At 43.3% G+C, this 60,948-nt stretch overlaps 1 protein-coding gene across 1 annotated transcript; it reads left to right on the forward strand.

The window, feature by feature from the left end:
- Window positions 1–23,906: 23,906 nt before the first annotated feature.
- TNFRSF18 (TNF receptor superfamily member 18) lies at window positions 23,907–59,951 on the forward strand. Its single transcript, XM_044278229.1, has 6 exons — window positions 23,907–24,102; window positions 27,383–27,523; window positions 40,761–40,854; window positions 51,679–51,779; window positions 56,922–57,053; window positions 59,506–59,951. Exons 1-6 carry the CDS (start codon window positions 23,946–23,948, stop codon window positions 59,634–59,636), a joined length of 756 nt encoding a protein of 251 aa, XP_044134164.1. The 5' UTR covers window positions 23,907–23,945; the 3' UTR covers window positions 59,637–59,951.
- The last annotated feature ends 997 nt before the right edge of the window (window positions 59,952–60,948 follow it).

A 60,948-nucleotide genomic window follows, 5' to 3' on the forward strand; every position in this document is an offset into this window, starting at 1 on the left:
CATGTAGTGGTGTTGGACACACTGTAATTACCTGCGTCACGCAAAGGGATGGAAAAGGGAAGGCCCTGCCCAAGGGAGAGGGAAAGGTGGTGACCCCTGACTCACCTTGCGGCTGGCACCTGACTGCCCTGACGTCCCTAGACGGGTTCCTCACCCGTACGCCGATCACGTGCCTAAACCCTGGCTTTCCCTAAGATGAGCCCTAGGTAGTGAATGGGGCGGTGGGATCACTAGTCCGCACCACTGACACTAAGAGGAAAACACCAAGCAGAGGACAGACAATACAGACAAACATATAATCCCAGGTGGGCGACAACAGCAGACCACAAAGGCCCAACAGGGATCCGGAGGGTAACGTTCTAGAACAACAGGGAACGCAGCAACACAGCTCCAGTGGGTCAGTATAAAAGTCCAGGCAGGAAGCTCTATATCTGGCAACCAGAGAAGTGGGAGAGGGGAATATAAGGAGGTTGGGAGGAGAAGGTGCTACGGATCCCCGAGTGAGCCAAAAAGGGTTGCAAAGCAAACCCAGAAAGCTACAATAAAGAAACAGCCCTATCTTTCTACATAGAGCGCGCAGTCAACTGCTGCGACTTCCTGACCCCGGGTATAACTGAGTCAGGTGTGGTTCTTGACACCCTCGTGACAGTACCCCCCTCTCTACGAGGGGCCTCCGGACACTCAGGACCAGGTCTCTCAGGATGAGAGGCATGAAAAGCCCGAACTAGCCTGTCGGCGTTTACCTCAGACGCAGGAACCCGCATTCTTTCCTCGGGACCGTAACCTCTCCAATGCACCAGATATTGAAGAGAGCGGCGGACCCGACGAGAATTAACAATTTTGGATATCTGAAACTCTAGATTACCATCCACAACAACAGGAGGGGGTGGCAGCGGTGACGGTTCTAGAGGTGGAACATATTTCTTGAGTAACGACTTTTGAAAGACGTTATTGTTTTTAAAAATCTGCGGTAGCTCCAGGTGAAAAGCCACGGGGTTAATGATGGCTACAATTTTGTAAGGGCCAATGAACCTAGGACCCAGTTTCCAAGAGGGAACCTTTAATTTAATATTCCTAGTAGACAACCACACATAGTCATTCACTCCTAGGTCCGGACCTGGCGACCGTCTCTTATCAGCCATGCATTTGTATTTACCTCCATATTTTTCAAGTTAGCTTGCACCTTCTGCCATACCAATGAAATAGATGATGAAAACCATTCCTCTTCGGGAACCCCAGAAGATCCCCCCCTCTTTGAAAGTACAGAATTGGGGATGAAAACCATATGCACCAAGAAATGATGACTTGCCAATGGATTCCTGACGACGATTATTTATGGCAAACTCAGCTAACGGTAAATATGATGACCACAACTCTTGGTTTTCAGACACAAAACATCTTAGATATGTCTCAAGGTTTTGGTTGGTACGCTCAGTCTGTCCATTCGACTGAGGATGGAAAGCTGAGGAAAATGACAAGTGTACCCCCAAACTGGAACATAAAGCTTTTCAAAATTTAGAAATAAACTGGGTACCCTGATCCGAAACAACATCGGAAGGGACCCCGTGAAGCTTCACGATTTCACTGATGAATACCTGATCAAGAGTCTTAGCATTAGGTAGTGCGGGTAACGCAATGAAGTGTACCATTTTGCTAAACCTGTCCACTACTACCAAAATAACAGTTTTACCTGCAGACAAAGGTAAGTCAGTGATAAAATCCATTGGCAGATGTGTCCATGGCCTATTGGGAATGACAAGTGGTAATAAAGACCCTGCAGGACGTGTATGAGAGACTTTCGCGCGTGCACAATTAGAACAAGAAGACACAAAATCCATTACATCCTGACGCAACCTTGGCCACCAAAAATGACGAGACAATAGCTGCAAGGTTGCTTTACTACCCGGGTGCCCAGCAAGTGCCGAATTATGATGTTCCTTTAATAATTTGAAACGCAGGTTCAACGGTACAAACAATTTCTCTGAGGGGCAAGAGACCGTGGCGTCCCCCTGGGCCTCTAACACCTTCCCCTCCAGAGCAGAGTGTACCGCAGAGACAACCACTCCTCTTTGTAGAATGGGTACTGGATCACTCACATTACCCCCTCCAGGGAAACAAGGAGATAATGCATCAGCCTTGGTATTTTTTGCCCCAGGACGATAGGTAATAACAAAGTTAAACCTGGTAAAAAATAGCGACCACCTAGCTTGTCTAGGGGTGAGACGCTTAGCTGATTCGAGGTACAGAAGGTTTTTGTGGTCCGTAATCACAGTGACGGGGTGGATTGCCCCCTCTAAAATGTGACGCCATTCTTCAATCGCTAGTTTAATAGCTAATAGTTCCCTATTGCCAATATCATAGTTCTTTTCTGCTGCAGATAGTTTTTTAGAAAATAAAGCACAAGGACGCCATTTGCCAGGAGACGGACCCTGAGACAGTACAGCCCCCACTCCCACCTCTGACGCATCGACTTCAACAATAAAAGGCTGGGAAACATCAGGTTGGACTAGTACAGGTGCTGAGGTAAACCTCTCTTTTAGAGAGGAAAAAGCAATTTTAGCGGCGTCAGACCATTTAGAAAAATCAGTCCCCTTCCTAGTCATGTCAGTAAGGGGTTTTACAATAACTGAATAATTTTTAATGAATTTCCTATAGAAATTTGTGAAGCCCAAGAACCGTTGCAGTGCTTTGAGGTTCTCAGGAAGATCCCAATCTAAAATTGCCTGGACCTTTCTAGGATCCATACGGAAACCTGAAGCAGATAATAAATAACCTAGGAATTGTATCTCCTGAACGGCGAAAACACACTTTTCAATTTTAGCATATAATTTATTCGTCCATAAGACCTGCAGTACTTGTCTGACATGCACCTCATGTGTTTTCAGATCAGACGAATAAATGAAAATATCATCTAGGTATATTACCACAAACCTGCCGATAAGATGACTAAAAATGTCATTAACAAAATGTTGGAGGACAGCAGGAGCATTGGTCAGACCGAAAAGCATGACTAGATTTTCATAATGCCCCTCAGGGGTGTTAAAAGCTGTCTTCCACTCATCCCCCTCTTTGATACGAATCAGATTGTAGGCCCCCCTAAGATCAAGTTTGGAGAACCACCTAGCACCCGCAATCTGATTAAACAGGTCAGGAATGAGAGGAAAAGGGTATGGGTCTCGGATGGTTATCCGGTTTAATTCGCGAAAATCTAGGCAAGGACGCAGGCCCCCATCTTTCTTTTTAACGAAGAAAAACCCTGCAGCCACGGGTGAAGAAGAGGGTCTGATGTGTTCCTTAGCCAAGCTCCCGGAGATATAATCTTTCATGGCTTGTCTCTCCGGACCCGAAAGATGATATAACCTGGTCTTGGGTAATTTTGCGCCAGGAATAAGGTTAACCGGGCAATCATAAGGACGGTGAGGTGTTAACTTCTGACAACCCTTTTCAGAAAAAACGTCCTCAAAGTCCGAAACAAATGTAGGTAGGGTAGCTACGGAGGTGACTAAGCAGTTGCTATTTAAGCAATTTTCTCTGCAATGCTCACTCCACTTGAATATCTCCCTGGCCTGCCAATCCACCACTGGATTGTGCGCTACCAACCAGGGAAGGCCCAGTGGGAATCCCCTCCAGAGCATAACATGAAAGCATCTCGTTATGGTGGTCCCCTACCCGAAGGTGTAAGTTATGGATAATGTGGGTGAGGTTTCTCTGAGACAGAGGAGCAGAATCAATAGCGAAAATGGTAATAGGTCTCTGTAGCGTACAGAGAGACAAACCCATAGTGTGGGCAAAATGGGCATCTATCAAATGTACTCCTGCTCCACTGTCTAGAAAAAAAGAAATAGTCTCCGTCTTAACGCCAAAAACAACAACCGCTGGCAACACAAATTGCGATGTTCATATGGAGGAAACATATACCCCCCGGCTGACATCCTCCACACAGCCTGGGGCTAGTAGTTTTCCGACGGTCTTTTGTTTTTGAGGAAAGAAGGACAGACATTAATGAAATGACCCCTCTCCCCACAGAAAAAACAAACCCCACGCCTACGGCGAACCTCCAGAGAATGGACCTGACGAGTAGTTCCTCCTAGCTGCATAGGCTCGTCTAAGTCCGTACAGACTAACTGCTGCTTGGGAGGGGTTACCAATTGCTCCGGGTCTTTCAATCTGTCCCTAAGACGTCTATCTATTCGGATAGAAAGGGACATAACCGCATCAAGGGAAAAGGGGATCTCAGACAGCGCAAGCGCAGCCTTAACCCTTTCGGATAACCCAGAGCAGAACTGACTCCTGAGAGCCGGGTCGTTCCACTGGGTATCCGTAGCCCACCTACGGAACTCAGAGCAATAGTCCTCTACTGGCCGCTCTCCCTGTAGGAGTCTCCGTAATTTTGATTCAGCCAGTGCGACTCGGTCAGGGTCGTCATATATGAGACCCAAGGCCCCAAAAAATTCATCCACTGACCGGAAAGCCTGGGAATCAGTGGGTAAAGAGAACGCCCAGGATTGCGGGTCCCCCTGCAGCAGGGAAATAACAACCCCCACCCGCTGTTCTTCATTACCAGAGGAGTAAGGGCGATTGTCACAAACTTGTCCCTTCCCCCAGAAAATCTGTCAGGGAGAGCAACCTTGGGTTCCGCAACAACCTGGTTACCTGTAGCAACCGCTGGGCTTGCGGTCAGTTGTAATTGCTGCTGTTGCTGGAGGACCGACGCCTTCAATCCTAATACCTCCAAAGACAGGCCATGAAATTGTTTGGACAGAGCAGCAATTGGATCCATACTGGATTCTAAGTAGGTAAAAAAAAGTTTTTTTTGTTTTTTTTGTACCTACACAAAATAAGGGCCAGATATAATGTAATGACTGGCGTCACGCAAAGGGAGGGAAAAGGGAAGGCCCTGCCCAAGGGAGAGGGAAAGGTGGTGACCCCTGACTGCCCTGACGTCCCTAGACGGGTTCCTCACCCGTACGCCGATCACATGCCTAAACCCTGGCTTTCCCTAAGATGAGCCCTAGGTAGTGAACGGGGCGGTGGGATCACTAGTCCGCACCACTGACACTAAGAGGAAAACACCAAGTAGAGGACAGACAATACAGACAAACATATAATCCCACAACAGCAGACCACAAAGGCCCAACAGGGATCCGGAGGGTAACGTTCTGGAACAACAACCAGGGAACGCAGCAACACAGCTCCAGTGGGTCAGTATAGAAGTCCAGGCAGGAAGCTCTATATCTGGCAACCAGAGAAGTGGGAGAGGGGAATATAAGGAGGTTGGGAGTGCTGGACAAGGAACAGCTGAGGAGAAGGAGCTACGGATCCCTGAGTGAGCCAGAAAGGGTTGCAAAGCAAACCCAGAAAGCTACCATAAAGAAACAGCCCTATCTTTCTACATAGAGCGCGCAGCCAACCGCTGCGACTTCCTGACCCCGGGTATAACGGAGTCAGGCGTGGTTCTTGACACCCTCGTGACACACACTTTAGGTTATGGCCACAGGGTCAGGGAATCCAAAATCAGAAGTGGATAATAAAAGGAGAGAAAGTATTGTTATTGAAAGTGGTGTGGAGTCATGTTCCAACTAACCAGTTAGGCTTTTGATTAAACATTAGGGAAGTGTCCTGGCAGATCCCTGGTATTCACCCTTTTAAGCCATGTACAGGGATCTGGACTTCACTGCAAGGAATCTAGCAAGCCGTTACCTCATGGAGTAGCCCTGGTGCGGTTGGCTGCTGACCCATGGATTATAAGCCAAAACCCGTAGTGAAACCTGCTCAGAGATCAAGTATAATGGAAAGATTTGCACCTGTTCTGTGTTTCTGATCCACACATGGTTTTAACTGACCAAATAACTGAAGTGTGAACTCAGCCATAGGGCTCATGCACACAAACATATTTACTTTTCGGTGTCCTTTTTTTGTTTGTTTTTTTGTGGCCCATATGCGAAGCCATTCATTTCAATGGGTCTGCAAAAAAAAAAAGGGACTTTGTATGCATTCCATTTCCGTATGTCTGTATGTCCGCTCTGCAAAAAAATAGAATATGTCCTATTATTGTCCGCATTACGGAAAAGGATAGTACTGTTCTATTAGGGGCCAGCTGTTCAGTTCTGCAAAATATGGAATGCACACGGATGTCATCCGTATTTTTTGTGGATCCATGTGCATGAGCCCTTACTAGCAAGGAATAACCTCAAAGCTCAATAAGGAGACAACTTAACCAGCAACTGGACAGGGGCAGGGGGAAGGCATGAACTCTCTCAGTACTGAAGAAAGGTTCACAGAGCTCTAATCCCAATTCACACAGGAAGAGCAGAGCATCGACAGCACCTACCCGGGACAGCAAGACCGCGGCGGGCACTGACAACTAGCGTGACAAGTATAAAGGACAGATAGGACTTCTACTCTTTTTTTTTTATTCACTCCTGGTTTTAGCTTCCAAACTGTATCTGGAAATCTGACCATGAGCCCATACCCTTGCAATAACTTGGACAACCACTTTAATATCGGTAAAGTATAAATTACAATGAAACAAGAAAGAAGATATGAGCAGAGGCTTGTCTGCATGCACATTTGAGCAATGACTTGATGCACTTTGCCATATATTCGACTTTTGAACTACACTTTCCCATAACATACTGCAGATTTCAGCAGTGTGACTTGGATGAGATGATACAGTAGATACATGGTGCTGATAGAGGTAATGCAATGTGTTCTGCCCAGCAGAGTTGAGACTCATTACAGATCACGTCTGCCACAGTTTTGGTATTTCTGTAGCGATTAGTGTAGCTATTGCACCATCTATCGGTGTTAAGTTGTAATACACTTTGTTTTTCTTGTTAAAAAGACTGCTGCATTGTGGGTGGTGCAAAGCATTGTGGGAGTGCAAAGCATCCTGGGAAAGAGAGGGCTTCAGTCTTCAGGACACATCAGCAGAGCTGTCCTATTGCATATCTCCTTCTTAAACTCCACCATCCTTGTAAAAGCATATCTGGTGAGTGATCTGCCTTTGTTTCAGGGAAATATGTTATGCAGAGCTGTTCAGCTAGTTATAATTGTTACTCAGGGAGTTGTTACTACTGTTAGCTAGACATGTAATCTTATGTACAGGCAGCCATTTTACCATGTGCTTCAGAGTTAATGCAAATGTTATAGTACATACTATCTATACTTTATACTTATATATGCTATTTTTATTCTTGTAGTTTTACAAAACAATCCTGTTTTTGCCAATCAACAATCCTGTTTTTTCAGTCTTGTACAATCTCTCACTCACACGCATTGCACATAGAGTACAACCTGTTGATCAATAAACAAGTTAGACTACAAAAAACAGTCCTCTAATTTGTGAGACAATAATTTAATTTTATTTTGAATTTAACAAGGTAAAACAGGTACAAAAGTGCATATAAGCAATAATAGTACATATGTATTACAAGTTATATGGATTGCTTACGTATAACATTGGTATATATGGTTTATGCTGAATGTCAGAATGCAACTGTGTGAATGTGTATGCAGACAGAACACAATGTGAAGTGAAAATGAAACCACCTCATTAGTGTTAGCCCCCCCCCCCCCCCCATATCAACATTTTTGAACAAAACATATGTAGTTGGTTAGATCTTTGTTAGGTCATGTTGTTTGCGTTAGATCTCACACAGAAGTAGAGATATTAACAGTTATTTGCAGGGGGGCTAACCCGTCATCAGCCCTCCCTTATAAAAAAATTGACCTAACAATTAGCTATTCTGAAAGATATTTGTTAGATCTGGTATGATCAACTAGTTGTTTTGTTACATCTCACATAATTACAGACTTATTAAGTGATTAATGAGATCTAACGCTGAAACCACTTGATCTTACCGGATCTAACGAAGGCTTATTAGCCTGAATGAAATTTTACCAGAAAATTGCATGTGGGGGAAAATTGCATGGGGAGGGAGGGGGGGGGGCATGTGGGGGGGGGGGGGGCTATTTAATACTACCTAATATCTGTGTTTTCATATTTCATGTAAAATATATCTGTAATTATATGAGATCTAACGTTGAAACCACTTGATCTTACCGGATCTAATGCAGATCTATTAATCTGAATCAAATTTTACCAGAAAATTGCATGGGGGGGGCTAGCACCCCTATTTAATACTACCTAATATCTGTGTTTTCATGTGAAATATCTCTGTAATTATATGAGATCTAACGTTGAAACCACTTGATCTTACCGGATCTAACTAAGACCTATTAGTCTGCATCAAATTTTATCTTAAAATTGCATGTGGGGGGAGCTAGCCCCCCCTCATTAATCACTTGATAAGTCTGTAATTATGTGAGATCTAACTAAACAACTAGTTGATCATACCGGATCTAACAAATATCTTCCAAAATAGCTAATTGTTTGGTCAATTTTTTGATAAGGGGGGGCTGATGACGGGTTAGCCCCCCTGAAAATAACTGTTAATATCTCTACTTCTGTGTGAGATCTAACGCAAACAACAATTGATCTAACCTGATCTAACAAAGATCTAACCAACTGCATATGTTTTGTTCAAAAATTTTGATATGGGGGGGGGGGGGGGGGGGCTAACACGGCTGAGGTAATGAAACCTGCTGATTCATTGTCTGCATGTGTTCTAATCCACAAGTGTGCAATAAAGTAATGTACGAGAGGTTACATGAAATCCTGAGAACTACCAGATTGTGATGAGTCAGTTTCACATGCTCTCAAGTAAAGTACAATTTCACTCTGAAAGTACAAAAATCTCTTGCTTTTCCCTGACTGAGTTGCACAATATTTTTTTCAAAGGTGGTTATCTAACACCCTTCATCTTGGGAGTGTTTGAAACAGGTGAAAAGGTAAGGGGGACACATTTGTATTCCCCTTTGTTCAATATCTGTTTGATGTTTCAAAGGGTTAATAACTGAATCGTAGTGTGTTGGCCAGTAATGATCCCCCTGCGGTGTCCGGCCTCACATTCTTTCTCAGGGTCCATTCACACGTCCGCAACTGTTTTGCGGTTCGCAAATTGTAGATCCGCAAAATATGGACACCGGCCATGTGCGTTTCGCATTTTGCGGACCGCACATGGCTGGCACTATGATAGAAATGCCTATTCTTGTCTGTGGCTGGGGACAAGAATAGGACATGCTCTATTGTTTTGCGGTGCCGCGGAACAGAAGTGCGGATGTGGACAGCACACTGTGTACTGTCTGCATCTTTTGTGACCCCATTGAAATGAATGGGTCTGCACCTGTTCCGCAAAATTGTGGAACGGGTGTGGATCCGTTATGAGGACGTCTGAATGGACCCTTAGACTGGACAAGGCAAGCGGAGGATTTCAGGATTTTTTTAGGCTCCATCTTACCTTTGTTTAAAGAAACTGAAAATCAGCCTAAAACCATCTAAGCTCCGGTGACCAAATGGACTGACTAGAGGGCAGGACTTCTGATAACATTATCTGTAAAAAACACCTGGTCATATGTAGGAGAGTTTGTTTGTGTGGGGCCATGCAATAACATTAGAACACAGCTCCTTGGATAATGAACAAAGAACTGAAGGCCACACTCCATTGGCAGTAATGCCTAAACCACATCTTTAGGGCTCATGCACACAAACTTATTTTCTTTCTGTGTCCGTTCCGTTCCGTTTTTTTTTTTTGCGGACCGTATGCGGAACCATTCATTTCAATGGGTCTGCAAAAAAAATGGAAGGTACTCTGTGTGCATGTCCGTATTTCCGTTCCGCAAAAAAATAGAACATGTCCTATTATCCACTTTATTGACAAGGATAGTACTGTTTTATTAGGGGCCAGCTGTTCCGTTCCACATGGGCGTCATCCGTATTTTTTGCGGATCCGTTTTTTGTGGACCGCAAAATACATGCGGTCATATGCATGAGGCCTTATGGATATGAGTTTAGTTTTTATGTAATTCCTTGCCTAGTTTGAGTTGGTGGGATTTTTTCTGCTTGATGCTAGCAGGTAATCAGCTATGTGGTTACTCTCGTCCAGGCCGACCAGCTCTTACACAGCATGGAAACGCTTCACTTTACACATGTGATAGGAAGAAGGAGGATTGGGATCAACATTCTGCCCACGCTATACTGTAGTTGTTGGGCTTACATTCTGTCATGGATGATTGACGATGGAGTGGAGGAGGAGTCCAAACAGGAGAAGCAGTAACTGATGATGACGATGACAAGGACATTGTACTGTATGCGGATGCAGCCTGGCTGCCGTAAAGGAGACCGGGAGAAGGAGGACAGTCTTGTTCCGATTGCTGACCAGTCCTAGAGGACTGACAATAAATCCCAAAGTGCAAACACCGTCATTAAATTTCTGTATACACAAGGCACCTAGGCATTAGGTGTCGATAGCCAGGAATAAAGGGTGGATGAGACCACGGGAAAAGCATTTTGAGGAAACTGTCTCAGCCCAGAGATGTACTTTGATGGTAAGTACACTCCGTCCCCGTACCTAATCCTAATGTGCCCTTTGATACCCTATTCTGTATATAAAGATCCCAGGTCCCTGGGATTACAGTATATTTACATACAGAATAGAATCAAAGGGCACATTAAGATTAGGTACAGGGACGGAGTCAAAGTACATCTCTGGGCTGAGACAGAAGAAGGGACAACCCAGGGACAGTTTCCTCAAGATGCTTTTCCCATGGTCTCATCTACCCTTTATTACTGACTATCGACACCTAATGCCTAGGTGCCTTGTGTATACAGAAATTTAATGATGGTATTTGCACTTTGGGATTTATTGTGACTCCTCTAGGAGACGTTTTATGTTTGCATTGATTAAAAGTTAAGTTTTAGGTGATTGCCTTTTGTGATATGAATTTATTATAGCAATACCTAGTAAAATACTAATATGCTCAGTGATTTTTCCACTTCATGTGGTTGAATTGAACCGTAGTGCCCATGTATTGTGTTTGAATGCCCAAGGCTTATTTACGGTATATCCTGCAGATCTTGGGCACATCAGTGCATTTGTTTTCCAGCACTATGGAGAAAAACTGCCATAAGAGAGATAATTTGGAGGAGTGATGTTGGGGGGCTGGAAGGACAAAGGCGTTAATAACCATATGTAAACTTAAGTCTCCTGAGAGGTCCACTAGTTCTGCTTCAGCTTACCTTATAAGAGAAGTGAAAAATAGGTATTTTTGTCTTGTTTATGTGTTATGTGGTTAGGAGTTCATGCAGACATATTCCGTTTGTGTCAAATCAACTCATGGGTCCCCAAAGTTCCTATAGATTCGCAGGGAGTACAAATGAGTAGGAACTTGGGATGGGATCCATTTTCCCAACTAGCAATTTGCTCCATTCGGTAGGGGGAGATGCCTCAGATCTCCAATGTACTGCTACTAGAAGTCTGGCAGCAGCTAGTAAGTGAGTACATAGTTTTCTTTGCAAGTTAGGTTTCAGGTGGCCTTTGTACATATTAAGGAGGAAGGTTTTGGGTGTTATGGGTAATGGCATTTGACAAATTTGTGAGATAATGCCTCCGACCTCTTGCCAATAAGAGAAAATTTTGGGGCATTCCCACTTTATACTGGCATCTCCAGTATAAAGAGCTAGTCATAGGGAATATAGCATAGCATGGAGTCTCTCTGGGGTAACGTACCACTTTGTTAGCACCTTGTAAAAGTTTTCTTGTAGCGTAACACATTTTGAGTACTTTGGGGTTTGTGTCATCAGAAATGTTTTTTCTTTGTCTGACAGCTGGATTTCAAGATCTCTTTCCCATTTTTGATATATGGTGGTTCCTTGGGACTGCTGATAGATATTAGAGTAGCATAGATAATTGAGATTTTCCTTACTGGGGATCTGGTTGCAAGGGCCAATTTCTTAAACAGTAGATGTTCGGAACTTGCGTCCTGAGGGGATGTTAAAAAAATATTTTAATGAAATGTTGGATATGGAGTAAGTGTAGGGGAGAAAGAGGTTTTAGTTGGGGGTGGAGTTGCCAATTTTCGAGCAAGTTTAAGTTGGTGTCTAGTAGGTCTACTACAGGTAATGTGATGTTTTTCCCCATGATTGTGAGTGATCTCCTGAAGAGGGGGGAGGAGTTATTCAGGACATCCCTCACTTGCAGTAATGGTGAAATTTGCGGGGTCAGGACAGCTGAGCATAGGCATTGTCTCCAGATTTTAATGGTATAATAAGTGCATGGGTTTAGGTCAGATTTCACATCCCTCGGGATCTCCTTTGAGAGAAAGAGAAGCAATCTCAGGGGTATTGTCGTCTGAGCTGTATTTGTTTAAGCATCTAGTCGACCCTCATGAGGTCTTAGCCATTCCAGACATCTAAGTCCCTGAATCGCTTTATAGTACAGGGAGTGCAGAATTATTAGGCAAGTTGTATTTTTGAGGATTAATTTTATTATTGAACAACAACCATGTTCTCAATGAACCCAAAAAACTCATTAATATCAAAGCTGAATATTTTTGGAAGTAATTTTTAGTTTGTTTTTAGTTTTAGCTATTTTAGGGGGATATATGTGTGTGCAGGTGACTATTACTGTGCATAATTATTAGGCAACTTAACAAAAAACAAATATATACCCATTTCAATTATTTATTTTTACCAGTGAAACCAATATAACATCTCAACATTCACAAATATACATTTCTGACATTCAAAAACAAAACAAAAACAAATCAGTGACCAATATAGCCACCTTTCTTTGCAAGGACACTCAAAAGCCTGCCATCCATGGATTCTGTCAGTGTTTTGATCTGTTCACCATCAACATTGCGTGCAGCAGCAACCACAGCCTCCCAGACACTGTTCAGAGAGGTGTACTGTTTTCCCTCCTTGTAAATCTCACATTTGATGATGGACCACAGGTTCTCAATGGGGTTCAGATCAGGTGAACAAGGAGGCCATGTCATTAGATTTTCTTCTTTTATACCCTTTCTTGCCAGCCACGCTGTGGAGTACTTGGACGCGTGTGATGGAGCATTGTCCTGCATGAAAATCATGTTTTTCTTGAAGGATGCAGACTTCTTCCTGTACCCCTGCTTGAAGAAGGTGTCTTCCAGAAACTGGCAGTAGGACTGGGAGTTGAGCTTGACTCCATCCTCAACCCGAAAAGGCCCCACAAGCTCATCTTTGATGATACCAGCCCAAACCAGTACTCCACCTCCACCTTGCTGGCATCTGAGTCAGACTGGAGCTCTCTGCCCTTTACCAATCCAGCCACGGGCCCATCCATCTGGCCCATCAAGACTCACTCTCATTTCATCAGTCCATAAAACCTTTGAAAAATCAGTCTTGAGATATTTCTTGGCCCAGTCTTGACGTTTCAGCTTGTGTGTCTTGTTCAGTGGTGGTCGTCTTTCAGCCTTTCTTACCTTGGCCATGTCTCTGAGTATTGCACACCTTGTGCTTTTGGGCACTCCAGTGATGTTGCAGCTCTGAAATATGGCCAAACTGCTGGCAAGTGGCATCTTGGCAGCTGCACGCTTGACTTTTCTCAGTTCATGGGCAGTTATTTTGCGCCTTGGTTTTTCCACACGCTTCTTGCGACCCTGTTGACTATTTTGAATGAAACGCTTGATTGTTCGATGATCACGCTTCAGAAGCTTTGCAATTTTAAAAGTGCTGCATCCCTCTGCAAGATATCTCACTATTTTTGACTTTTCTGAGCCTGTCAAGTCCTTCTTTTAACCCATTTTGCCAAAGGAAAGGAAGTTGCCTAATAATTATGCACACCTGATATAGGGTGTTGATGTCATTAGACCACACCCTTTCTCATTACAGAGATGCACATCACCTAATATGCTTAATTGGTAGTAGGCTTTCGAGCCTATACAGCTTGGAGTAAGACAACATGCATAAAGAGGATGATGTGGTCAAAATACTCATTTGCCTAATAATTCTGCACTCCCTGTATAGCAAGAAATCTGGGAGAACAACACCGCCTCTGCTGTTGGGCTGTATGAGTTGTGTGTGGGAAAGTCTAGGTCTACCTTTTTTCCAAAGATATGTCGAGATGATTGTGCGTATTCGCGAGAAGCAGCTGTTAGTTATGTGTATAGGTAAAGTCTGCAGAAAAAATTATGGTTATAATCAATGTTCTCCTACCAAACCATGAGGCGAATGGAGTTTTCCAGGAGTCTAATAAGTCTTGTATTTGCGTAGGCATATTTAGGAAATTGGCCCTGTAAAGGTCCGAAGGGTTTGAGGTTAAAGGGTTTCTATCATCAGAAATTCTGTTATGTAGCTGACTGACATTAGCGATGTCAGCAGTACATAACAGTGTTCTTTATACTTTTGTCCCTGCTGCCGTTCTCCTAAAAAACACACTTTTAAAATATGCTAATGAGCCTCTAGGTGCTATGAGGGCATTGATTCAGCGTCTAGAGAATCGGTCTACTAACCATTTATTCCGCCCAGGTCCTCCGTTGAGCCCGCCCTGCTCCTCTTGAGTGACGTCCAAGTTAGCTGGATCGCTGAAGAAATCCCGCGCCTGCGCCATCCAATTCTGTATTTGGTGCAGAATAACTCCTCCCCCTCTTCAGGAAATCACTCACAATCATGGAGAAAAACATCACATTACCTCTAGTAGACCTACTAGACACCATCTTAAACTTGCTCAAAAATTGGCAACTCCCCCCCCAACTAAAACCTCTTTCTCCCCTACACTTACTCCATATCCAACATTTTATTAAATGCTTCTCAACATCCCCTCAGGACGCAAGTTCCGAACATCTACCATTTGAGAAATTGGCCCTTGCAACCAGCTACATAACAGAATTTCTGATGATAGAAACCCTTTAAGTGAATCCCTAGAAACTTAATACAATCATTAGACCATTGAAATGGAGAGTGAAGTTGTAAGAGTTGTTGTGTCTGTGCATTTAGGGATATGTTTAATACCTGCGATTTTTTTATATTTATGAGAAAGTTGGACAGCTTCCTAAATTTGTGTAAAATCGAGTGGATAGCCGGCAGCGCCTATTGAGGATTGGTGATGATGATCAATAAATCATCAGATAAGGCTGCTGTTTGGTGGTGTACTTCTTCAACTTGCATTACCTCAATCCTGTCATCTTGTCTCAGTGTTTGCAATAGGGGTTCAATGGTAAGTACAAAGAGTAAAGGGGACAGGGGGCAGAATTGCCATTATTGTGTTTATAAATTGGGGAGGTATACAGTATTTTGAGAGTGTCTTAGTCATAAATACCCAGTCCACTCTGTCAAAAGCCTTTTCGGCGTCTGTTCCCAAGAGTATTAGGGGTGTAGAGAGGGATTTTGCTCGGTATAATAGGTTAATCAGTCGGGTTGTTTTCATGCGTCCCTCTCTGCCTGCAACAAATCCAACTTGTTCCATGTTAATGAGTTGGGGGCGTAAGGGTTGTAATCTAAGGGCCAACATTTTTGTGTATAATTTTAAATCTACATTGAGTAGGAAGATGGGTCTGTAGCTTGCACATAGCATCGGGTCTTTCTCATCTATGGGGATAATGGTAAATGTGGCGGTAAACATTTGGTGTGGTAAAGGTTTGTTTTGGAGGGCGGCATTGCAGACAGAGAGTAGTCTAGGGAATAAAGTGGTTTGTAATGTTTTGTAGTATAGTAGCGGTAGGCCGTCAGGTCCTGGGCTTTTACGGAGAGAGTTTTTTTTTTAGGGCTTGGGTCACCTCTTCATTAGAGAAAGGGCGGTATAGCAAGGCCGCTTCAGTTACCTCTAATTGTGGAAGGGTGACAGAATCTAACCAGGTTTCTATTTCTCTCCCCCTGTTTTTTTCTTCTTGTGGCGTTATACAATTGATAGAATTCGCTAAAGCGTGCTGCAATTTGTTCTGTAGACATCAGTGGGCGAGATATAGCCGATTTAACAGTGTGGATATAAGTCCTAGTTTTCCTTTTTTTTCTTGAGATAACATGAATTTTGAAGCTTTATCTCCATGGGCATAATACTTGAATTGAGCTGAGAGGTATAGTTTCACAGATCGGGTATTTAGTAAGTTTCTAAGTTCTGTTCTAAGTGCATCTATTTTGGTCAGATCTTCTGCTTTTGGGATTTTTTTGTGTTTTTGTTCTAGTTTCTGAATCTGGGTTGAGATGTCTAAGATGGATGTCTCTTTTCTCCTTTTTAGGTATGATCCCAATGAGATGAGATGACCCCTTAAAATGGTCTTGTGGGCCTCCCAGACCACACGCTCAGAAATATCTGGGGTTTCGTTAAGACTGAAATATTCTTTTAATTTCCCTCTGATGTTACTGATATGGTCAGCACTCCCTAATATTGTTTCGTTGAGGTGCCAAGAGGAGACTGGTCTGGGAAGGCCCCTAAGGGTTAGTTCCAGAAATAGTCGTGGGTGATTGGAAAGTAAAATGTTACTTGTGGAGGCCTTTTTACATTCTGAGAGCAGGTGGGGGGGAATAAGTAAGTAATCAAGCCTTTGATAAGATTTATGGGCTATTGAGTAAAAAGTGCAATCTTTTTCAGAAGGGTGTAGTGTTCTCCATGTATCAACTAATCCTGCTTCTGCAATGGATCTCAAATGTTTCCGGATTTTCAGATGAGACGAGGCTGATGGATGCGTCTAGTCTTTTATGCGGCTATTATTACGTCTTCTGCGATTGTCTTGGTCTTCGACCATGTTGTATAAAAGATTGATGTGGGCTTGAGCTTTGTCCAGGCTAGATGAGACCGCTGCCCCAAAGTCCACTATGGCCCCCTGGTTAGTCTCCACTATCTCCACCCGTTCAGTCACTTGCCTCAGTTCTCGCTTTATTTCTTGCAAGTCTTCATTTATTGGGCTTAGAGCTTCCACTAGCAGGTCTTCCATAAAGGCCCTCGAGACTGGAAGTTGTTCTTGTCCAGGGCGGTTGTCAGCTTCATTGTCCCGTTTTGGCTTCTGAGTCCACTGAGAAATCCACAGAGGGGGAGGGGCCTCCTCCTCCAGCACCATCTTGCCGCTCTGCCTGAATGGAAGCGAGTCGGCTTTTCTCATAAATTTATCGATATCGACAACTATTTGCCCCGGTCTGAGTGGTCCCGGTGTGTTCCTGGATCTCTCTTTTGCAGTTTTCCCCATTTTGGCTTATTCAGAGCTGATGAAGCCCGTTTTCCTCCAGTCCCGAGCAGAGCTCACGCTGACATGTGCGCACTGCTCCATTGCCAGGCTCTGTCCCCTTAGGTCTGGCACATTTTGAGCCTGCATCTATAGTATCAGCAGCATCACCAGTTCCAAAACTGACCATAATAGAAGCAGATATGGCCCTGGCAGTTTTTTGAAGGTTTTGGCCATACATTTCCTCTGCTCTTTGTTGCCACTGATGCTACTACCCTCCTCCTATGATGTCCTCTTCAGCACCCCTGATCCAGCTTCCAGGTCCTGTCCAACACACATTCATCATTACTTTTATCAAAATGTGACTTCATCGTTGGCTACTTGGCCCCCCTCCCAATTCCCTTCTCTGTATTTCACATTATTACCATGAAAACCACTGATCCTACCACCACCACCACCGTGGTTACCAGTGCCACTATTACTACAAATACTACCAACAAAGGTACGTATCAGGTACCTTGCCTCCCCCTGAACCTCTTCCTCATGGCAGTCCAAACGCTGACTGTCCTCACATGGGTCATCTACACTGTCTTGAGCATCTGCCAAAGTACATGGGGATTTGTTACCTCCTCTTAGGAAAAAAGAAGAGCCTCACTAGGAGGGGACAGACATGATGCAAGTGAAAGTCTTCTTTGGGGACAAAAGTAAGAGTAGTAGGAGTAATGCACTGACCCCTCGCCCGACATCATCCTGCGTTGACTAAGCGGATGAGTGAGCCATCCAGATCACAGTGTCATCCTTTTTTCCTCAATACTAATTTGGCGCCAACTCGAACCGAGGGAGAACTGTGGCCTGCTGCTACTAATACTACTGGCTGGATGGGTGGTGCGCACTGTGCTGCTGCTGCTGCTACTACTATTTACACCATTACAGCCACCTACATTCTCACTCGAGGATGACAATGCACAGGACTCTGTCTTTACCCAGATATTTTATTATTAGGCCTATTTCAACAATGCATGTTATAGGTTTGGTACACGTAATATTATTATTGTTTTTCCATAATTATCAGACAGAGGAGCAATTAAATGCCCATCCTCTTGTATGAACACACTGCACACTGGCATTGACAATTTACAATGGTATATTGACACAATACAATAAGTAGAAGTTTTGATTAGAGAAAATAGAATCCACACAACATGGTGCATGCCATGTTCTCATTAGTAGCCACAGTGGAGGGGGAAAGCGCAGTGAGCTGCTGGACAGACAGAGAAATCCTATAATGGCACAAGATGCCAAATTGCTGGTGGTCTCCTAAGTAAGCCAGTATTAATAAGCATTCTGAGAGCAGCCACCTATTTCAATGTGTACAACATGTCAGCAAGGAAGGTAGACAGAGAGTGAGTGCACGCATTAAAGGAGGAAACCTTGTCTATGTGTCTGTGTGACCTCTGTTGCGATATGGGGTAGCTGCAAGTCAGAGGGACAGTGGAGACTGTGGGTTCTAACATTTTTCACTAGTCAGCCCTAGTGATGAGCAGGAGGTGCCATATTCGATTTCGCGATATTTCATGAATATTCGATTGAATATTCGTGTTATATTTGTCGAAATCGAATATTCGTAATAATTCCAATGATCGCGAATAATATGCGATTTAATTAATCGCGTATTGCGATTTTTCCTTTGATAGTATAAGGCAACGTTCCTATGACTAATTGACTATGGCTAGGCTAATATGTGTATTTTACGAAATTTCTTAATATTGCTCTAGCTTCGTCTTTTAGAATATTATGAATATTCTAAAAGACGAAGTTAGAGCAATATTACGAAATTTCGTAAAATACACATATAGATTGTAATTTAGCTAATATAGTGCTATAATCCTTTTTTTTCTCTATTTTTTTTGCCTCTTCTGAACTTAAGTTTTGTAAAATATGTACACTATTAAAAAAATTACTATAGCAGTATATTAGCTAAATTACAATCTATATGGGTATTTTACGAAATTTCGTAATATTGCTCTAACTTCGTCTTTTAGAATATTCTTAATATTGCTCTAACTTCGTCTTTTAGAATATTACGATATGAATATTCTAAAAGACGAAGTTAGTGCAATATTACGAATATTCTAAAAGACAAAGTTAGAGCAATATTACGAATATTCTAAAAGACGAAGATAGAGCAATATTATGAAATTTCGTAAAATACCCATATAGATTGTAATTTAGCTAATATGGAATATAGCAGTGCTAAGTTGAAATCGCAATTTGATTATTATAACTTGAATTAATCGAATTGCGATTTCAACGTAATTCTCAAATCCGACAGTACATTCTAGTATATGGAGACGTTCCCATGGTGATGGGGACGCTCCATGAGCACGGAAGTCGGCAGAAGCGGCAACGGGCACTGACTGGAGTAGCCAGGAAGCCAGGAATCCAAAGGACAGGTAAGAGCAACTTTAGGGAAGTGGGAAAGAAAAAAATATAACAATAAAAAAAATAAAAAAAAATATTCGATTTTGCGAATATATAGAACGATATTCTAAATATTTGCGAAATCTCGAAATTGCGATATTCGAGAAAAAAATTCGCAATTCGAATATTCACACTCAACACTAGTCAGCCCTGCATATACTGTAGTCTTGTGCAGCTGTCCAGGGACTACAGGTCCCAGCATGTTGTATGTCAGGACATTCTGTCCCCTCTAATTCTGTCAGAACACAAGCCTTGTAATTGTATATTGGAGATGAGGTTGTCTTCATGTGGTCCCGTGTCTCTATACATTTACTCATGACCTAATTAGTAGCTAGATTTTGTACGATCTCCTTTATGATGTCATTGGAAGTTATCACTCCAGTGAGAGAGGGAGGAGATATCTGTATATATATGACTCATGATCATATAGTTCTATATTGGGACCAATATGGGACTGTCATCACCAGTCTGTCTATGGTCATCTGATAGTGGTTTACTGGGGGGCAATACCCATGCATTATTTGTTGGACTGCTCATCCAAAAATAGTTTTTACATCATCTTATTAAAGGGATTGGGCGAGTGATTTTAAAATCTACATGGTGCAACTAAATGCCTGAATTAAAAAGAACTTCCTATACTAACGAGTTTGGCTCCAGCCAATTTCTGTGTTTGCTGTTGGTATACAAGGCTGCAGCAGTGACAGAGGTATACGGCATGTGCCCACTGCGGCCAATCACTGTCCTTAGAAATCTTGTGCTACAAATCTCTGTCACTGTTGCAGACTTGTACATGAACAGCAGGATCTTCACTATGTGTGTGTCATGGGTCCAGGGCCAGTGCTACCATAAGGCAGACCAAGCGGCCGCCTTAGGGCGCACCCTGGGGGAGGGCGGAAAAATGTGACATGGAGGGGGAGAAATGTGACATGGGGAGCTGATGGCTGGGGGATGATGTCTGACATGGGGTACTGATCTGAGGTCTGATTAACATTGGGGGTCTGATTGGGGCTGTGAGCTGAGGTCTGATTAACATTGGGGGTCTGATTTCTGGTCTGACCTGAGATGCAATGGAAAATATTTTTTTCTTATTATCCTCCTCTAAAACCTAGGTGTGTCTTAGAGGGCGAAAAATATGGTCCTTAAACCAGCGATTGTCTGAAGCAGAGAGAAGATACCAGGACCACAGAGAGGAGAAGCATGGGGGGGGCGCCAAAATGTAGCTTCGCTTGTGTTGGCAAAAATCCTTGCACCGGCCCTGCATGGGTCTTCACTATAATGAATGTGTGGTGGCTGCAGGTCTGTGGCAATGGAGCCTAGGGAAAGGGCAGGAAGTGAGAAGGCTGCAGGGGTGAAAGTCAGGGGAGATCCCAGGGATTGAGTAGACTGCAAGGGTAGTATCCATTTGGTAGTGAGTATCATGTTACACACTTGGTCTTCGTATCAAAGTCCAAAGTCTGGTATTGTGACAACCCTAGTATAATTACAAACTAAAAAGACAGGGTAGCATTAGCAGGAGGTGCTCAAACCCTCAAACTGTGAGACTGCAGAGTGCACCTGTCTTTGTTATTGTTTTGTTATATTGTTATATTGATTATGACATCCGCACTTGCTACCTTGTGTGGGATGTCTATTGTGGTACTTGTGGTTCTCCGCAGGCATCCTCCACCGTATGCATTTTGCTGGGGATCGCCATTAGCAACGGGCCACAAGTGCAGGATTTGTTCCCCTGTATATATGCACGACTGCATGTGGGTTTGAGCACCTCCTGCTAATGCCACCCTGTCTTTTTAGTTTGTATATATAGATTCCTGAAGGTATATAAACTCCAATTTAAATGTGCCTGTTTTCCATCTACAGGCCACATTTAGGTGCACCTGTGAGGCCTGGGCCATATCAGCCAGTCTTGAGTGGGACTCGCAGACTCCTCCCTCCTCCCATTGCAAGCATGGCTACATGCTGGAGGTAACTGGTGAGCTGTTTGTAAGTCGGCCTCATGCTCCTGCAATTTGCCCACTGGATCCTGGTATTGCCCATACGGCTCAGGTAGGAGAGTGTTAGGTCCCTGGCTACTTGAGAAACCTTGACGTGGTGCCCGGGCTTAGACATGTTCTACACCGTAGGACATGTTGACTAATCTCTCAATTTTAAAATCAGTTTAAGGGTTTAGTGAGACTGCAGAGTGCACCTGTCTTTGTTATTGTTTTGTTAACCCTAGTATAATGCATTGAATTTACCTGGTATATTAACACAGCAGTATAATGCATTGAACTGCTTTATTAACACAGCAGTATAATATGGTGAACTGATTAATTAATCTAGTTGTACAATGCTTTGAATTAAAGAGGCAGTTTTTGAGCTAGCCCAGAGACTCAAGGACCTTCGAAAATCTGGTCCCCCGTTTGGCTCACAAGCTGTCTATCAGTCAATCAGGACAAGCCCCTATCCCTTCCAGGGTTATGTGATCCTCCATCTTCATCATCTCTGCCCCTTTTAATGTCCATTTTTATAGTAAAATGGTGCTGTCTCAATTTTGTGTGATTATTCCGAAGTAAATTAGCAGATATTGGAATTTGTTTTATAGCAGAATTGCAGTGAAATCTGTAACAAATACAATTAGCTGTGAAATGTTTCACTCACTTTTATGCTGCACCTCTCACTGAGAAGACTGTGTGTACCTCTGACATTTACACCAACAGATTATCTGACCAATTTCTGTCCAATCAGTGTGTATGTATAACAAAAGATCTGTGTGTGTAAATGGCCATCTGACCAATGCTTAATCTGCTGGTGTAAATGCAACCTTACACTTACCTCCCCTCTTTCCTTTCCTTTTGCCTCCTTCCTGACCTGAACATGGAAGGGGTCACTCAAACAATAGCAAAGGAACGTCCTTCTTCTGCTGCTACAGCATCTAAGCATGCTATGGATCTTTCCTACTGCAGATGAGGAGATATGTTCAGGCTGCTACCTGTCATCCTGGTTTAGTGAAAGTTAGAAATGAGCGAAATTATATTCGGCAACTTCGTCAAAATGAGCCAAGAAATTTGATTTGTGACTAATTAATTTGTCATGAATTACTATAAATCAGATATACCCAGGCCACTCTGGCTTAGGGTATGGCCACACGGAACGGCTGTGAGGAGGGCGGATTGCGGCCATGTTCTGGTAAAGAACCGCGCACCCAATTAGCCCGCAGTTGCCTTTAATTTAATAATGAAGACCGCTCTGTATTGTCCTTCTCCATTGTTAATGGCTCTGTGGCACCTCTAAACAGGGGTTGTTGCTGGTATGGGGTTTGGCTGGTTAGATGGGGGCACAATATGCATATTATCACTGTTCTTGCCTGCAATCTCCTGCAGGTTATTTGACAGTGAACACATAATATTAATCACCTCTGGCATACCCACTTCTCCAACCCCAGCGCTCTCCTGCCCTACAGGTGGGAGCCCTTCTTCTGCCATCTGCTTTTCTTCGTTTTCCACATCATCTAATATCGATTAAAATATGTCATCAGGAACATACAGCTCCTCCTCTCTCTTTTCTAGGACATGGAGACTTTGAAAGATCATTTGCAAGAAGTAAAGCCAGAAAAAGATGAGGATGGTCATCATTAAGACTGGGCCCCCCTAAGGGGTGCAAACTGGATGCTATTGGTTGGCACACTGGCAGCAGAATAATAAAGACTTCCATCTTATTGCACTTGAATTACATATCTTAGTTTACGGCTGATAGGAATAAATAAAATTGATGTAGAATAAGCCTGCACTTTCCCGCGTTAATATTCTTCTATTAATCATTTTCAGCAACACTGTCCCTAGCACATGAGCGCTTGCCACATCTCTCTATATGCTCAGCTCACAGGACAATGGCAGAGACCACGCAGAATGACGGTTTTATAGAGCTGTGACATCACAGAGAATGGCTCTGCGGATTGGCTGGCTGCACAGCATTATGGATGATCTCAGTGCTCCCCTCCTGGTTCTGTCAACAGGGGTCCAGGCAACTGGTATCTGTGGTTTGGAGTTTCGACTCAGACCATGGTCCACCAGTTGAGTACCTCTGACACACAGCATAGTAACATCCAGTTCAACTTACTGTATCTTTTCTAAAACGATTTGTCCAAAGACATAGAAAACAACATTTTAATCACAGATATCTGCCTTATGACTAAAGACAGAAAAATAATAATGTAAAATTAAGAATGAAAGAAAGCAGTCACCCAGAAAATAACCATACAGACACATTCAGACATATATATAAAAAACAAGACCACAGGAAAAAAAAAAAATGTAAAACCGACAGGAAGCTTGTCTGACGTACAAAACTTCCTCCCACCACAAGGATTATAATAAGGCTGACATTTGTGACATATCATCCATCAGTGATAGAGTGAGTGATTCTCTCAGGATACAGAGCAGGCTTCATATTTAATGAAAATGAGACTCACATGGAAGATGGGACCATTGCTGACAGTGTGGTGTGTATTACTGGAGGGCACTGCCATATTTGCTGCTGAGGAATGCGCTAACAACAATTACAAGGTGAACATAAATGGACTTTCCGTATGCTGCCCGCCATGTACACAAAGTGAGTATCATCTAGTGAGTTTTATTACTATCTTTATAAATGTTACCTATTGAAGGTCACATAAATGAAATATTGAGTAAATACATACATTAGGCTACCTTCACACTTGCGGCAGAGTGATCCGGCAAAACGTATGTCAACTGATGGCATTTGTAAGACTGATCAGGATCCTGATCAGTCTTAAAAATGCCTGATCAGTCAGAAAAATGCATTGAAATGCCGGATCCGTCTTTCATTCGGCAAAACGGATCCGGCATTTACTTTTTTCACCTTTTTTTCAGTCTGCGTATTTTGAATGCTAGATCCGGCATTCATACATTCAGGCAAGTCTACAGTTTTTTTGGACGGAGATAAAACCGTAGCATGCTGCGGTTTTATCTTTTGCCTGATCAGTCAAAAAGACTGAACTGAAGACATCCTGATGCATCCTGAACGGATTGCTCTTCATTCAGAATGCATGGGGATAAAACTGATCAGTTCTTTTCCGGTATAGAGCCCTTTTGACAGAACTCTATGCCAGAAAAGAAAAACGCAAGTGTGAAAGTACCCTTACATCTTATACTTATCCTTCATTGTCCAGAGCTGCATTTACAATTCTCCTGACTTCAGAGCTGAAATCCTTTGGCAATCTTTGAAGTAACTGTGTCTGCAGTATAGGCTTTATACTAGGCAATCACAGCATGATAAAATCTCAGCTCAGCCGTGTCTTATGATTTTCTGAATGCCTGACTGTTTGCAATGGCAAGCAGCAAAATTTTGAATGATAAAGTTCTGAGTGTCAGAACTTTATAAGTGATAGAATGCTTCGACAAAGTTACTCAAACATTAGTGCACATTTTATTTGCAAGAAAGAAAAAGAAGAAAAAGACGTTCAGGTGGACAGACTTTTAAAAGTATGTTTGCAGGACTCTGTTCACATCATACGTATAAAGGCAGTCTTCTAGCATATGTACTGTATATGTTGTTTTTGTGGCAGCTGACTGTAACAGTGTATACTTTCCAGTACAGTAAGAAATAAAAAAAAGTATACTATACCTGCCTAGCCTATGCCAAATGGACACTTTTTTTGCCTTCTATGGGGTCTAGACAACTATAGACGTCTCTGAGCACATATTATGAACGTGAACACCAAGCATGGTGTGAACATATCCTAAGATAGAAGTATTGTATATTTATAGGTAATTACTCAGTCCTATCGGTAAGGGTAGAGTCCAGCTTGTAAAACACTTATTTTATTATCTATTGTACATTAGTAAATGCTGAAGCTCCCCTGGTAACTTTGCTGCTTCAGCACTGGATGTTCACCAATGTAGAACTCTACCCAACCCATTTATTCAACTGGAATTTAGAGAGTGTAACTTCTGACTAAATGTGGTGGTGAGCAATTACCAATTAGTGGTGAGAAACAACTGATTAACAAACTTCTGAGAATTCATTGGTGCTGTATCGTGCCACCAAACCACCATGAGGAACATTTCCAATCCACTTCACCCAACCTTTGTCAACAGGTTAAGGATTACCAGAAATGGAAATTGACTTTCTATACTGATTTTTGCTTATTATGACCATTACTTTCAAATTTTTACCAAAATACTGCAAATTATTTCATACTATAGTCCTAGTAAATAGTAGCTTAATCACAACCAAACAAGCAATCTGGAGAAGTTCATATTGTCTACATGTGACTATGCATGCAATGTGCGTCTGTATTCTGATAGTATATACTCGATCGTGTCTTTTCATGTCTGAGAACCTCATTGATAACAAGCGCAGGTTTCCTGGTCCCAGCATTACCGATCATGCACATGGTGATGTGGAAATAGCCAATCACAGACTTAAAGGGGCTGTCCAACCTTTATTAAAACAGGGGAGAAATATGCAAATAGCTTTATATAACCAAAGGTCCTATACTCAGTATTTACAATCCCTACTGTACTAGCACTCTGTGTCCCTTGTATCCCACCGACTCTTGCTTAAAGGAGTTCTCCGGGCTTTAAATATTGATGACCTATACTCAGGATAGGTCATCAATATCAGGTCGCCGTGTCCAACACCCGGCACCCTATGAGGAGACGTCACGCAGCGCGCACGTGCCATCTTCCTTCTCTCTTCCTGCTCGCTGCTGCTTTACCATAGACATGGCAGGAAGAGAGAAGTGAGATGACACGTGCACACTGTGCGCTCTGTCTCCTCATAGGGTGTTGGACCCCCGCAGATCTGATATTGATGACCTATCCTGAGTAAAGGTCATCAATATTAAAAGCTTGGAGAACCCCTTTGACTCTGAGCCACAATGTTATCCCAACTAGAGACATGTGGCATGGGCACCGTAATCATTTTTAAGGTGATTATAGGTCCGCTGGTTATCTTAAAGACAACCTGTCACCTCTCCTGACGTCTGTTTTAGCAACTACTTGTATTAGCCAAGTAAACACAACTGTGGAGCATCTATTATTGTGGCTCTATGTTGCGTCATTCCTCTCTTAGTCCTAATAGAACTTTATGAATCAATTGACTTCCTTCTGCAATATTGGGTGTTATTAGTTGGGGAGTGTCCTTGCACAGTCAGATGCTCCAGAATTATTACATGGGGAATGCAAGTAGTGACTAAAACAATATCAACAGGAGCGGTGCCAGACGTGTCAGGAGCCTCCTGAATAGTTTTAGTTCAGTCAGCCTTTTGATTCCTGAAGAGTAAGGCCTTATTCACATATTTGTGTCTGTGATGACATCTACAGATGTAGCAGAGTTAACACACATACTTAATGAGTTATCACATCTAGTTAACATGTTATGACTGTGACTGTTAACTACTACATCCATATGACAAGACGTTCAGTGGTTCTTCCGTGAATAATCTGTTTTTGGTCCATGTGAGTGTTGTTTGCTCTGTGTCATCCATATTCCATGCCACATTACACTGCCAGGCTTAAAATTGATATCCAGAGCATCTCCTACCAATGGTCTGTGAAAACCACTGGATTCCATGCGTGTTTGGTTTTCATGGAATCATAGACTTCAATAATCATGTTTAGTCCAGATCACAGACCAAAATAGTGCGTGTCTCTGTGGTTTTTCCACTGACTCAAAATGAATGGATAATTACAGATGTGTGAATAAACATATTAAAATCAATGGGTACATGTGCTGTCTGTGGAGAACACGGACAGCAGATATCCGTGCTTCACCCATAGGTCTAAATCTGCCGAGCTATGGAACAATGGAGAACTGATGAAAAGTGGAAAAGTACTGTAAATAAATAATATTTTTTTATTTGCAGGTGAAAATGGCCAGACATGTCCAGATGCAAGCCAAAGAGAGAACGAATGCCGTTGCAGTCAAGGCTATGGCTGTGACTCTAGAAGTTGCACTAGATGTGAAAAGTTGCCAATCTGTCAGAGATCTCAGCTGAAGAGATTCGGTAATGTTTCTTATCTCATCAGTTTCCAACAGTGACAGCAAGAAATAGTAGTTACTGCAGATACGGTCATCTTTAATATTGATTGGACCCTGGGCAAGAATTTACTTGGGCCCCTGGATCCCGCCTTCCCACACCCTAGCATGTAATCACGCCCTCCACCACAACACACACACACACACAAAAAATCGAAACACCTCGTAGAGTAGTAAACTTTAATAATGATGAGTGGCCACTAGAGTTGTTCCCTTTTTTCTGAAAAGGCAGTGTCACGAACTATGGATCCGATCGCTCCGGATCCCACAGCTCTGACGTAGTGGTCTGTGACGGAGTCTGCGCACACACAGAGACCTCACGTGACCGGGGTATTACCACTCGGCTAACACCCCCCACTATACTTCGGTAACTGCCACCACGTGGGTTCCCGGTCCACGAGCCGACTATCCGGGTCATTCACTATCACACAGATCAGTGGATGAACCGGATATCACTTACTGACCAACCACAGTCAATCACCCCCAACTACAATTCCTAAATGCAATTTAACTAACTACCTGGTAACGTCTCTTCAAAGGCAAGGTACGTTGTTCAGCAGCTTAGAATATGGAAGACTTGGCCATTTAGATTTTATAATCTTTAATAAGCGGTAAAAAGCAGTGCAGACAAATCTAATGAAAATGACTATAAATCTACAGAATAATAATAATAACAATATAAATAATCACGACAGTTCAAATGAAAGGGAAAAAGATGAAAGAATACTTAGTTTCTCTGGAGGGTTTCAGATGGTCGTTCATATGTCCTTTTTGAATCCTTGCAAACCCCTTTTCAGTATGTATCAGGGGAGACCCTCAAAGTTCTTCTGATACAGGGATATGCTGTCAATGTCCAATGAAGTGTCTTGTGATGTTCCATGGGTCTCTCTCCTCTGTCCTTGTGCATGGATTTTTATGAACTCTCCCATGGGCAGGAGACTTACTCCTGTCAGCCAATGGCAGCAGAGTGACTGTCAATCCTAGGGATTGCCCCCAAGTGTTTTATGACCCCATCAAAGTTCAGTTCCTACAATGAGGATTATACTTAAGCCCGTATCTCCTTGATACATCGGCATATTTTTATACAGAATACATATTTGCGATCCTTATTTATTTACCTACAGAATGAGACCACACACGGTAATGCTGGGACCTGTAGTTCTTCTACCACCCATAGGTCAGCTAAGGAATCACATCCTCTAGTCATATTTGATACCCAATTAACCACAATACTCTGTAGAGCCTGGATCTGGTGTCAGAATGGGCATAAGTTGATTCATAAATGAAATATGAAAGTGGACTGGTTTTATGCCCAGAGCTAATTAAGGGCTATTAGCTCTCCTCAAACCAGACCTGGAAATTAATGACGTCACGCTCCAGCCAGGCTTGACAGCGAGCTTATCTTACCGGACAGGATGAGCTGGGCCTGGTGTAGCCTTTATGACCTTTTATTGCTGGCCTTACAGAGTAGTGGTAATAAAAGTGTCCATCTATATCATAGGCGACCCAGGCTTCAGAAAGATGAGAGTTCACAGCTTTTTACATAGGCCAGAAGCATATAAGATGGCTACCCAGAGGAATTATGTATGTATGCCGGCACACCTCCCTCTTTTAAAAGGTTGCCTGGGGAAATGGCCACAAGCCTATTCCACAGCAACCCAGCCGTCTCCGGCCGATTCTCCCTGCCGCGACAACCCGTCGGCATTTCCATGTAAACTACCTTTTCTGTGCTGCACGGTGAAGTTGTACTGCTGCAAAATCAGGCTCCATCTCAGCAGTTTCGCATTGTCTCCTGCGAGACGTGCCAACCAGCTGAGGGGATTGTGATCGGTGATCACTGTGAAATTGCGTCCATACAGGTAGTGTTGTAGCTTTTGCAGGGACCACACAATAGCTAAACACTCCTTCTCTATTGTGGAGTAGCTGGTCTCCCTGGCCAGTAACTTACGGCTCAGGTATAGTACAGGATGCTCCTCCCCGGCCTGGTTCACCTGACTCAGGACTGCACCCAGACCAAAGGCGGAAGCATCCGTGTGGACCACAAACTTCCGAGTGAAATCTGGGGCCTGAAGCACAGGAGCACTGGCTAGTGCATCCTTCAGGGCCTGGAAGCCTTGCTCGCATTCCGGCGTCCATGACACCGTCCTGGGCAGCTTCTTCTTGGTCAAGTCTGTCAGAGGCTTGGCCAGGGCGCTATAGTTCGGGATGAACTTCCTATAGTACCCGGCCGTTCCCAAGAAAGACATGACCTGCTTCTTGGTGAGAGGTGTTGGCCATCTCGTAATGGCTTTCACCTTCTCTATTTCAGGCCTCAGTGTGCCTCCTCCTACTCTGTGGCCTAAGTAAGTGACCTCATTCATGCCCAGCTGGCACTTGCTAGGCTTAACAGTTAGTCCAGCCGCAGCAAGTTTGTCCAGTACTTGCGACAGGTGCACCAGATGCTCCTTCCACGTGGGGCTATACACGGCAATGTCGTCTAAATAGGCGACAGCACATTCTTCTAGTCCTTCCAGCAAGTCATTCACAAGCCTTTGAAAGGTGGCTGGCGCATTCTTCATCCCAAACGGCATTACAGTAAATTCGTATAAGCCGAAAGGGGTGCTGAAGGCCGACTTCTCCTGAGCCTCCGAGGTCAGGGGAATCTGCCAATACCCCCTGCTCAGGTCCATGATTGTCAGGTAGCTGGCTCCTGCCAACTTATCTAACAGTTCATCAATCCTGGGCATGGGGTAAGCATCCGAGGTTGTGATGGCATTCAGTTTCCGATAGTCCACACAGAACCTGGTTGTCTGATCTTTCTTCGGGACCAGAACCACCGGTGAGGCCCAAGCGCTGTGGGATTTCTGAATGACCCCGAGCTGCTTCATCTCCTCGATCTCTCTCCTGAGGTCTGCCTGGACCTCCAGTGAGACACGGTAGGCGGACTGCTTTGTGGGAGCATGTGTACCTGTGTCCACATGATGGACTGCAAGGTGAGTTCTCCCGGGTTTCCCTGTAAAAGTGTCACGGTGAGCCGTCAACACTTCTAAGAGCTGAGATCTCTGCTGGGACGAGAGTTGAGGGTTGAGGGTTAAGTCCACCTCCAACTCTCGAGTGTCAGCTAGCAGATCTAGTAGGGGGTCGGCCTCCTCCCTTTCGGGCAGGCTGCAAACCGGCATAACATGTGGCGTTCTCTCGTGATGCTCCTTGAGCATGTTGACATGAAACGTCTTCTGTCTCCTACCTCCCTCTCCAAGGCCCACCACATAATTTACCTTACTCAGACATTTGACAATGGGGTACGGCCCTTCCCATGCAGCTTGCAGTTTGTTTTGCCGCATTGGCAGCAGGACATAGACCTTCTGCCCCTCCTGGTAGATTCTCTCTCGGGCAGTGCGGTTATACCACTGCTTCTGTTTGCTTTGGGCCTGCACCATATTCTCCTGTACCAGACCTACCAGCGACTCCATTTTGTCTCGGAACCTGAGGACATAGTCTACTACTGAGACTTCAGTTCCAGCAACCCTGCCTTCCCAAGACTCTCTGATTAGGTCTAGGGGACCTCTTACTCGTCGACCATACAGGAGTTCGAAGGGCGAAAACCCGGTTGACTCCTGGGGAACCTCTCTGTAGGCAAATAGCAGGTGAGGTAGATATCGTTCCCAGTCCTTCCCTTGCGCCTCCACAAACGTCTTCAGCATCTGCTTCAACGTCCCGTTGAAGCGCTCACAGAGGCCGTTTGTTTGTGGGTGGTAAGGGCTGGCTACGATATGGTTCACCTGTATTTTCCTACAGAGCCCCTGCATTAGTTCAGACATGAACTGAGGTCCTTGGTCGCTGAGAAGCTCAGCTGGGAACCCCACTCTCGTGAAGATCCCCAGCAGGGCGTCTGCAACCTTGTCCGCCCTAATGGAGGATAACGCCACTGCTTCCGGGTAGCGTGTCGCGTAATCCACCAGGGTTAATATGAACCGTTTACCCGAACTGCTGGGGATGGCCAGGGGACCAATGATGTCCACGGCCACCCTCCTGAAGGGTTCATCAATTATTGGTAAGGGATTCAATGGAGCTCGGTGACGGTCTCCTGCTTTGCCAACTCGCTGACAGGTGTCGCAGGACCTGCAGTACTTGGCGACATCTGCCCCGAGGCCAGGCCAGAAAAAATTCTGCATCACCCGGGACTTTGTTTTGGTTATTCCCAGGTGACCAGCTAAGGGGATCTCATGAGCCACTTGCAGTAATTGTTCCCTGAACTGCACAGGTACAATGAGCTGCCTCTTGAGTGGCCCCACCCTACTGTCACTGTGGGAGATGTCCTCCTTATACAGTTTCCCATTGTCCCAACACACTTGGTATTTGTCTCCCTCAGTGGGAGGGCTGGCAGCTAACCCTCTTAGCTGCTCCAAGGTAAGGTCATCTCGCAGGGCCTGCTCAAAGGCGGCACTACAAGTCCCAGCCAGCTGTCCTGTGGCGAACAGGGACAGTGGCTGAGGCTCTGACGCGGTTAAGTCCACGGGGTCCGAACCGGTGGAAGGGGACACTTCCACTTGCTCTTCCCCAATGGAGCGTTCCGCTGCGGCTTTTGCAGCCCTGCGAGTGACGGGCAACACAGGCACAATAATGTAATCACATTTAACATTTGCACAACTTGAATCAGTTAAACACATGTTTGCTACCTGTGTACATACACCCGCCATCCCCTCTACATCTCCTGTCATAGGAGAACTGCTCCCACACACCCCACCTCCCACCTCCCGCGGTCCATCCCCAAGGTTATCTGATGTTACGCAAACATCCTTGCACAGTACCTTGGTATGTCCAGGGACCTCCATAGGGACGGGTGAGTCCTGTGTGCTTCCAGGGGGCACGTAGCACGAGACCAATCGTCCTAGGTCAGTGCCTAATAAAACATTTGTGGGGATCTCCGCAGAGACTCCCACCTCCCTTACTCCACTCCCAGCCCCCAATCAAGGAAAACACGAGCTAGGGGAACATTAGGGCTCACCCCCCCAACTCCCGTGATGGTGAGGCTTTTGCCGGGAATAAGGTCTGCGTCATCCACTAGTTCAGGCCGAACTAGTGTGACTTCGGCTCCTGTATCGCGGAAGCCTGTGGTGCACCGGTTGCCCACAGTAACCGACTGTAGGTTGTCTGCGGTGTGTCTTGCAGCTCCATTCACTAACAGCACAGATGATGGGTTGCGGGCAAGCTTGCCAGGAGGTGCTGTCTTCTTCTCCGGGCACGAGTGGCTGAGGTGTCCTGGCTTGCCGCACGCATAGCACTTGCGCGCGTCTGTCGGTGCTGGCTTGACTCCTTCCGGTCTTTGTGCAGGCCTGTGAAAGGGTCGCTGGACAGGAACCGACAAAGCTGGCCGTGAGGAAGAAGCAGATGAAGAGGTTCCTCCCAGACGGGACAGAGTGTCTTTGAATGCCCGAGTGCTGGGCATGGCGACGTATTCATCGGCTAGCTCAGCCGCCTCTCGCGCACTCTTCGGCTTGTGCTCACATACATATTTTTGCACATCTGTGGGGCAATTGGAGACAAACTGTCCTCGGACCATCAGATCCGCCAGGGACTGCTTGGTGTCCTCTGTGAGGGGATCAGACCACTGTTGGAAGGTGGTCTGCAACTTACCCAGATGGTCCATAAAAGTATCTCCGGGCCCTCTCCGCAGGGACCGGAACCGTAAACGGTAAGTCTCTGGAGTCAGCTGGTACTTGACCAGAATAGCCTTTTTGATGACCGTGTAACTGGTACGCTCTGCTAATGGTAGTCCGACCAGGGCCTCCATAGCTTTGCCCTTCAGTGCGGACATTAGATGTCCCGCCCACTGTGGCTCTGGTACCTGGTACTGCTGGCATGAGGTTTCAAAAGCATGCAGGAAAAGATCAATGTCACAGTTCTCAGACTCCATCACAGGCAGTTTTGGCTTGACCATCAGGGATGGGCCTGTGGATGTAGCATGCCGGTCGGACCCCTGAAGCTGTACTCGGGCCATGTCCAGTTCATGCCTGCGGACAGCTTCCCGTTCTCGTTCTGCAGCCTCGCGCTCAGCCTGGCGCTCTGCCCGACGTGCCTCCAGCAGCCGAAAATATAAGTCCGGGTTACTAAGCATTAGTTGGTCCAGACCATTTTGGGATGGCATAGAGACAGAGTTATGTCCAGCTAGAGGACTGCAAGCCCCAGCAGGCTGTCCTCCTCCCAGTTCATCATCCTCATTCTGGAAGGGGTCATCTGGCTCAGGGGCCCCAGAGTCTCCTCCATTCTCTGAATCCTGCAGGGATGACTCTTGACTCCTCCGTGCACATAACTCCTGGATAAGGACAGTCTTATTTTTCCCATATACTTGGATGCCTTTGTGCTCACACAGAGCTGTGATATCAGCCACGCTCAGGACGTCATAATTCACGGATTCGGACATTATTGCCAAATAAAAGATAGGACAGAAAAAAAAGAGAGAGGGGAGGGTACTGTCGTGAATTATTATTCTATCAAAGCTAATGCACTGTGCTTCGTCTTCCAGAATTTTTCAATCCTTTAGTACAGAGTTATGGACATAACTTCATGCACTAATATTCTAAGCATACAGAATCCCGTAAGCTGCCACCAGAAAAATGTCACGAACTATGGATCCGATCGCTCCGGATCCCACAGCTCTGACGTAGTGGTCTGTGACGGAGTCTGCGCACACACAGAGACCTCACGTGACCGGGGTATTACCACTCGGCTAACACCCCCCACTATACTTCGGTAACTGCCACCACGTGGGTTCCCGGTCCACGAGCCGACTATCCGGGTCATTCACTATCACACAGATCAGTGGATGAACCGGATATCACTTACTGACCAACCACAGTCAATCACCCCCAGCTACAATTCCTAAATGCAATTTAACTAACTACCTGGTAACGTCTCTTCAAAGGCAAGGTACGTTGTTCAGCAGCTTAGAATATGGAAGACTTGGCCATTTAGATTTTATAATCTTTAATAAGCGGTAAAAAGCAGTGCAGACAAATCTAATGAAAATGACTATAAATCTACAGAATAATAATAACAATATAAATAATCACGACAGTTCAAATGAAAGGGAAAAAGATGAAAGAATACTTAGTTTCTCTGGAGGGTTTCAGATGGTCGTTCATATGTCCTTTTTGAATCCTTGCAAACCCCTTTTCAGTATGTATCAGGGGAGACCCTCAAAGTTCTTCTGATACAGGGATATGCTGTCAATGTCCAATGAAGTGTCTTGTGATGTTCCATGGGTCTCTCTCCTCTGTCCTTGTGCATGGATTTTTATGAACTCTCCCATGGGCAGGAGACTTACTCCTGTCAGCCAATGGCAGCAGAGTGACTGTCAATCCTAGGGATTGCCCCCAAGTGTTTTATGACCCCATCAAAGTTCAGTTCCTACAATGAGGATTATACTTAAGCCCGTATCTCCTTGATACATCGGCATATTTTTATACAGAATACATATTTGCAATCCTTATTTATTTACCTACAGAATGAGACCACACACGGTAATGCTGGGACCTGTAGTTCTTCTACCACCCATAGGTCAGCTAAGGAATCACATCCTCTAGTCATATTTGATACCCAATTAACCACAATACTCTGTAGAGCCTGGATATGGTGTCAGAATGGGCATAAGTTGATTCATAAATGAAATATGAAAGTGGACTGGTTTTATGCCCAGAGCTAATTAAGGGCTATTAGCTCTCCTCAAACCAGACCTGGAAATTAATGACGTCACGCTCCAGCCAGGCTTGACAGCGAGCTTATCTTACCGGACAGGATGAGCTGGGCCTGGTGTAGCCTTTATGACCTTTTATTGCTGGCCTTACAGAGTAGTGGTAATAAAAGTGTCCATCTATATCATAGGCGACCCAGGCTTCAGAAAGATGAGAGTTCACAGCTTTTTACATAGGCCAGAAGCATATAAGATGGCTACCCAGAGGAATTATGTATGTATGCCGGCACAGGCAGTGTTTACATTAAAAAGCTTGCAGAGACAGAGACATGCTATAGACACCAGAACTACTACGTTTAGCTGTTGTGGTTCTGGTGACTATAGTGTCCCTTAATATAGAGGGGGAAAAAGAATCAACACAAAAGTATCAAATTCTGACTTCTACTTTTTTTTTTACAATGTGCAGATAGTACTGTACTACTAACCCCTCCATCCACCCCTACATATAGGGTAATACAGCACCACATACCTCTTACATCCAGTGACGTCTTTTTGATGTAGATGTTCTCTTTCCTCATCTTCTATTTTCAGACCTTCAGACCAGACCACCATTTTTTAGCCATTTTTCGTCTCTGCAGTTTGACAAACAAAATCTTAGTTTACTACTTTTCCATCATCCTCCCATCTTCTGGACAAATCATCCTACCACCCCCAATACTGTGCTGCTGTGCTCCCCAATACTATACTGCAGAAACAGATAAACCCCCTGATAATAGTAGTACCATGCAGATAGTGCCCTTCAATAATTATTGCCACACAGTGCCCTAAAATAACTGCGCCCAGCAAATAGTGCCCCTGACACTAATAGTGTAAACATAATATCCCCCCCAAAATAATTGTGGCAAGCTAATACTGTGCCAAGGTGCCCCCACAGTAATAGTGCTCCCAAAAGTCCCACCGATAGGAATAATTCTCTGCTAGAGCACACATGGTAGTAATAGTGCTCCTACAGTGCCCCCAACATGTCCCCACTGTGCCCCAGAAGTAATAATGCTCCCATAGTGCCCATACTAGTAACATGTTCCCCATAGACCCCAATGCAAAAATACCCCCTTTTAATGCCCCCAGTTGAGCTAATTTCCCCATAGTGCCCCCATAATGTGCCAGTATTAAATACCCCTATATAGTGCCCCCAGTAAATTCCCCCATAGTGTTCATCTCCCCCTTCTTCCTAGTGCCCCCCATAATGTACCAGTATAAAATGCCCCATATATAGTGCCCCAGTAGATGCCCTGAGTGTCCACCATAATTTGCAAGTATAAAATACCCCTTCTTAGTGCCCCCCATAGATGAGCCCATAGTACTTCTCTCTCCCTTTCCCCATAGTACCCACCATAATGTGCCCCAATATAAAATGCCCCTATACAGAGCCCCCCATATAAAGTACCCCTTCTTTGTGGCCTCAGTAGATGCCCCCATAGTGCCACCCAATAATGTGCCATTTAAAAGTGCCACCAATAATGTCCCAGAAAGAAGTGCCCTTATAGATGCCCCCACAGTGCCCCCCAATAATGTGCCAGTAAGATGTGCCCCCATAGATGCACCCCAATCATTTGCCAGTAACAAGTACCCCATAGACCCCAATCATGCGCCAGTAACAAGTACCCACATAGATGCCCCTAATCATGTGCAAGTAACAAGTACCCCCATAGATGTCCCCCAATCATGTGCCAGTAACAAGTACCCCCATAGATGACCCCAATCATGTGCCAGTAACAAGTACCCTCATAGATGCCCCCAATCATGTGCCAATAACAAGTGCCCCCATAGATGCCCCCCAATCATGTGCCAGTAACAAATGCCCCATAGATGCCCCAATCATGTTCCAGTAACAAGTGTCCCCATAGATGCCCTCCAATCATGTGCCAGTAACAAGTGCCTCTATAGATGTTATCCCAATCATGTGCCAGTAACAATTCCCCCTATAGATGCCCACCAATCATGTGCCAGTAATAAGTGCCCCATAGATGCCCCCAATCATTTGCCAGTAACAAGTGCCCCCATAGATGCCCCCCAATCATGTGCCAGTAACAAGTGCCCCCATAGATGCCTCCCAATCATGTGCCAGTAACAGGTGCCCCCCCCCAATCATGTGCCAGTGACAAGTGCCCCATAGATTCCCCCAATCATGTGCCAGTAACAAATGCCCCCATAGATGCCCCCTAATCATGTGCCAGTAAATAGTACCAAATAAAAAAAAACAACTTATTCTTACCTCCATCAGGCTGGCAGTGATGCGATGCAGGCCTCTTCCGGCCTGTGTTCCACGCTGTATGGATCAGGCAGCACGATGACTCAGTTGCAGTTGCCCCCTTTGCCCCTCGTTAAAGACAGCCCTGACTACAGATCTTAACGGGGTTGTAGCCACATTTCCCAAACTCATTACGAGCAAATATATCTAGGAAGTAGGAGGGCTGGTCTGAGGGGTAGGCAGAGGGGTTTACCTACCTAGGGTTCCACTGAAAAAGCACAATTTTTTTGATTGCCAGAATAGAGAGAAACACTACATCAAATTTTAACAAATCAATAGGCAATTTCATTAAATGATGTACTGGGTTAGAATGATGTGTACACCTCAGTTTCATACAATAGTGAAATGGTAGTTATATTTCCCTTTGATCGTGAAAAAAGTTTCAAAGAAGCCATACTCAGCTCCACCAATCCATGGCTGCGACCTTTCCTATTTTGCTTGGATACCCACTGTCGCCACTTTCTGTCCTGGCTGGTCACGACAATTTTTAGATATGTAATGGAAATACCTTTGGCTTTGCTATTCTGCAGTTAAAAGGGTATTCCCATCAATCACAGAATATGCCATACAGGCCTGAGGCATTGGACTCGGTCACCAGCGTACCCCATGATCCCCTGGTGGACCAGGTTCTGATGCCATAGTGGCCCAATGGTCCAGAGAAAAGGTCCAGGTCCAGAGCTACCCTTGGAGGGAATAAATTACCACTAGGGTCTAGTTCTTTGAACCAAAACCTATTAAACTTATTATCAGTGAAGAAATGGGGGTTGGATCTTGAGAATAATTTTCTCTGGTAGACCCATGGAACTCCAGCTCAAGCCAAACTGCTGTCATTAAGGTGCTAACTATATTTTAAGGCAGCCTTAAAGTTTTATCCTTCATCAAAATCTTTGCATATTTCTGAATGTAGTTAATGGAATGTTCCAACCTAAAATGTCTTTTCGTTTTTTTCCCATAGCCTACACTGGTAAAAACATAAAGAACTGACAGTAACAAATGCCTATGATGTGGTCTCTAGCCTTCTTAGAGTGATTTTCCCACTACAAACATAGAGTATTAATTTTATACACAGTAACAGATATACGTGATCATTGGGGGTCTGAACTCTGGTTCCCTTCCCTCGTCTTTTTTTAGATGTAGCAGTTTTACTTGCCAATTTTTCCATGTTTAAAGGATGCTTGCTCAACTTATATTGTTAAAAAACATAGGCACTGTTAATTTTTTTCTGCCCCTCAACTTTGGACACCCAGGCTCCATTTTGATGACTAGGCTGCAGTTCTATTTATAGAAATATGGTATTCAATACCAGGAAATGCAATTAGTATATGTAATACTGTTTTATTGTCCTGTGATGTGATTTATCATTTATAGACACTGCCCTTAGTAATATGCATGTGTGTTCCTTCTCTGTTCAGTTCTGGCAGAAGCAAATAAAAAGACCCCATCTACCAAACTAATGGGAGGTGGTCATGTTGGCCACAGAAATAGTAAGCATCTAGCCTGTGTTTTTACTGCCATTCGGGGTTCGGTTTGTGGGTTCAGCCCTGAAGAAAGACGGTCTGATTGAGGTCTAGAATCTACCCACCAAAGTAGGCCCTGCATTAGGGAGGTGTCACTGATGCTTAAAATAATATTCCCACTTCAACATTTATGGCACAACCACAGGGTTCTCGCCCTTTTCTATGTTGGAAAAAGTGAAACAGGTGCTTCAAAAATATGGCACTCATTCCGACCACCATATTTTTTAAATATATCACACCAGACAACCGGCATAAATGCATTGATAAGTCCCCCATACAGCTCAAAATCATTGCTTACCTTCAGATAATTTATTAAACTGGTTGCCACCACTACATGGTCTGCCTCCATTGAAGGTATGCCATTGCTTGTGGTCCAGTGTTTTATTGAGGTCATTGTATGGGGATTTATACAGTTAACATTAACTGCCATGGAAGCTGTAATAATCTTTTTTCACTGAGCTCCTAATGCATGAAAATTCTGCACTGCCCACTCCCCTGGGCCCCATGCAGGTAGATGACCTGCCTCCATTAAAGGGGTGGAGAGACCTTGTTGGCTGGTTTTAATTAACCTCAATGGAACCATACTCAATGCATCGCCACTGCAGGTGAAATGAAGCATTACAAGTTAAGTCCTCCAGAGCAAGACATGCTCTTTATAGCCACTCTGCTCAGTTTAACAGAAATAACCATTAATTCAAAACTATTGAAAAGCGAAGTATTGGAAAATTTGTTTCGGCTGCTCCACCAAATTTTACAAAAAGCGCATATCTTTGTACGTAGCAATGACAGGGCACTGCCATTGTGCCGCTCCCTGTCATTGTACTCCTTAGATGCCGTGATCATACATGATCGTGGCATCTGATAGTAAAAACACCGTGTAAAATTAGCAGGACAATAAATTAAATCATAATTACCTCCTCCATTTGCTTACGACGGGTCGGCCATTGCCATCTTGATTGAAGATCTGGCGCAAAATCTTACGAGGCCTGAGATGATGTCATCATTCAGGCCGGTGTGGAGACATCGTACATCACCGCACAGGATTTCATGCGGGTTCTCCAATCAAGATGGTGGCTGCCGGTCCGTCGCGAGCAAATGGAGGAAGTAAGTATATATTTTTTTGTTTTTCACACTATGTCAGGTAAAATCGATTCGCTACCACAAAGCACGAGGAAATTTGGCTTTGTGGTGAGCAGAATTTATCCTGAAATTCAGATCAAATTCCACTTTGTTGGATTCGATTCACTCAACACTAGTCATAACCTAGGTAAATAGTTCTCAATACCAAACAACACATGCAGGGAAACTGGAAAAAAAGAATGCCCCTCTCGGGGTTACAGTGAATTTTGACATAAAAGGTAGGCGGTCTGGTGAGATATTCCAACATCCGAGAAGTCTAGTGCTGCACCATGCTTGACCATGGAAACTGTTTTTAGTAACTTGTAAGCATTTAGCTAACTGGAAATATTGTCAGACCTTCCAAGAAGTGTGAAATCTTAATCTATAACCACAATCTGAGGTTTCTGAGGAAAGCCGAAACACTACTTGTATGTCCAAAATAAAAAGACGAGTTTACATGATCTGTTCTCACGTCTCAGAGTTAGAATATTGCTGGTTAAGTCAAAGAGAATGAATCTGCTTTCATCTATGTATACGAGGCTCTGGGACCCTAGTGACATACTGTATTTTCATGTCTATTCATTTCTAGAAAAAGAGACCACAATATATGAGTATTATTGTGAAAACTGTCCAAAGGGGACTTATTTTGAAGTAGAAAATGGAATCTGCAAGCCTGGTGACAAGTGAGTACATATGATAGGTGCAATTCACCATAAACTGAACTATGGACTGTGCAGAGTTACTTATGAACTATGTTAAATGGGCTATTCCTTGAAAATGAGTTGATCGTATGGTGGGGGTCCTGTCCAACCTCTTAGATCCCACCCCCCATGATACTGAGAATAAGGGGTCCATAGGAGCCCTTGAAGTGGTAATGTGCATGTGGTCCAGCGCTTTGCATCAGCCCCACAGAAATGAATGGAGTGGTGGGCTGACATGCACGCCTCATCCAGGCAGGAGATATTGGGGTTGTGGTGCGTTCGAGAACTGGGTCCTATGATTAGGAGATAAATAATTCTTTGAGACAACCTCTCCTGTTCTTTGTATCTCTGCATTAAATACAGGTGAAACTCTCAAAATGTGAATATCGTGCAAAGTTTATTTATTTCAGTAATGCAACTTAAAAGGTGAAACTAACATATGAGATAGACTCATTACATGCAAAGCGAGATATTTCAAGCCTTTATTTGTTATAATTTGGAGGATTATGGCTTACAGGTTATGAAACCCCAAAGTCTCAGTTTTGAGGTACCCTTTTTTGGGGATATGGGCTAATTAGCTGACTAGAGTGTGACACTTTGAGCCTAGAATATTGAACCCTTTCACAAAATTCTAATTTTAAGCTGCATTAACCTCTTAAGGACATAGGGCGTACAGGTACGCCCTTGTGCCCTGGTACTTAAGGACACAGGGCGTACATGTACGCCCTGTGCATTTTCGATCACCGCCGCACGGCGGGCGGTGATCGGAACCCCGTGCCTGCTCAAATCATTGAGCAGGCACTTGGAGCAAATGCGCCGGGGGGTCCGGTGTCAATTCAGACCTGCGGTTTTCTGCGTTTCCGGGTTATTCGGGTCTCTGAAGTCCCGATAACCCGGAACAGGATGGTGATGGTGGTGTGATTTCACCCCACCAATCACCATCCAGTGATCCTGAGTGGTGATGGTGACATCACCACTCAGGATCGCTTTCTGATTGGTCTGTGGGCGGTCCGGCGGCAGATTCAAAATAGGCAGGCGCTCCTCTCCTCCTCCTTTTGTGTTCCGGAGCCGGAGGAGAGAGGAGCTGCCTGCACGTGTCTGCCTGCACCCGATCTGTGCCCCCCAGGACCCGATCTGTGCCCCCCAGGACCCGATCTGTGCCCCCCAGGACCCCATCAGGTACATAGGGACAGCTAGGGAAAGTTTGGTTTAGGCAGGGAAAAAAAAGGGAAAGTTAGTTTCTGAACTTTGATTGCATCACCCTAAGTTAGGGTGTCTGGGGTCCACAGCACAGCTGTGTGACCCTAGACCCCCCAGGGGTGCTGCCACTTGCCCCCCCGTTGTGGTCTACTTGGTGCAGGTTGCCATGTACAACTCTTTTGTACTATCCCGAAGCGCTGGCAGCACAGGGACATTCCTCCAGTTCTATGAGGCAGTCCTCAAGGCCCTGATCTTTTCGGACCGGGAAAGAGCAGGCCGGAGTACCTCGGGAACTGTAGGTGCCCGGATCGTCCCTGGCCAACACTTTCCAGGTGTGGTCCCCCATACTGGAAAGAAGGGACGAACCCAAAAAAAGTGCAGAGTGTGTCGCAGGAGGGGGATACGGAAGGACACGACTACTCAGTGCGACACTTGCCCCGATCATCCGGGCCTCTGCATTGACTGTTGCTTCAGGGAGTATCACACTTCCATCGAGTACTAAATTTATATCCCAATTTAGCACTGACATCGGATAAAAAAAAACTGGTTCTCAGACTTGAGACACCCAAAAAAAACTAAAATAATTTATTAAAAGTAGACATATTAGGTATCGCCGCGTCGGTAATAATCTCCTCTATAAAACTACCCCATGACCTAACCCCCCAGATTAACACGGTCAAGGGAAAAAAAAAAAAAGGTGCAAAAAATTTTTTTTTGTCACCTTACATAATAAAAAGTTTAATAGCAAGCGATCAAAAAGTCATATAGCCCCCCAAAAAGTGCCAATAAAGCCGTCCGCTCATCCCACAAAAAATGAGCCCCCACATGAGATAATTGGATAAAATTTTTTTTACAAAAATGACCCTAAGGCCTCATGCACACGACCGTTGTGTGCATCCGTGGCCGTTGTGCCGTTTTCCGTTTTTTTTCGCGGACCCATTGACTTTCAATGGGTCCGTGGAAAAATCGGAAAATGCACCGTTTTGCAGCCGAGGCCGTGATCCGTGTATCCTGTCCGTCAAAAAAATATGACCTGTCCTATTTTTTTGACGGACAACGGTTCACGGACCCATTCAAGTCAATGGGTCCGTGAAAGAACACGGATGCACACAAGATTGGCATCCGTGTCCGTGATCCGTGGCCGTAGGTTGCTTTCATACAGACGGATCCGAAGATCCGTCTGCATAAAAGCTTTTTCAGAGGTGAGTTTTCACTTCGTGAAAACTCAGATCCGACAGTATATTCTAACACAGAGGCGTTCCCATGGTGATGGGGACGCTTCAGGTTAGAATATACTGAAAAACTGTGTACATGACTGCCCCCTGCTGCCTGGCAGGTGCTGCCAGGCAGCAGGGGGCAGACCCCCCCCCCCCCCCTGTTTTTAACTCATTTGTGGCCAGTGCGGCCGCCCCCCCCCCTCCCTCCCCTGTAGTTAACTTCTTGGTAGCCAGCCCCCCCTCCCTCCCCTGTAGTTAACTAATTGGTGTCCAGTGGGCCCCCCCTCCGTCCGCTATAGATAACTCATTGGTGGCCAGTGGGCCCTCTCCCCTCCCTCCCCCTCCTAATTAAAATCGCCCCTATCATTGGTGGCAGTGGTGAGTACCGATCGGAGTCCCAGTGTAATCGCTGGGGCTCCGATCGGTAACCATGGCAACCGGGACGCTACTGCAGTCCCGGTTGCCATGGTAGCTTAGCAATTTGTAGAAGCTTCATACTTACCTGAAGAGCAGCGATGTCTGTGACCGGCCGGGAGCTCCTCCTACTGGTAAGTGACAGGTCTGTGCTATAAGCAATGCGCCGCACAGACCTTTCACTTACCAGTAGGAGGAGCTCCCGGCCGGTCACAGACATCGCAGCTCTTCAGGTAAGTATGAAGCTTCTACAAATTGCTAAGCTACCATGGCAACCGGGACTGCAGTAGCGTCCCAGTTGCCATGGTTACCGACCGGAGCCCCAGCGATTACACTGGGACTCCGATCGGTACTCACCACTGCCACCAATGATAGGGGGGCGATTTTAATTAGGAGGGGGAGGGAGGGGAGAGGGCCCACTTGCCACCAACGAGTTATCTACAGCGGAGGGAGGGGGGGGGCCCACTGGCCACCAATGAGTTATCTATAGCGCACGGAGGGGGGGCCCACTGGCCACCAACGAGTTAACTACAGGGGAGGGAGGGGGGGCCCACTGGACACCAACGAGTTTACTACAGGGGAGGGAGGGGGGGGGGCGGCCGCACAGGGGAGGGAGGGGGGGGGGGCGGCCGCACTGGCCACCAATGAGTTAACTACAGGGGAGGGAGGGGGGGCGGCCGCACTGGCCACCAATGAGTTAAAAACAGGGGGGGGGGGGTCTGCCCCCTGCTGCCTGGCAGCACCTGCCAGGCAGCAGGGGGCAGTCATGTACACAGTTTTTCAGTATATTCTAACCTGAAGCGTCCCCATCACCATGGGAACGCCTCTGTGTTAGAATATACTGTCGGATCTGATTTTCACGATGTAGCTCATATCCGACAGTATATTCTAACATAGAGGCGTTCCCATGGTGATGGGGACGCTTCAAGTTAAAATATACCATCGGATTGGAGAAAACTCCAATCCGATGGTATAAAAGAACTCCAGACTTTACATTGAAAGTCAATGGGGACGGATCCGTTTGAAATGGCACCATATTGTGTCAACTTCAAACGGATCCGTCCCTATTGACTTGCATTGTAATTCAGGACGGATCCGTTTGGCTCCGCACGGCCAGGCGGACACCAAAACGACTTTTTTTTCATGTCCGTGGATCCTCCAAAAATCAAGGAAGACCCACGGACGAAAAAACGGTCACGGATCACGGACCCACGGACCCCGTTTTTGCGGACCGTGAAAAAAAACTGTCGTGTGCATGAGGCCTTAGACTTTAGAGATACCCCCAAAAAAAATTGAATCAAAAAAGATAATATAGTCTAAAACCAAAATAATTGTAAAAAAAGTTGACTTATCAGGTATTGCCGCGTCCGTAAGAATCTCCTCTATAAAAATACCCCATGACCCAACCCCCCAGATTAAAACGGTCAAAAAAATAAATAAAAAATAGGTGCAAAAAAAGAATTTTTTTGTCAACTTGCATAACAAAAAGTTTAATAGCAAGCGATAAAAAAGTCATATAGCCCCCAAAATAGTGCCAATAAAACCGTCCGCTCATCCCGCAAAAAATGAGTCCCCACATGAGATAATTGGATAAAAAAAAAAAAAAATGACCCTTAGACTTTAGAGATACCCAAAAAAAGATTTGTATCAAAAAAGATAATATAGTCAAAAACCTAAATAATTGTAAAAAAAAGTAGACTTATTAGGTATTGCCGCGTCCGTAAGAATCTCCTCTATAAAAATATCCCATTACCTAACCCCCCAAATTAACACAGTTAAAAAAAAAAAAACGGTGCCAAAACCGCTATTTTTGGCACTTTTCCATTTCAATCCGTTTTTTCCGGTAACAAAACAAGGGTTAACAACCAAACAAAACTTAATATTTATTACCCTGATACTGCAGTTTACAGAAACACCACATTTGTGGTCATAAACTGCTGTATCAGTAAAAGGGAGGCCGCAAAAGGAAAGGACCGACATGGTTTCTGGAAGGCCGATTTTGATGGCCTTTTTTATTGACACCATGTCCCTTTTGAAGCCCCCCTGATGCACCCTAGAGTAAAAACTCCCCAAAACTGACCCCATCTAAGAAACTACACCCCTCAAGGTATTCAAAACTAATTATACAAACTTCATTAACCCTTTAGGTGTTCCTCAACAGTTAATGGCAAATGGAGATGAAATTTCAGAATTTCAATTTTTGGTAACCTTGCGTCACAAAAATGTAATATAGAGCAACCAAAAATCATATTTACCCTAAAAATAGTCCCCAAAAAAATGGCACCTTATCCCGTAGTTTCCAAAATGGGGTCACTTTTAGGGAGTTTCTACTCTAGGGGTGCATCAGGGGGCTTCAAATGGGACATGGTGTAAATAAACCAGTCCATAAAAATCAGCCCTCCAAAAACCAAACGGCGCACCTTTCCCTCTACGCCCCGCTGTGTGGCCGTACAGTAGTTTACGGCCACATATTGGGTGTTTCTGTAAACGGCAGAGTCAGGGCAATAAAGATACAGTCTTGTTTGGCTGTTAACCCTTGATTTGTTAGTGGAAAAAATGGGTTAAAATGGAAAATTAGACAAAAAAATGAAATTTGCAAATTTCATCCCCATTTGCCAATAACTCTTGCGCAACACCTAAAGGGTTAACGACATATGTAAAATCAGTTTTGAATACCTTGAGGGGTGTAGTTTCTTAGATGGGGTCACTTTTAGGGAGTTTCTACTCTAGGGGTGCATCAGGGGTCTTCAAATGGGACATGGTGTAAATAAACCAGTCCATAAAAATCAGCCCTCCAAAAACCAAACGGCGCACCTTTCACTCTACTCCCCGCTGTGTGGCCGTACAGTAGTTTACGGCCACATATTGGGTGTTTCTTTAAACGGCAGAGTCAGGGCAATAAAGATACAGTCTTGTTTGGCTGTTAACCCTTGATTTGTTAGTGGAAAAAATGGGTTAAAATGGAAAATTAGACAAAAAAATGAAATTTGCTAATTTCATCCCCATTTGCCAATAACTCTTGTGCAACACCTAAAGAGTTAGCGACGTATGTAAAATCAGTTTTGAATACCTTGAGGGGTGTAGTTTCTTAGATGGGGTCACTTTTAGGGAGTTTCTACTCTAGGGGTGCATCAGGGGTCTTCAAATGGGACATGGTGTAAATAAACCAGTCCATAAAAATCAGCCCTCCAAAAACCAAACGGCGCACCTTTCACTCTATGCCCCGCTGTGTGGCCGTACAGTAGTTTACGGCCACATATTGGGTGTTTCTGTAAACGGCAGAGTCAGGGCAATAAAGATACAGTCTTGTTTGGCTGTTAACCCTTGCTTTGTTAGTGGAAAAAATGGGTTAAAATAAAAAATTTGACAAAAAAAAGAAATTCTCAAATTTCATCCCCATTTGCCAATAACTCTTGTGCAACACCTAAAGGGTTAACAACGTATGTAAAATCAGTTTTAAATACCTTGAGGGGTGTAGTTTCTTAGATGGGGTCATTTTTGGGTGGTTTCTATTATGTAAGCCTCGCAAAGTGACTTCAGACCTGAACTGGTCCCTAAAAATGTAGTTTTTGTAAATTGCTGAAAAATTTCAAGATTTGCTTCTAAACTTCTAAGCCTTATAACATCCCCAAAAAATAAAATATCATTCCCAAAACAATTCAAACATAAAGTAGACATATGGGGAATGTAAAGTCATCACAATTTTTGGGGGTATTACTATGTATTACAGAAGTAGAGAAACTGAAACTTTGAAATTTGCTAATTTTTCCAAAAATTTGTTAAATTAGGTATTTTTTGGTGCAAAAAAAAATATTTTTTTGACTTCATTTCACCAGTGTCATGAAGTACAATATGTGACGAAAAAACAATCTCAGAACGGCCTGGATAAGTCAAAGCGTTTTAAAGTTATCAGCACTTAAAGTGACACTGGTCAGATTTGCAAAAAATGGCCTGGTCCTAAGGTGTAAAAAGGCGGTGTCCTTAAGGGGTTAATGCAATTCCTTTTAATTTGCATTACTGAAATAAATGGATTTTTGCACGATATTCAAATTTTTGGAGTTTCACCTGTGTGTTATGTTTTGAAATGCTATAGCTTTTAGAAAGACTGAATTTACATCCACTGTAGTTTATTATCCATATATGTTGTGGTGATGTGAACGCTAAAGTGAATAAGGATCCCGGAAGAGGGGTATATCTCGCCCAGGTTCCTCAACTGGGTGAGATAAGTAAAGTCCAGAGTGGTGCTGGCTTCAGCAAGGCATAGTTGCTGGAGCTATTTGGTTTAGTGTTTAAGGGCTGGCTTTTACTTGGATTGGGAGCTAGGTTGGTAGAGGGAGCTGCCAATCCACCCCTCCCATTCCAGAGCAGGTTTTCCCTAGCAAGGTGGATCCCCAGGTATAATCACCTGGGATCATTACTGGAGAGTAAAAGCCCATCCCAGACTGTCAGTCGGGGGTGTGGTTGCAAACAGAGGCTGGGTGAGGCTCTGGGTGCATGGTTCCAGCCGGGCTAGGCTGAGGAACATTGAGGCTGAGAAAGCCGGACCCTGTGTCTGAACAGCTCTCTATAGGTAAGTCAGGGATTCTACCCTATGTTTAGTTAGAACCAGGCAGGTGTTTGTTTTGTATTATGTTTGTTTTGCTGAGGTGCCAAATAAAAGCAATGTTTGAACCTTAAACTTGGTGTTTGGTGAAGATACTTGTGTATCCCCCACAATATATACTATATGCTAACCCCCCACAATGTATATACTGTATATTTATACTGTATATTACTGTATACTGTATATATGTCATCTAGTGGTCAAACATTATTTATTTATTTAAGAAAAATATCTGTAAAGAATAAATCAAGGCAACTGGACTTACTGTAGATGTTTTGAAAACGTTTCACTCGTTCTTCCAACAAGCTTTCTCAATTCTGAGTGACTGTACAGATGTTGATTCAGTTACATATTTGTTCCCAGAGAATTCTTGTACAGTCACTCAGAATTGAGAAAGCTCGTTGGAAGAACGAGTGAAACATTTTCAAGAAATCTACAGTACGTCCAGTTGCCTTGATTTATTCTTTACAGATATACCATGACCTGGATAAATGAGAACCTTCACAGATATATTTAAGAAAAAGATATACAGCACAACACAAGATCACAGTTGGTGTTTGTCTTCATCACTGGTCTAATTTCTCCCAGGAATCTAGACTGTGGTGATGTATCAGTGAAGCATGTGTGCAGATCCCAGCAGTGTGGCTTTATAAAGTTGACAAATGGTGACATTCAAGTGCCTCTGATCACCACTGGCAAAACATCTGCTAGTTTGTTCCAGTCTTTGCACTTCAGTTTTCAATTCTTAGTATTTAGCCATTTTTTCTTGTTGTTTCTCATAAACCCTGCAGTCACCGGGTATTACGATGTCAAGGACTCACGCCCTTTTCTCTTCTATGATAGTCAAATCAGGTGTTATAGGCCAAAACTTTCTCAGTTTGAATTACAAAATCCAAGAGTATTTTGGCACATTCGTTTTCAACCACCTCCTCAGACTTGTCATCCTACCTGTTTTTTGCTGATGGTAACTTATAGTTTTTTTAAAGGTTCCAGTGTACCATTTTTGCTATTGAGTCGGGCCATTGTGTATAGTCAGTTTGCGTGATCTTCTTGCAGCAGCTGAGTACATGATCTATTGCTCCATCGGTTTCTTTGCAAAGTCTGCATCTGGCATTAGTTGTTGACTTTTCAATCCTGACTTTTATGGTATTAGTCCTGATGGCCTGTTCTTGTGCGGCTAGGATTAGTCCCTCGTTCTTTTTTAATGATTATTATGATTTTATATAGCATACACCTACTTATTTTACTGCTATTTTACTGCTACTGTTATTTTAATTGCAATTGCAAGTAGTGGTTCCTCTGCAGTGGGCTTTATAGTTATTGTTGCTGGCCTCCAGTGATGCTGTAGCACAGCAGTGGAAAGTTGTGGCTGCAGGTGCCATGTTGAGTGTCTTCTTGTGGAAGCCCTGGGAGGGAATACAAAGTATGGCACCATAATTACACCATGCTACTGAGAGTGGAGAAAGGAACAGATTAGAGGTGAGCAAAGTATTTAAAAACTCAATTCGGCTGCTTGGCTGAATTTTACCCCCAAAAATGGCTTTGTGACGAATTACTTCATCACAAAGCGCATTTCTTTGTAAGTAGTGGGTGCAATGACCCCTCAGATGCCACTTTCATCACTGATTATGGTGTCTGACATTAATAACAGAGTGTAAAATGGTTGTTTGAGAAAATTAAACATCTCAGACAACCCTACAATTGCATAAAATTAAATAAATCTTGTTATAATCAGCCCTTTCTCAAGCGCCGTTCTCTGTGGTGCTAGTCCTGTCCTGCCACTGCTTTGTGTCGGCATATGACACATGATTACTACAGCCAATCAGCGCACAGTGATTGTCTACGGCAGTCACATGATGCTTGCATATGAAGATAAACAAGCAGTAGCAGGAGGACCAGACCAGCACCACAGAGAATAGCGCTAGAGAAATTCATAACTATAGCTTTTTTTTTTTTTTTTTGCACTCAAGGTAGCTTGTCAAAGAATTAATTTGTCACGAATTGCTATAAATCAGGAATACCCAGGCCAATCTGCCTTAGGCCTCAAGCACACGACCGTATGTATTTTGCCATACAGCTGGCCCCGAATTTTGTCTGTAATGCGGACAATAATACAACATGTTCTATTTTTTTTGTGGAACGGAAATACGGAATCGGAATGCACACAGAGTACCTTCCGTTTTTTTTTTGTGGACCCATTGAAATGAATGGTTCCATATACGGTCCACAAAAAAAACGGAACGGACATGGAAAGCTGCCTTTAGTTTAATAATGAAGACCGCACTGTATAGTCCTTCTTCATTGTTAATGTCCACACAGCACTTTAATGCACTTTTAAACTAGGGCTTTGCTGGTATGTGGTTTGGCTGGTTAGATGGGGGCACAATATGCACATTATTGCTGTTCTTGCCTGCAATCTCCTGCAGGTTATTTGAGAGTAAACCCAGAATATTGATCAGCTCTGGCATACCCACTTCTCCAACCCCAGCGCTCTCCTGCCCTACAGGTGGGAGCCCTTCTTCTGCCATCTGCTTTTCTTCCTTTTCCACATCATCTAATATTAATGTGAATATGTCATCAGGAACATCCAAAAGATGAGGATGGTCATCATTAAGCCCTGGCCCCCCTAAGCGGTGCATACTGGATGATATTGGTTGGCATGCTGGCAGTGGAATAATAAAGGCTTCCATTATTGGTATTAAATTATTAATATTGACTTATTGTTATTGAATTACATATCTTAGTTTACGGCTGATGTAGGAATAAGTAAATGTAGGAATAAATAAATAAAACTGATGCAGAATAAGTCTCCCTGCACTCACCCTGCACTCTCCCTGCACTCTCCCTGCACTCTCCCTGCACTCTCCTTGCACTCTCCCTCTTCAATATTCTTCTATTAATTGTTTTCTGCAACACTGTCCCTAGCGCATGAGCGCTTGCCACGTCTCTCCCTATGCTCAGCTTGCAGGACAATGGTGGAGACCACGCAGCAGGAGCATTTTATACGACTATGACATCACAGGGGATGGCTATCTGTGGATTGGCTGGCTGCACAGCATTATAGGAGATCTTGTTTTCCCAGGCTTGTCTCCTCCAAACTTAGTTTCGCTTTCTAACACATGCAGCCGCCATTTTAGGAAAACCTGATTCGTTACCATGAAGTGCGAGAGTAGAAGTTTTCCTAAACTTTAGACCGAATTCCGCTTTGAATGTTTTGCTTCGCTCAACACTAATTCTGTTACTAAAAGCGACCTGTGCCTGAAACCTCCTATCGGGTTAGAAACCACTGAGTGTTACTACTAGATCCAAAGCAATCTGTATGAAGGTCAACCATTTGTATTTGAAGCAAGTCTGTGTTTTCTTAATTTACAGGCAAATCTTCACTACAGAAAGTAACAGAGATGGAGCTTATGGCCCTGTATCTTCAACCCAGAAACCTGAAAGCAAATTCAACACCACAGGCATTTTTATAGGTAAACAGACATTGGATTGTATCTATCAATATCTTCTCATTTGAAGAAGAGAATTGTGGGCACTTATTAGAGATGAGTGAATTTCTTCAAAGTTCAAGTCAGTGAATTTTTGACAAAATTCTATGTGGATACGAATCAAATATGCTCTGAACTAGGATTAGAGAGATATATGTTTAATAAAAATTTACTAAACTGTAAATGAGACATACAATCATGTTCACTTTCTGAAAGGACAACACAAGAGTACTTGTCGCTTTATTTTGCTACTCTGTATGAGCCATGCAATCCAGTCCAAAAGGACAACTGTTCTGCGTGTCTCAAGATAGAAATTGCCCTGGTTAGCTGAGTGGCCTTAGGGTGCTCCTTCAGACAAATCTAAATCTCTTGTGGTTCATTTTAGGCTACAGAGAAGAAAAGAAACCCATGTGTAATGCACCACTAATAATGAAATATACAATCTGGTTCTTCTTCCAAACAGACAAGAATAATGGATGCCCCAGTATTATGCATCACTGTATGAGACATACAATCCAATTATCTTTCCAAAAACACAAGAGTACTGGATGTTTCAAGAGACAATTGCTCTGATTATCACAGTGGTCTTGGAAGTACTCTTGGGGCGCTCTTTCTCATTAGGGAGACCAATTATGCATGAGGAGTCTTGTAGTCCATCCAACGGTGCTCAGCCTTTCTGAGAAACACATATGCAAAAAAAAAACAATATGACCAGCTCATCAAATATCTTGCAACTGTGTTTGGACTTTTGGAAAAGCAATCCAATAAAGCATCACAAAGATAGAAATTTCCAGCACCAAACCCTATTCTTGATAAAATATGTAGAAATCTATTTAAATTATCATAAAATCCATAATACAGCAACAGGATCTCCACAGTCAGGTCTAAATGTTGTGAATTGCTGAATCCTTTATTTTTCTCCTTATATGCAATTTTTTTTATCATTTTTTTAATAAACTAATCTTTATTATTTTTCCAAATTTCATACATCTTCAACAATCGCTTAAATAGTATTGCATTATAAAACAGCATATACACAATTAACATGTTACCCACCCGCATTTCCCTACTGCCCCCCCCCCCCTTAGGGAGAAAAGAAAAACCAAAAAGATACAAAAAAAGTTATACATTTCTCCTTTCTTTTTAATTTCCCCCCTTCTTCCCCTCTACCCCACCCCCAAGTCCCATCCCCTGCACTGGTCTTCCCCTCATCTTTAGTGTTTTAGCCATTTTTGCCATAATCCAGCAAATCTATGTTGTTGTTTTTTTGTAGATACCAGATGAAATTCCTCTCTGACAAGCGAGACTCTAGTCAGGTTCTCCCATTCCCCGACCGCAGGTACCACACTATCTCCCCAGTGTCCAATAATACACCTCCATACACTTTAGAGGCTATATCTCGATTTTTTGAGTTATCTATCTTATCCATCACCCCCAAAATACATAACTCAAACTCCCTAGAAACACTAAACCCATGATGTACCTCTATTCTTTCATTTCATTCTGCCAGAAAACTTGGATCTTTATACATGCACATCATCCACACCTATCTGGCCACATTTTTTGCAGCTAAATTCTTTAAATTTGCAATATTTTATAAGACTCTTGGGGGATTGGTATAGTCGATATAGTATATTAAATTGAATGATCCTATGAGAGAAGTTGTTTGAAACCCCAATTTTAGCCTGTATCACTCTCTCCCAGAATTCTTCCCGTTTAGACTTGAGAACATCTTGCCATTTATGCATTAGACAATTAATTGCTCTTTTTTCTGTCTTTTGATGTAACAGGCATTCATATATCCTAGACACCAGTTTCTTTCCTACTGTTAATTTAGAAATATTAGCTAAAGGGGGTGAGAAAGTAAAAATGTGTGTTCCCCTTCCCAACGACACACGTAAGGCTTGTTTCAATTAAAGATAAAAGAAACTCATGTCTTTGTCCCCAATTCCCCACTCATTTTTAAGATCCAGGTATGTGATTATATCTGCCTCCTTCCATACTTGGCCCAATCTATAGACTCCATATTTCCACCAGATTTCCTGTTCAATTGGCTCTAATTCTATAAGTTAAGTATTGTCCCACAATAAAGTATCTGTGTGTAATCTAGTCTGTGGCCACAGTTCTCTTGCCTCTTTCCAGATTTTAGCCCACAACCCAAATAGCGGTATTTTACTGTTTTTTTGTTGTGACAAAATGTCAGCTTCCACCAATTGGAAGATGCTGCAGTTGTCCAACTTTTTATTTATCCCTGCTATCATGGTCTTATATCTTTGTGAATTACTCCATATTAACATATTTCTAATATGGCCATAGAAAAAAATAAGTTCTAAATCCGGCGATGACAGACTAATACAGGTACATTCCACATTATATAATTCAGGGAGAGTAAAATGCACATCTTCGCCAAGGAAATACGTCCTGCCATTGAAACATATTTTTTCCATACCTCAATTTTTTTCCTAATTTCCTGCATTTTAGGAAGCACATTTAACTGGACATAGTCCTTAGAGTTAGAGGCTAGCTTTTTGCTGGGTATATGTGCATAGATATAATTATCCCTGACATAATTTTCTTCTTGTTGCTCCGCCAGCAGAAATAGTTCATGTTCCATTTTAGTGACTTTATCTATCCATTCTTTATAATTTTGCTCTATGGGGTCTTTGACATCTTGTATTTCATACCTCTCCGCCTCTTGTTCTAATTCCAATATTTTCCTCCTTATACCTTTTCTTATATATTACCGTGTATTTTGTATTTTACATCTGCTGCCATTAGATTGGCTTGGGTTATTTTCTTTTTGGGAAGGAAAACTAATCTGAATATTTTTATCAGAAACCCAAATTTATGCAAATTAACTTTTCTTCCAAAAAGAAAAGAACGCGATGCAAATCTGATGCCAACAAATGTAAGATAATAATATTATTTCCATATACGTTTTCCAGAAAGGCTAAGCAGTGTTGGCTGAACTACAATAGTCCTCATGCATACTTGGCCTGCCTACTGAGAAAGAGCACCCCCAAGACTACATACAAGGCCTCTTAGCTAACTAAAGTAATTTCCTTTTGAAATATCCAGCACTTTTGTCCTTTTGGAAGGAAGAGCTGGATTGCATGTCTCATTTCCAGTGAAATCTCTGGTGCCTCACATTGATGTTTCTGACCAAAGTGAGTCCACAGAGCTATAACAAACACTCATTTAAGGATAATTAACAGTTCAGTTGTGCGAATCAGCTCTCAAACTATGTTCTTATCAGTGTGGTAAGAATTTAGCTTATATTTTAAAAGATGACCTGAAAAAAATAAAAAATAATATATATATATATATATATATATATATATATATATATACAGTACAGACCAAAAGTTTGGACACACCTTTTCATTCAAAGAGTTTTCTTTATTTTCATGACTAGGAAAATTGTATATTTACACTGAAGGCATTAAAACTATGAATTAACACATGTGGAATTATATACATAACAAAAAAGTGTGAAAAAACTGAAAATATGTAATATTATAGGTTCTTCAAAGTAGCCACCTTTTGCTTTGATTACTGCTTTGCACACTCTTGATGAGCTTCAAGAGGTAGTCACCTGAAATGGTCTTCCAACAGTCTTGAAGGAGTTCCCAGAGATGCTTAGCACTTGTTGGCCCTTTTGCCTTCACTCTGCGGTCCAGCTCACCCCAAACCATCTCGATTGGGTTCAGGTCCGGTGACTGTGGGGGCCAGGTCATCTGGCGCAGCACTCCATCACTCTCCTTCATGGTCAAATAGCCCATGTTGTAAGATCCTATTAAAATGTGAGGGGCTGTAATGGTAATTGTAGTAGTTGCAGAATCTCACCCAGACATCAGGTTTAGTTGAGAAAGAAGATAAGTGTGGATAGTAAGCAGGCGGCCAGCATGGGTCAAACCTAAAGAGCATTTTCTCCAGAGAGATGCAGACATATGGGGGTTTCAGTTCACTCCACAATGAGAGGGCACAATTCATAAAACACAATGTTATGGTTGCAGTTGTTGCTTTTCACTGACTCATATTCTAGACCAGTGGATCGTGGGTGCTGCAGAATACACTCAAAATCAGATGGGACCATATGTATCACTTTAATGTTAAAACTTCCTCTGACCTGCTCTGTCAGGCATGCTAGCTCCATCTTCTGCACTTCTCCTCCTGGGTGACACTTCTCCTGACCTCCTTCAATGGGTCGACTTTTCTCTTCCTCAGTCAACTCACACTTTGGAACTAATAGTGTGGCCACAGTCATGGCATCACTTATCAGTGAGATGGCAGGAGACAACCCTTTATAAATGTTCCACTGAAACATCTACACTTCCTAGTGGATTCACTATCACATACTATAGCCACTAGGAGTTCCCTCATCTACTGGCCACTGACTACACTGAATTATATATGGAAAACTGCTGTGACCAACCGCTTGCATCAGCATTATTTAGCATCTTTTTAAAGTTACAGGCATAATGCAAATATATACAAACAGTTCACATTAACTCCCTTTTGCACTATGGTTCCATCCATAGGAAAGAATATCAGTGTCCACATCCTTTAGGGTAAAAAATACATTGTTCTACAAGTTATGTGTTAATGTGTAAGTTCACCGTCTATGACATTAGTTCTAGTAGGGCAAACAGTGTCACCCTCTACAGATAATAGCAGGATCTGCTTGCAATCATTTACCTTTGGTCCTGGGAACTGACATGCAATAGAATAAATTGTAGCTTATTGGGTAGCTGAGATAGTGATGTTGCACTAAACTACATAAAGGTTGAGAGTTTGCTAGGGCTCTTGATACATCCTAAAAGTCCCTGATTCGAACCTAAATCATATACAGATGTCCCCAAAGTTCCCAGATATAACCATTTCTAGAAGAGGTACAGTGTACCACATCTGGTTTCTAGAAATTTAAATCTGTTTTCATGCCTTCATGTGGCGTCAACAACAAAAACTGCCCAGAAGACAACGATGTGGTTAAGAAACATCTGAATTTATTGGTGGAAAGTTGCACCCAGCACAGTCAACAGATGCGAAAGGTGTCGCTCTTTGTTCTATACATCCTGTTGGTCAGTTTTAAGAAATTATTGTCTTACTTATCTTATTTCTTTCCAGAACCTTCTTTGAATAATTGGACAGTGCTGGCATTATATTTGGCCGTGGCTGTGTTTATTCTCGTGTTAGTAACGGTCGCCATTCACCTCCTCATATGGAAAATGAAAGCCGCACCACTATTGAAAATTGCAGGTCTGTATCATAAATATAAAGAACGCAATATTACTGGTCTATGTTGTACTGCTTCTGAATACAGTACAGATAGCCTACTATGGATCCATATTGTACCTTTATGTGCCTCCATCATAGTGGCATACAACATTGCATGATGTATTACAGAGGTATTTATACATTAGGCAGTCTAATAGGGCCTTAACACTATGACTAATAGTGAGCAAATCGAAGCACCCAAAGTGGAATTTGGAACAGAAGTTTAGGAAAAATTCAATTTGCAACGTGTGTTACAAAGTAAAAGTAAGAATACGAATATGTGAGATCACCCATAATGCCGTGCAGCCAGCCAATCCACAGACAGCCATCCACTGTGATGTCACAGCCCTTTAAAAGCCTTGTCCCACACAGTCTCTGCCACTGTGAGCTGAGCATAGGGAGCGACATGGCAAGCGCTAATGACAGTGTTTACAAAGATTTTAATTGTAGAATATTGAATAGGGAAAGTGCAGTGACAGGGTAGGAAGATTGTAGGGAGAGTGTTTAGATACTGTAGGGAGAGCATAGGGAGACTGCAGGGACAGTGCAGGTTGAGTGTCTGTGCATCTTGTTCAACTGTTGTGATATTCATACCTAATCTGTTCTGTTATATATGAGTGTCAGTGTCAATAGGCAGTCTAATATATAGGCACATGTATCTAGTTCACCTGCTGCGCCATTATGACATAATCTGTTGAATGAATCTGTTGCAGGTTGAATAAATTGCGGTGTAGGGCACAGAGGAATATAATTCAATGGTGTCCACATTGGAGTGTCCACATTGATTGATAGAAAACCAATTCTATTAGTCCCTGATTCACAAATTAAGGGTGATACACCTGTCTCATTCTACTGTTTGTGGCGTGTCCACATTGATTAATAGATAAGCAATTCTATTAGGCCCTGATACACAAAGTGGGGGTGATACACCTGCCTCATTTACTGTTTCTGGCGTGTCCACATTGACATTTAATTGCTTCTGTTACCCAAACAGTTACTGTGATTTTGTCTTACAGAGCAGTCTAATTTAGCCCCATGTGGGCAGTGAAAATAAATAGATTCTTCACACTGCAGAGTTGTCCACGAGTTGATCGTCGTATTTTGTTAGAAAAATTATTCTATTATCTGAAAAATTATTCTTTTAGCGAAAACATTAGTCTTGAAGTGAAAAAAATTGTCTTTTAGCAAATAAATTTGTATTTTACCAAATAAATTAGTCTGCTCCAGTATTACAATCCCCAATCCCTGCGATGAACAACATTGAGTGGGTAACCCGCACCTGTCGGCAGAGAATGGACACAGCGATCCCTTCAATGCACTGTGTGTTCAGCCTTGGGCATCACAGAAAAGTTAGTGCTTTCCTGTCTTTCAAAAATGCTGGACACGGACCGCCTGGGATCAAATAACTCCTTGTATTTTGGTTAAGACCAGATGGGCTGAACTTGCTGGATGGATCAAAGATGGCAACTGGATTATTGCCATAAGGGCGGAGTCTCGTCGGTTATCGGAATGAACACAAATCGCTCCACCAACTCAACCCAAATTCATCTTAGCTAATTAGTCAGTGTTTTGTATCAGTATTTGATCAGAATTTGTAAGCGAAAAGCAGGAGTGGGTAGAACACACAGATGAGATGCAAATAATTCTATTGCATGTTATCTCTGTTTTGGACCCACTCCTGATTAAATACTGATACAAAACACTGACAAAATACTGACCATCTGAAAGAGGCTTTATGCACAAATTACAAGATTGTTTTTCTTTTTGATTTATGTTCTTCCGATGGATCAGAAGAATGGAAACATAAACAATTATATCAACACAGCCTTACTGCCACTGCTGCTGCCCCACCTCTCCACTTTGTCATGGGGCCACTTTTGTCATGGTTACTGCCACTGCTACTGCCACCATCCTTACTCTGTGCCACCATTGTCACAATTAGGCCGAGTTCACATGAACGTGTGTGACCCGTGCCCGTGCTGCTGCCCGCAAATTGCGCAGATCTAAGGAGAGCATCGGAGCATGAAATGCTCTGATGCTCATATCAGGGTGGCTGCCTGAACCCCGACAACCCCTTTAAGCAATTTGTGCTGCTGTTATGTTTTCTTACATTTTTGTGCTACTGTATTTTGGGGCACATTTACTAAAGACTGATGTTATATAAGCCTTAATAAGAGGTCCATTGATGTAAGATTTAACACATTTTTTAAGGGGCTATTAATAAATTTGTGCGCTGTCCATGTCCCACAAACTGAAACCTATGCCAGTTACTATTTATCATAAATCATGGTAAATGTGTTGGGATGAGGAGGCCTTGTGTTGCGAGCAGTAGAAAATCTTTAAAAAAAAATACTGGCGTATAACTTTAGTAAATGTGCCCTTTTCTCTGTAGAAAAAAAATCATAATTTAATTCTAACTACCTATTGTTTCTAGGAGACCAATTCCAACCTCACCTCATCCTTAAAAGGAACGCTAAGGAAGATATTGATTCCTGGAGCTGTCAATATCCAGAAGAAGAACATGGAGAACATGGAATTAGCCTAGCAGAGAAGCAAAATGTGTAGTGGATCAACTAAGAGATCTTAACCGAGAGAAACTAATTTCACAAAAGAATGATGTTATTTATTGTTTGAATCTAAGTAATGATAACCAGTCTTTAAGGAGATATTCGGACCTCAAAATGTTTAATGTGCCAGAGGAGCATTCTGGTACAGTGGAATGTTGTAGATACTAAGGTTAAAAATAGACACTTGTGTCATCATGTAACATAGTACATAAGGCCGAAAAAAGAGATTTGTCCATCCAGTTCGGCCTGTTATCCTGCAAGTTGATCCAGAGGAAGGCAAAAAACAACAACTGTGAGGTAGAAGCCAATTTTCCCCACTTTAGGGGAATAAAAAATTCCTTCCCGACTCCAATCAGACCATCAGAATAACTCCCTGGATCAACGACCCCTCTCTAGTAGCTATAGCCTGTAATATTATTACACTCCAGAAATACATCCAGGCCCCTCTTGAACCCTTTTATTGGACTCACCATCACCACTTGCTCAGGCAGAGGAAAGAATCCTTTTCTATGTTTGTGTACAAACCTTCTTTCTTCTAGACGCAGAGGATGTCCCCTCGTCACAGTTACAGTCCTGGGGATAAATAGATGATGGGATAGATCTCTGTACTGACCCCTGATATATTTCTACATATTAATTAGATCTCCCCTCAGTCATCTTTTTACTAAAGTGAATAACCCTAATTTTGATAATCTTTCAGGGTACTGTAGTTGCCCCATTCCAGTTATTTCTTTAGTTGCCCTCGTCTGGACCCTCTCCAGCTCTGCTATGTCTACCTTGTTTAACGGAGCCCAGAACTGTACACTGTACTCCATGTGTGGTCTGACTAGCGATTTGTAAAGTGGTAGGACTATGATCACGGGCATCTATGCCCCTTCTAATGCAACCCATTATCTTATTGGCCTTGGCAGCAGCTGCCTGACACTGATTTTTGCAGCTTTGTTTGCTGTTTATTAAAATTCCTAGATCCTTTTCCATGTCAGTGTTACTGAGTGTTTTACCATTTAGTATGTACGGGTGACTTGCATTATTCCTTCCCATGTGCATAACTTTACATTTGTCAGTGTTAAACCTCATCTGCAACTTATATGCCCAAGCCTCCAATCTATCCAGATCGCTCTGTAGTAGTATACTGTCCTCTTCAGTGTTAATTACTTTACACAGTTTAGGGTCATCTGCAAAAATTGATACTTTACTATGCAAGCCTTCTACAAGATCATTAATTCATATATTGAAGAGAATAGGGCCCAATACTGACCCCCTGAGGTACCCCACTAGTGACAGTGACCCAATCTGAGTGTGTACTGTTA

Source organism: Bufo gargarizans, chromosome 2, assembly GCF_014858855.1.
Source record: "Bufo gargarizans isolate SCDJY-AF-19 chromosome 2, ASM1485885v1, whole genome shotgun sequence".
Taxonomy (NCBI): Eukaryota; Metazoa; Chordata; class Amphibia; order Anura; family Bufonidae; genus Bufo; species Bufo gargarizans.

Bases quoted from the DNA above. Each gene is read 5' to 3' on its own strand.
- TNFRSF18 (XM_044278229.1), top strand. From the start codon at position 23,946: ATGAAAATGAGACTCACATGGAAGATGGGACCATTGCTGACAGTGTGG. The intron at 40,855-51,678 runs GTGAGTACATAT...CTTAATTTACAG, and splicing joins ATCTGCAAGCCTGGTGACAA to GCAAATCTTCACTACAGAAA. The intron at 57,054-59,505 runs GTCTGTATCATA...TATTGTTTCTAG, and splicing joins ACCACTATTGAAAATTGCAG to GAGACCAATTCCAACCTCAC.